The 57,784-nt window shown below is 32.3% G+C and overlaps 1 protein-coding gene across 3 annotated transcripts; it reads left to right on the forward strand.

Moving 5' to 3' along the window:
• Window positions 1-17,241: 17,241 nt before the first annotated feature.
• Window positions 17,242-49,963, forward strand: LOC128168152 (uncharacterized). Of its 3 annotated transcripts, none has more exons than XM_052834281.1 (10): window positions 17,242-17,260; window positions 29,226-29,450; window positions 33,852-33,976; window positions 34,771-34,895; window positions 41,341-41,708; window positions 46,364-46,417; window positions 47,351-47,489; window positions 48,779-48,894; window positions 49,368-49,449; window positions 49,640-49,963. In XM_052834281.1, exons 2-10 carry the CDS (start codon window positions 29,244-29,246, stop codon window positions 49,897-49,899), a joined length of 1,476 nt encoding a protein of 491 aa, XP_052690241.1. In that variant the 5' UTR covers window positions 17,242-17,260; window positions 29,226-29,243; the 3' UTR covers window positions 49,900-49,963. The 3 variants fall into 3 exon arrangements, with proteins under 3 accessions (XP_052690241.1, XP_052690227.1, XP_052690233.1); XM_052834267.1 differs by lacking the exon at window positions 17,242-17,260 and adding an exon at window positions 20,941-21,016; XM_052834273.1 differs by lacking the exon at window positions 17,242-17,260 and adding an exon at window positions 27,467-28,029.
• The last annotated feature ends 7,821 nt before the right edge of the window (window positions 49,964-57,784 follow it).

The following is a 57,784-nucleotide window of genomic DNA, read 5'->3' on the forward strand; positions in this document are numbered from 1 at the left end:
AATGAACAATGCCAGTTTGTGTACGGGGGGTTAACATTCTGGCAGTCTCTTTAATGAATCCACTTTGGTCATTACACAATTAAATATTTACCTGTATATTCGGGCTAGCGATTGGTGGATCATCATTTGAATAGCAAAAAGGAATTCCCCTGAACGATGCATGAGTTGTACAACAAGACATTGTAAAATGCTAGAGTTGCTAGACTGAACAAACTTAGATAGTTGTCAAAATGGTTTTGTGACACGTACATTTACATTGTGAAAGAATTTTCTTTTCCAGTAAATGTGACCAAAGTTATACGCGTAGTTTGAAAATGAGTTATTGTTGTTGTTTTTTTTCAAATTAAATATATGTCTGTTACAAAACCTACATTTTTTTTATATAGCAATAAAATTAATAGGCACATTTAGTTTTTGTGCTTAATTTCTAAAATTATTAATTTGGCTATATTTAGATCCCGTGTTAATGCAAAAGTAAGGATATCGTAAATGACAAACGTATTTTACAAATGAACAACTGTTAAGCATATTAAAAATCACGTCGGATATTTAATTAAGCAAACAATAACGGCCACCTGATTTCCCGCGGACATGCACAATGAGGTCGGTTTCGCTCATCCTTCATGAAAAAGTAATACCTTCCTGGTAGGAAAATAGACAATTAAAAATTATAAACGAGATGTATTTCACCATTGTAATTTACAGGATAAAGGTAACTTTTATAAGTAGACAAACACATGCGTTTTCACTGTCGTTCAAAATTGACGCAAATACTAGCGTGTATAGCTTTAAAAGTTATTTCCTCAGAAATACTTCACCAGAAATATCAAAAGTTGCCCTATGCAAATTAAAGATGCGTGCGCATTTATACATAATTATGCAAATTTTATTGTCCGAAGATCACCGATACTAAACTTGGTGAATATGGTAAATGGGACTTAATGTCGGATTTTGAAGTAACGCAGATGAAAAAAAAATGTCATTTGAGTTTGCTTTATCATTATCAATTTTTTTTAAATATAAATATACATCTTACCTAAAGATAAATAGCTATATAATTCATGATATTACTATGCAAGCACCCTGAAATATCTTTATCACTTTTTCTTGATTTTATACTAATTCCCATGTCCACATCCCGGAGACTGAAGTTTTATTTAAAAAATCAAAATAGTAATACATGGAAAACAAGTTCTGTTACTCATATTCGTGTTGTAACCCATAGAATTCTTGTTTGATTCTGATATCAAAATAATTTAATTAGCGTTTTATGATATGTTTATTAATCCAACGAATAGGTGGGGTTTTTTGGTGCATGGTTTATGCGTTTATAACGTTCGCAAACATGTCAGAAGTATATACACATCTTGCGTCGCCCCTGTGTGAATAAATCCTGACTTACATGTATCCATAAAACCAAAAAAAAAAATTGTAAACCGATAAAGATGGCGTTAAGAATTAAAACATTATTTATTTTAGGTATTATAAGTAAGTGCTTCATCAAAAAAGACTGATAGAATATTAAACCGGCATTGGTCATTTTATGGGTTATATTAGACTGTTAATTTACCGCCAGAATGTTACCCCCCCCCCCCCCCCATCCCACCCACTTACAAAAACCCGGCATTGTTCATTAAAGTTATAATATGAGACTGTTAATTTACGGATACATTTCTCGTCAAAAAAGATTAAAGGCAAGTCCAGTAAACCAGTAAACGATTTATCGTAGACTTTTTTGTAGTTCTTGTGATTTAAAAGTGATGTTAACACCATGCAAGAAACAGTTGTGAATGACAACATAGCACAGAAATAACATTCTACAGGCCTAACACAGATTTATGGTGGGTTGGCGATTTTTCATACAAATTTGGACAGTTATTCATTTATCCTTTTTTGGTAAATAAAACAAACAGCATATCATGAAGGTAGCTGGTGCCACACCCCCACCCCCCATCCCCAGACATCACCGACCTTGACGCTGTATACATGCAGACGTCCCGACCCTCATTATGAACTACTTTGACCACGTGATGTAACATGTTATGTTCGCAACCGTAATCGTAGACTGCAGTGTCACCTCTCTCTCTCTCTCTCTCTCTCTCTCTCTCTCTCTCTCTCTCTCTCTCTCTCTCTCTCTCTCTCTCTCTCAATATTCGTTCTGTTGTGTATTTAAAAGTCAAACATTCAAACACAGGAAACCCTGTCTTCCGTCTCCTCCACATGTTATTTTTGGCAAGTGAAGTGCGTAAAATCGAAATTTCAGAATTATTTTTAATGTATAACGATGTCAGTTTATGAAATTTGTTACATGTACCTATAAAATATACAAAAAACGATGAAAATGAATTAAAAGTAATAAAAGGAAAAAAAAGAAAAAGTACTTATACATGGTTATTTAGGAATTGTTAACAGCGATGCCTGAATTTTGCATTTAATGAAATGTTCAAATGAATATAAATGTAGGTTGACAATTCTGAACCGATCGTTACACATACATTTTTTAAATAACTTAAACATGTCTTCGAACGCATTATCATTATTTAACAATTTTCAGTTAATAAACTATTGAGAGAGAGAGAGAGAGAGAGAGAGAGAGAGAGAGAGAGAGAGAGAGAGAGAGAGAGAGAGAGAGAGACTTAAGATGAATCATGTCTTAAACTGTACAAAGCTGAGTGTTTTTTATTTATCTTCGGTATTTGTCGAGAGCTCTTCAACTAAATGTCCGCGTAGGAAAGGGTTGTACCCATTGTCCTGTACTGATATTCAATATAGAGATAAAAGCTATTTTAAACAATTTGTTTTAGTTTTGGTCACCGGAATGAATTTCATTCAATAGATAACTTTATTAAATTCTGAATTATTTCTATGTAAAGTTGACAGCGTCAATCTCTCACTGAACAAACAAAATTCTGCTTTAATCTTTTGACACCTTCTTCACAAAAAATCTGTTCCTTGCAGCATTCTAGTTTTCCAGAACAACAGTGAAAACTTTACAAAAAAAAATGCGCTTAATACATCGACCTAATGTAACCATATCCTTTTGTAAAAAACAAAAAATGCGGAAATGCAATTTGAACAGTTTCAAAAAATATAATTTTGCAAAGTGTCTATGAAGCTAATCATATGAAAATTTGTTTCATATTAAGTGTGTATCTAAAGTGTATTAACAACCTCATTAGCACAAAATTAACATGCATTTATTTTGTACGGGCAACTGAAAAATTAAACAATTAACATACACTAATATTTGAGTATTTTTTTCACCCAGAAAACTTGCCTTCACTTATAAAGTACATGAATATTAGAGAAGGTTGTATTGTATTTATTTAAAATGTATTTATTTAAGTTGACTGTGCTCTTCTTTAAATTAAAAGTAAATCAAGGACAGCTATATACCATTTTATAATAATTATTATTATTATAACCATACTCATCATCTTATGTAACTGCATTTTCTGTCCTTGAGTGTGTTTTGTCTGATTACTCCACGTACATTGACATTGTAATCAGAGAGTTATGTAATTACATACACTTTATGTGTGTATAGGAATTATTCATTTTCTATGAGTACACTATAGATCTGCTTTAAAGAATATCTATACGATTGGCCCCGCCCGCACATTTTAGAATGCTAAGATATGTGGTGACTGCCCTACATCAGTCCTATGTGCGAGTTCATTTTTTAAAAACCCCAGAATATTTCTTTATTCCCTCATCAAGAGTTAAAATTATTTAGACTTATGAAAAGTCATGCACTCAATTTGCTTGTAAACAGGTTATATTTCTTAATTTTATTTCTTCTCTCTCAATCTTTCTTTCAATCTTAGCTCTTTCAATCATCCAGCTCTTTCCCTCTTGTATATGTTTATTGAATGTTTTATGTACATTGGATGTTGTATGTACAGTCTTCATGTTGCCCCTTGAGGGCCCTTAATTGGTTAATAAAGAAATTGAAATTGAAATTGAATTGAATTATTTCATACTTGATAGAATATCGTACTTTAAATGTATGATTATATGAATATCTTCAGTGGTGATTGATGGGATAATTTTTATCCAACTCACGTGTTTCCTATTACACGTGTCGCGTTAGATGATTGAAGCAAGTTCCCATCCTAAACCGTGAGAGATCCCGTGTGGTTCTTGATACTGTCCTCAGGACTCCACTGATGTTGTCATAGGCTACGGTGTTCACCGGCTGACACATATAATAGGCCCCATTGACTGTCCCAGAATTTCACATACCCCCCCCCCCCCACCTCCTCCCTCCACGTCTCACTCTCAAATCTTGAGAGTAGCGGAAATAACCAGGCTCTACTCTGAAGAGGATGGAAAACAGCACATCGCCTCGATGAAGAGCAAACTTGATGATTATGTAACATGCATCATATTATTTGCATGTACTAGTACCTCATCGGAGACAAGTGTAGTTTTTTTTTAACCAAAAGCGAAGACATGCACAATCAAAATTAAGCATGTACATGAAAAGTCTTTATCATGTTCAAATATTGATGCAATTGAAATTAACCATTTCATATACAACAATTTCTTTTATTAGTTATTATTACCAATATCCCGATTTTTAAATCGTTAAATGCACCCTATTCTGTTCGTCTTTTAAAAAGTTTCATGTAAATGTTTTCTTTGTGAGAAAATGGGTGTCATTTATACATGTACACAAGTGCATGTATCATACTTTAAGCTATTCAGATTTTTTGAAAATAAGCATTCTCATTATATATATGATAGATGAGCGAGTCACTCAAAAGTGCTTTAAGAGGCAACACTTTTCCATGGCAACGCACTTTAAGAGCTATTAACACATTTGTCTGTATTTTCTTCTCTTTCTCTTTCGACACTTGTCTGACAATTTAACGTCTACCAAAAAAAGCGAGCCAGCAGTATCTGGTACCAGGAATGACTGGATTATTTCAGGAGGGTCTGACAATTATCCTACCATCACAGCTAGTCGACGTTTGTCCAATAGGGGACAAGCTTCTGGACAGCGCTATATTTCAAGCTGACATGTTTTGGTGCCAGTTCAGACATCTCTTGGGTGAGCATAGCTTCACAAATTCACCACATCATGATTGCAACATCGCGTCACTTTTACACTGTTTAAAGAATTTATTTTTTAAATCAAAATCAAAAAAATATTTGTAATAAAATACACCACAAACCGATACATTAGAGTATGTATTGTACAGAATTAACAAAAGTAAGTATAATCAAAATGAAATGAATTTCGAAAATTAAAATTTTCAAGCTTATTGTGTAGTATGAAAGTTTCAAGCGCCTTCAAGTTCATTTATGCACATATATCTCAAATAACAATTAGTATGTCTGCATGCTTATAATTCGAGTCGTTTTCAGAAATCGAGTTTGTGAAGGAAACGATGATGCGGATCGCGTTAACAGCTAATGAAACATATTCCGTCAATTTAAATAAGGAAAAATATCGTAAATTTAATAAACGTATTAGGGTAGTGTGAAAAATAAAACAGCATTGACAATTTTGATTCGCTTTTGTTATGAGTTGAAATAGGAACATCAAAATTTCTACAGCATTCCAGTTTTATTGAAATATGTCCAGCCCTTCGTATGTTTTTAAAATAACCTACAACAGGTCAAAATGAAATATAAATATAACTCTAATTCTTAACCCGCACCTGAAGTCTTTAAAACCAGTTCTAATTACATTTTTGTAAGTGCAGTGCGTTTGCGATAAGGTGAATATCATTGGATAGTTGCGTTTAGGGTTTTCACCTAAGCCTATTACCCGGAAGGTGAAAATTCCACCCATGCAAATCTAAAAATATTACAAAGCCGTATACAAGTGCATACTAACCGGCTTTTAATATAAGTGGCTTCTTCTCCTTGTCTATCGAGTGGTCATAGTTTTGGAGCATTCTCATTTGCGCACATTTTAGTGAGAGAAAAAATCGTCATGCATAACTAAAAAAAATAGTCTGTCATCATTACAACCGAGATTTTAATTTGGAGGTCAAATCTTATACATCAAGAGCGTCTACTCTCTCAAGCTAAATGTTTACAAGTATAATTTTTGTTGTCACATCACATATTAACTTAAGTATGGCGAAAACATTAACTTAGTGTGGAAAGAGTCCCCCTTTTTGTAGAAAAGAGAATGAAAACCACCAAAGTTGCAGAGCAGTTTTTTTAAATATAGACACAGACCCAGACATTCAATTTATAAAATATAATTATATTAATATTCATGCGTTTTGAGTAGAGAAAACAAGTAGAGTAGAGAAAACAAGAATTTGTGTTGATATAGAGAGGATTTTACGTAATGACTTTATTTATTAATTAGTTTTAAAAGATACATAAAGAACTTACATGCATTACCAAAGAAAATAAAATGATTTAAAAAAGAATAAATGCTATTTTTCATTCAATCAATCACTCAAGAGAGAGAGTGAGAGAGATAGAATGAGAGTCAAAATATACACCCACACTTATCTTAAATCATTACCTGTGTCTAAAACTAACTTATCAACTTAAAATATACAGAACAAACATCAGAATATGGCAACATTATTTAAGCACCTCGAAGTTTATCAATTTCCTTTCAACAATGTTTGATGGCAGTCCACAAATAACAATAGTGGTTTGGTACAGAAAAATATATGAGAACTAATTGAACTTTCATTTCCAAGTATGATTAAAAGCGACAGAAATTGTCGATAAACAGGTACTAACCTCAGTGTGGTCTTAGAATTATTGACATTAATTCATATTTTTCATCGCCTGACTTGTATTATTTTTGACGGTCCGTTGTTAAATTTTAACAATGGGGACATTGATGAATCATAAAGGTATGGATGTTTCTTCGTGGATCAAAATTTTTATCAATTTATCTATTTATTTATACAATGGCGGTTTTCTCTGATCTCTAAATAACTCGCTTGTATACACGTACAGGTGTATACAGTTACGACCTTTGTAGCTTTGGAGAAAGCTACTTTTGATCATATTTATAAACATAGAAACATAGAAAAAAAAATACAAAATAGAAGCAGAGCAAACACGGACCGCTACAAAAATTAGAGGTACGTGTAGGATCAGGTTCCATGAAAGAGTGAGCATCCTCTGCTGACCGGTCACATCCACCTTGTGCGCTATGTCGAATCTGCCCATATTCGTGCTGTTAATATAAGAATAAAAAGAAACTTTTACAAGGATCAGGTGAAGTATCCGGACCAAAGTTACATGATGTACATGAACGTACCCAGTTTTGTCTGTAAGTTTGTACTGGAAAGGTCGATTTGAGAGCATTGTTCTGTGTTCGGCCATGGATAAGAGGCTTACTAAACTTATCAGGCAAACAAAACATGAGCACAGAGCGTTCTGCAATCACTAATGCAGAAACAAGAACAATGTAAGATAGCATTCAATTAAACCTCTGAAATCATTCATTTATTAACAATCATTCTGATTTCGACTTGGTATTTTTTTTTTATAAAAAGTTGAAAATTTATCAATTTAAACTTTACTATAGCTATTTATAGTTAAACTGATAAATTTTAAACCGTAAATTTAATGTAACAATTTAATATTTACTGAAGCAGGCTGTGACTCTCTGCCTCGTATTTTTAGTTCTCTCAATTTTCATTTAACGTTGAATTATTTCCACATACTGGTAAATGGTTTAAAATTTAAGTTGTTCTTGTTTCTGTAATAAGTGATTGCAGAACACTCTGGAATCGTTGAGTAGATTTTCATGAATTTTATATACCTTTTCAGATTTCAATGACATTATTGCATTTAACATTTGTTAACCCTCTTTGTAAAATTTGTAATACTAGTGCATACATTGTAAAATGTATCCACTTATGAATTTTGAGTAGATATTTGAACGTGAAGTTTGGACCTTTCAGCACTCTTTACTAACATGAGAATAAATTTCAACAAAAACGCTCTGGGTTCAGCTTTGTTAAATGGCGCAAACGCGATAACTCCCATTTTGAAACATTTTAAACCTCTTTAAAAAAGGTAGGACCACCTACATATTGTGACATATTTTCTTTTGAATTAAAACAATAAAACCAATAATATCTTAAAGACACATTTCTCCTTTTACACATGGCTGAATATCCATTTTCAATGATATGCAATTTTGAAAAATACTATGTGGAGGCTTGTAAACAATGGCAAGCAATCGTGAATGTGTAATGTAGCAAGATTTTAGTTGTTAGATATTTTTTGTAATGTGTTATTCTTTATACAAATTAGATATGGTACAATACGCGATTAATCTCGCAACTTTGAATGTTATGCTGACAAATGGAACACTTTATGAGGTGTCATTGAACCTCAGGTAGTTCACTTGGTGCATTTTACACTCTCACCTGATTTTTAAAAGGAAAAAAGAATCATTCTTTGAGTATTACATGTATGAGGTGATAATTTTGGTCGGGGCGTGATCAAATCCAATGTTATTATGTAACCAGTTTAATATTTCTTGTGTTATTGTTGTTGCTCTTTTTTTGAAATGGTTTTTCCTTAACATTTCCAGATTTGGAGGTTATGAACGAAGATAAATTGGTCCTCATGTTACATGTATAATAAAAAAAATAATATAAAGCTATTTGTATCTACTCGTGTTTTCCCTCTATTTATCACATCGAAATAAAACCTAAAAGCAAAGAAAATAAAAGATAATTGCTTAAATGTGCTTACTACCCCTTTTTCACTATGTATAAAGCGTTTATAATGTGATTTATAGATATAATTATCATTTTCTTCGTTATTTTTATACACGTTCTAGGTTCACATAGTTTTAGGAAAATATTATCATTTATCATATATTAATTTTTATTGTTATGCAATGGTTCGGTGCTATTATAATATATCTTTGATTGCCATTTCCTCGTGTGTGTTATATAAACGTACATGCAATCCCAGTGTGTGCTTGTCTGTACGTGTGTGAGTGTGTGTGTGTGTAGAAATATAATACACACACGTATAACCCATAATACTACTTACCTTCACTCAACTAATCAGGAATAGGTGTGTATGAAAAAAACAAAACACTTACTCGCATGACACTTCCTTTTGCGGTTTCCACAAAATAATTACACTAATCAAAAATTTCAAATAATGTATCACTTTTTCACACAAAAAGCTTAGAAATAACCTTTTAACATATTTTGAAATCATTAAAAATGAATATACTTCATTTATGATATTTTTAAAAATCCCAAGGTATATACATATCACTGATTGTCTGATAATGATTAACACTACATTTTAAGCGTTCACATCAGGTTTTTTTTTCGAGGTTTCAGGATTCATTAATCATTTGCCATTGGGTGTACGCAAAAAACCCAACCATTTAAAAACAGTTTTAATATCTATCATTAAATGGCATATCATTTTTAGCTCACCGAGACAAAGTCAGGGGGAGCTTGTGCTATACCCTCGGAGTCGGCGTCGGCGTCCAGACCTGGTTAAAGTTTTTGTTGCAGGTCCTGTATCTAAGTTATTACTTGTCCTTCCTTCACCAAACTTGCATGGATGATGCATTTGGACCTACTTATGGACTTGAAAGACTTGGATGCTGAATCTGGCCATGAATTTCAGATGCTGGAGAAGGTCAAGGTTTTTGGAGCTGGTTAAAGTTTTGGGTGCAGGTGTCCTTTGATAGCAATTTCTAAGTTGCTACTGGTCCAAACTTTACCAACCTTTCTTGGATGGTGCGTCTTATTATACTGATGCACCAGACAGGCTTAAATGCTGAATCTGAGCCATAGGTTTCAGATGCTGAATGAGGTTAAGGTTTTTGAGCTGGTTAAAGTTTTTAGAGCAGATGACCTCTGATGATTATTTCTTAGTTATTACTGGTCCTATCTTCACCAAACTTGCATGGATGATGCGTCTTATTATACTGATGCACCTGACAGGCTTGAATGCTGAATCTGAGCAATAGGTTTCGGATGCTGAATAAGGTTTAGTTATTTTGAAACAGGTCACATGTTTTATAGATAATAGTACTATTTTAAACTTGCATAGTTGATTTAATTATAATATAAATGAAACACAGAGGTAGCTTCAGAAAAATCTCTTACCTGCTTGATAGATGTGTTTGTTCTTAAATGATATAACATGATTCCTATGATAAAGTATTGTATGATATATACACTTTGTTTTATATGATACATATTATATCATATATTATTGTAAAAAGTAATATGATACGATATGATATTGTATCAATTCCTTTGTACATTATGATATGATATTATATCATGATATTGTTATGTATAGTCTTGTATATTATGATACAATATTTTATAATATAATATTCTATTATACATTATTTTATCACATGGTATTGTTTCATCTGATATTGCAATATATACGATTGTATCATATGATACGATATTGTATAAAATATGATATTGGTTTATATAATATATTATTATATCTCATGTAATTGTATTATATGATAATATACAATATAGTATTATTTGTTACAATATTGAAAAGTATTATATATATATATATATATATATATATATATATATATATATATATATATATATATATATATATATATATATATATATATATTCCAGAGGTCGTAAGTTCAAGCCTCGGTCGGGGCCGGCGGAGGTGGAGCTCCAATAAAAGTGAATTTCTCTGTGCTTTATATATATCTACATCACTCACTTTGGGCAGGTATATGTCAATTTGAGAGTTATTGCAATGTTTGTGCTTTTTATGTATGTATATATCTTTGCAATGTGTATCGTTCCGATCCTCTCAAATTGACGTTTACCTGTATTTCATCTGTATCTCAAACGACTGTGTAGTGCGCGGCCAGCGCGCTAGGTTCCGTTCGTCATCGGAAGCAAGATATTTGTCTTGCCTGGATGGCCAAGTGGTTAGCGCGGTGGCCGCTCACTGCTAGGAGAATGGAGATGGAGCTCCAATAAAAGTGAATTTCCCTGTGCTATATATATATATATATATATATATATATATATATATATATATATATATATATATATATATATATATATATATATATATATATATATATATGCATGCTATTGTATCTTATAACACTACTTTGTATCATGTATTATGATATTGTATTATGTTATCAAATACAATACTGTGTGTGTGTGTGTGTGTGTGTGTGTGTGTATATATATATATATATATATATATATATATATATATATATATATATATATATATATATATATATATATATATATATATATATATATATAATGATATTGTATTATGTTATCTACATCATTCACTTTGGGCAGGTATATGTCAATTTGAGAGTTATTGCAATGTTTGTGCTTTTTATGTATGTATATATCTTTGCAATGTGTATCGTTCCGATCCTCTCAAATTGACGTTTACCTGTATTTCATCTGTATCTCAAACGACTGTGTAGTGCGCGGCCAGCGCGCTAGGTTCCGTTCGTCATCGGAAGCAAGATATTTGTCTTGCCTGGATGGCCAAGTGGTTAGCGCGGTGGCCGCTCACTGCTAGGAGAATGGAGATGGAGCTCCAATAAAAGTGAATTTCCCTGTGCTTTATATATATATATATATATATATATATATATATATATATATATATATATATATATATATATATATATATATATATATATATATATATATATATATATATATATATATGCATGCTATTGTATCTTATAACACTACTTTGTATCATGTATTATGATATTGTATTATGTTATCAAATACAATACTGTGTGTGTGTGTGTGTGTGTGTGTGTGTGTGTGTGTATATATATATATATATATATATATATATATATATATATATATATATATATATATATATATATATATATATATATATATATATATATATATATATATATATATATATAATGATATTGTATTATGTTATCAAATACAATACTGTTTAACAGGATACAATGTCATATCATATGTTACAATATTATATTGCATCATTATTTATTACAGCATTATATTGTATTATATAATATATATTGTAAGTATCATAGGATGTAATATCGTATTTTATATTATTGTATTGATAAACATCGTATCTTATAATTTCGTATGAAATGAAACTGAGATTATCATACAATTTTTTTAACATATGATATACGATATTGTGTCAAAACTATATACATGAATATCCAAAATCATTAACTTTGATTTGCATATAATATGATAAAGGTGGTCTCATAAAGGTGATGCCTCATAAAGGTGATGCCTCGTCTCGGTGAGCTTTTTAATCTGTGATTACCTATGTTTTAAAAAGTGTCCATTTTCTTATATTTATGTTCTTCTCATTACTGTCAAAGGCAATATTAAAAATATGCATATATCTAAGTCAATTTCTTTTAATCTTTTTATAGATTTAATTTATACAAAAAATGCTTTGGATGACAATTTATTGCATACAAATGTGTGTAAGTTAAAACAGAAAAAATACAGTACATACATGTAGCATAAAGTATTATTAACTAAAAACCTTTAGCTTAGTTTTAAAAACCTTTCAAGTGTATTAATAGTATATATTTGGTTATATATATTTGGTTATTATAAAATTCACTTGTTCATTTGTACAACTGCATTTATTTACTAGCTATCAATATTTATCGAAATTGTTTTGTTTAATATCATAAAGAATATTATTATTAAGAGGGAAATTCTAAGCATTTGTTGAGCACTGATAGATGACGGAGTTCAGTTCGTACTTCCGTTAGTCTAGATTTCTAGATTTGTGAGGCGAATGTGTTAGCACCATATGCATGATATGAGTGTTGTGATAAAACTATGAGTATTTTTAACTTGTTTTTATTTTGTTATTTGTGTGAGAAAAAAAAGACCAATGCCAGAATACCATTGACCTTCTCTTTTGAAAGTGAAAAATTAGACTATAATCAAAGGTGTATAACACACAATAAATGATTTTTCGTTATCATCAGTGGAGATTTTTGAAAATAACAATATGGTGTTTTGGAGGGAAAGAGGGTCAGTTATATTTTGGTTACGGTATTTTTTCAAAAGTTTCATTTAAAGTTTACGTTAACAAATAGCATCACAAACATTAATAAATTAGATAGCAATGCACATCTTAGTCTATTTTCGAACGGCTGAATTCGCTTTAAGGTTAGATCAAAATCAAAAAATGAAAGCATAGGGGATGTTCTTTTATTTGTTTGTATTGTCGATTTTTAAACAGAAATGAAGACATCGCCTCATGGCGCAAGAGCGATAACTCCTACACGTGTTTTGATACATTTTTATAAATTCACAGAACTTCGATGATTCAGCTTCTTTAAAACTTGTACTGTATAATTTTCATTGGAATTTTATGATTTTCGGTTTGTATAAACTTTCATTTAAAAAAAAAAAATTTTTTTGTTTGTTTCGAAAACGTATATATTTGTTTAATTTTAAGCTGTGTTTATATATTGTTTGATTTTTATTTGTATTGCATTATTGTCCAATTCAGCAGTGACAAGCACGTCTTGCGGTCCTTTATATTTATCAATTCCAAAAACAACATGACTTTATTTTTAAATAATATATCGATATCCGTAAGAGATAAGTTTGATTTATCAGGTCGGGCTCAGCAGTGATATTGGTTAGTCGTATGGGGACGGAACCTTGATATAAGGCGACTTCCGCTCCGGGTGATATCGATTCGGGAATAGTTGTGACATCATCAGCCGTATGTTATCACACAAGCACAGGCTGTCATCTTTATATTATAGCAAGTTTCAAACTCCAAATCTAGCGACGTCTCCGAAATTCCAGATTTTTGTCGTGATACCAAAAAAAAAAAATAGACAGATCAGATCATTCATTCAAATATGACGTACGTCTCTGTTGTTTATCGTTTCATCGTAAGGTTGACGGTTTTTCTTTTCAATGTACTAATGTTATTGGCAATCATATATGGTGATTTTCATTTATTGAAAAAAAAACCAAATAAAGTGAAGAAATAGCCAAGAAAAAGTTAATTTCATTATACGTTATCTTTGTAATATTCAGATTTTTCAGAATAAGTTTTTTATCATTTGGTTTCGTAACAATAGATTTTTAAAAATCATTTTTATTTATTTGGATTTTTTTTTGACGAAATTCAATTCCTTTCCTCTTTTGAGGGGGGTGGGGGTGTTGTTGTTTTTGTTTTGTTCTTTGCCTTTCCAGAGTCTGACATTGTATAATATATATTATGTAAATAGTTCTTCTCAAAATATTTCACGGACGTCGCTACATTGTTAAATCCGTGTTGGAACGATTGATAAGTAATAAATTGTTTTAAATTTTATAAACGTTGAGGTGATCAAAGATTGACGGACCGTACCCCAACCATCGCGTACAGCTACAGATCAGCAGTTATCTCAAATTACTTCAATATATTCTTACATCTAAAAGGGTTTTTTTGGCATTCTTTCTATTATAATTATGCAGAATTTTTATTGAATTAAATCGTTTGAGTGAATAAGAAAGAAGGCTTCATAAATTGATTGAAATCAAATTCTTATACTGAGTTCGGTGATGTCATTGAAGATTAACTTTTAGAAATATAACATCCTTTTTGTCCTTAAGATTCCTTTCAAATTAGTTTATCGGTTTGTAAGGAACGTAGTAAAAAATTTACATTTACATTCGTATGAGTGTTGCCTACTGGAGCCGTGGGGATGTAATGTAAAGAAAGATAAACCGTACATATAATAGATTACCATTGGTTAGAGTTACCGGTCATTACAAGGCTGTTGAATGATGCAAACTAAAAAATACGAAGACTTTGCCAAAGTTATTTTACTTAACGCCACATATTACTAAATTTGGTAGACATAATTTAGCAATAGTTTTAAACAAATTGAAAACAATAAAGTTAATAAATACCTTTATTTCTAAGAAGTTCTTAGAATCAAATCCTGCAAAAAATGAGGTAGAGGCGCACGGTCAAAATTTGTGTTATGTCAACAAAAAACCATATAATATCGAAAAAACATCTCTATAAATTAGAACCGAATATTATTGAAACCTTTAAATTAAGTATTGTTGTCATATTCTAGATACAAAAAATGACGGGATATATTATTTTGTTGAACAGAAATCAATAACTAAAAAGACATATTGTCCCCTTTAAAATTGACTAAAGACGTTGACTTAGCCGGACGTCACGGTACAAACTGTATGGATTCAAATCGGAGAAACTGTGAAAATGGTCAATGGTGCAAATAAGTCAAAAACTATTTGCACATTTGTGTTTAACTGTAATACATTTTGTCACATTTTGTGGAGTGATGGTAATTGTATTTTGGACATCAAACAGTCCAAAAGAGAAAAGAATATCTGTAAATAGTTGGTCAAAAGAATAAGTAACGTCATATCTGAATGTTCAGGGTTATCCATACTGTCAACCCAGAGGCACAAGTCCAAAAAAAAAAAATGAAAACTTTATAGAACTAACGCGCAATTTTTGGACAAGGAGTTGATAATTTGTTGGTTTTTTGTGATGTCATGTACGGCAGTCACCCTCAGACAATGAACTATGTGAACTTAGCTCCCTTGCAAATATATTTCAAATATATCAAGTTTAAAATGGTTCTGTTTTGGAATTTATTAAACATGCTTATGTATGTATTGGAAGACAAACGGATTCATATTTGTACATGTATCTATCGAAGAGGGAGAAGGCCGATTCATTTGATTTCTTAATTAGCAATTTCAGCATTTGTACTGGGCATGTAATTGCACATGTTGCATACATTCTCTTTGTTATTCCTTTCTGGTGATTTATTGTTGTTTTTTTTTTTTTGTATATTTGAAAAAAAATTGTTCCCACCTATTTATGAACTTTTATTATCAAAGTGATCATCCTTTTATAAATATTAAGTATGTTAAGGATTATAACATATTTTAGCACAGGATTCACATCTTCACCCCAAACATAAGGTTATGCCGGCACAACGTAAAGTGCATCCATCTGTCTCCAATGGATTTTTTCAAGGGGTGCAGATTTGAAAGCTGATGCAACATTCTTCACTTGACTCTTTTCCAACACAAAGTTTGTAATATCATTTATTGCTGCTTTAAAAGTTATGGAAGCGAGTGTTTGTGGTTGCTGGACATGCAAATTTCAGAGGTATCGCTCTCTGCAACCTGACAGTCTACCTGCATCACGGGCTATGGAGGCCTGCTACTGAGTCAGCTACATGTACCTCATGCTGTAGAATCTAAGCCTGGCTGTGTGCCCGTGATTAAAATCCTACCAAAACGCACATTGAATGTTGGACACTCTTTGGAATGGTTTGTACGTCAGAACAAAGAAGTTGGACTTGAATTTATGTCAGTTTCAATATTCTTTTTCTTAAATCCGGAGATTTTCTTGTTTGAAATTTGTGTAAGTAAAAAGGTGAAAAAGACGGGCAAATAAAAGTCATTGTAACGCTTATTACAAAATAGCAGGAAACTGTTGTAGGGTGTGCCACTTACTGATTGCAAGCTGAGTAAACCCGATCCCGGTCCAACCAGCGAAGAGAAGATGATATATAGAAATTGCCCGGAGATGCCGGAAATTGTCTGCCATTATCCAGATCAAAATGATCCATACAATTATATAGACAACTCGCAAATCGACTGACTGAAAACTAGGTGGATACTGCGTGCGTACTGTCTTAATTTAATATTTCATTTATGATAGCTACTAGTAATTATAACTCATCGGTCGAAGTTATAACGTGTAAAACCGTAGACAACGTATAAATCATTAAAGTGTGCATATTATACGAATAATACAATCATGGAGTAAAGGACGTGATATAAAAGCAGACATGACTTGAAAAAGTCGCTTTGTCAATATGGTAATCAAGTATTAATGTGGTATAAGTATAGAAAGTTTGATAGAATTTATTTTCATACACCTGTTTTTTTTTGGATCAGAATCCACACTGGTCTTGTCAACTTATAATCCATTCAATATAAAGTGATGATGATCTACATGTACACGTGAAAATTAAAATTGATTATACGTCAGAGTGAACCAATTAGTTAATTGTTTATAGACAGTTATCCCATATTTCATCGTTAGCCTTAATAGTTTGATGGCGATTTTACTCTTCGAGCACTGCCAAAGAAATGAAAGACATTGCCTCTGTCAAAGCCTCCTTAAAAGCAAAAGACGCCAAAAATGGCTCCGAATGATTACAATATAAAGAGGATGATGCTACATTTAGATTAACATTTGGGTAAGACTCTCTCTCTCTCTCTCTCTCTCTCTCTCTCTCTCTCTCTCTCTCTCTCTCTCTTATAAACCAATTTTAAACTTGTTTTCCTCTCCAATAACTAATTATCACTTACATGATACTAAGAAGTACAGTGCATCCTCGTGAATGTGTCATCACGTGTTTGCAAAGAAATTCATTTAGACCCACTGTCTTGCATGAAGCTAACTCTTTTTTTTTACTTTTAGGCATTCTAGAATAGTACAAATCAAAGTAGTTGTGATAAAAATATCATATGGGTATTTGGTTGTTTTTTCTGTCAGAGATCGAACCCATAACCTTGGGTTAATGGAACAATCGTGCAAATTGACCCCTAAAAATTTATCACACCATAGGCCCATAGAGAAGGGCAAAGAAACAGTTGTAAGACCTTTCAAAGACGACTACAAAACGATAAATTGTCTGTTAAACGTGATATTTTGACCTTATCTTAATTTTTACAGACTGCAGCTACGTTTCTGTTAATACTTTTTTGAAATAGTTTTTAAAGAGACATGAATGTTTACTGAAAATAGAAAAATAACTAACCATTTTAGATAATTTTCATGATTCTTTAAAAAGAACATATTGTTCAATATGACATGTTGTTTCTTATTTAAACCACATGAAAAGCTTTCAAGGTTCTGTTCTTTGTTATGTTCTCTCGTATAAATGACCTAAAATTGCACGTTTCATTAATATAATGTAAAGGAATTCATCATGAAAAATGCGCGAACTCACACAACGCAACTGTCCCGCCTAATAATTATTTGAAATTCATGCATGCATATCTGAAAAAAATAATAATTTTTGATTCTGTTTTGAATAAAGATTGATTCAAGAAGTATGACGGGATTTTTTGTGACACAAAAGCATTAATTACCTTAAAAAAGATCGGATCGGATAAGGTTACGAGTGTGCAGTTCAGACAGTTTACTCCCTGCCCACAATAAGAAAATAACAAATGTATGTCGATAAAACAGGACACTCCCAATTATATCAACTGTAATAAATTTTTCATTAAGTAATATTGAAGAAGGGTTCATTTATACACAAATGTTATGCAAGAAACAAATAGACGCAAGCGTACAAAAACAAGCTTTTACCGTCTGTTTATGCCTAGAACACATTTAAGGATACCGACTATAGTTTTCATTGCGCATGTTTCTGCGCATTCTAGTAAAATACAGTGTAATATACTTTTTTATGATTTTTTTCGATATCATTAATAAATTGTATCATTGTTTGTGAACTTTTCCTTTGATGTCAGCAATTCATTTTTTCTTGATACACAACAGTTTTATGTGGTATATCTGTGATAGATCACACTCTTTATTTTATTCTGATAGATCACACTTTTAAAAAAATTAAGAGTAGCAAAAATAAGAAAAGTGTATTTATCATTTACAAATTCAGGTGCTTAATGAAGTTCAAAGAACATAACAGTTTCTGTGAAATATTTAAAGCAACTATAAAAATCATTACATGAAAACTGATCTTTTTTCCTGCTCATTCGATTTTCGGTGCTCCTAAAAATTAACATGACTGCTCTGCGTCGTCCGTTACCAGTGTGTCGGGCGATCGTGTTCTTCAGCCGACGATATACGACAAAGGTCCGACCAACGGCTTTAGGAGGCCGATTTGTTGTTTTTTTTTTTTGCGGAAAAACTACGGTAGCAAAACTCTTCATTTTTAACCATATCTGCGAAGTTTCAAGAAAATTGACCGTCTTGTTCTCTTTAGGATCCATCTCAAAATACAGGTATATTTCCTATAGGAATATAGAGGAAACTGTTATTTCCCGCAATTTGAAGCAGATTAAAAAATACTACACTACCTTTTTTTCTCAAATTATTACATTTTGACAATAAGAAGTTGCATGTTGACATATATAAGATGCATATCAGCATATTTATCTTGCATGTTAACACAGGGGCCAAGCCCGTTTTAACATTAATTTCAATGTAACCATAAATAAAGAAAGGGGTCGAAATCTGACCCAGATAAAAAAACTACCAGCTCGCTTCAAAAGCCTAATAAATCAATTATTTTTTAAAACACTCGCAATATGCATGTATTTTTCAGAAAAGTAATGTCTAAGATACACTCATGCCGAATTTCAAGTTGATGGGTCTTAATTAGCGGAGATATACGTCATTATTCTCTCGAAGTCGCCAGTTTATTTTTACTCGGACATTTACCGGTCCAGGGCTCACGATGGGATTTTGCCTATGACAACAGCAGTATTGCAACAAGTCGAGAAACAGGCTGCAGAATAAAAGTGTATGAGTGCAGAATAAAACAGTGTTTGGACCTAAGCACAAATCATCACCGCTGACAAGACGTAGATCTTGAAAATAATAGATAAATTCGGTGTACTGTATGCTGTACCATTGTTTTTCAAAAAAACGTATTTATAAATACCTTGAAAATAGTCAGATTTGATATAGACCGAACAATTTAATTGTTTTTGTAGTTGTATGTATTCTTAAGCCAAAGTTAAATATAGTCTCGTTCAATCAGACGCCCGGCTGTCTCCGTAAATCTCCGACAAGCAGAGAGTCTCTCTTGGTTGTCGGATATTAACGTAAACAGCCGAGACTGGTTGAACGAGACTAAAGTTCATTGTTATACTTTCATGTTAAATACTGAAATCTGATTGGTTAAGACGCAGTTAATAATATTTACTATTACCCTCAGTGTTAGCAACGCACTTGGCAACGGGTAACATTAAAAAATGTTACATGCGCGAAAATTATGCGCGTACGGTTCGCTGTAGAATTCACGTTATTCCTATATAAAAGCAGTAAAATTTTCTTAAAATTTTTAAAAAAGACATTCAGTATAACAAAATAAATAGTGCCTGTTTGGGAGGATAACAGTTGAAATTGACACCCCTCGAAAACCATTGTCAATCTCCGCTTCGCGTCGGTTGACAATGGTTTTCTCGGGGTGTCAATTTCAACTGTTACCCTCCCAAACAGGCACTATTTATATAATATTGCTTGGATCCAGACGTGTACAGTTTTTAGAAACATTTCGATTACCGATAAACAGTTTGATGGAATTTATTCTATCTTTAAATTTTACACAACATGATTCATACGGGGTTTTCTCGAAATTCTTGTCGGAAAAGTTCGAGAATTCATATTACATGTATAAAAATGTGCGAAATTCAAATGCAGATTAGAAACTGGTTGCCGGCAAAATAACATATCGTTAATTTTAAAATTGATAATAATCAATAAAATCAACTCCCGACAGTACTTCAGTACTTTGATTATCTATTGTGTTCAATGTAATATATACAGTACTTCTTAACGACAGTTGCAAGTGCAAATATAAATAATGTATATAAATCATTGTAAGAAAGTTTCTATGCGGGAATTGATACCATCTATCAAAACTCTCTATTTTCTTAATTTCATATGAATTTAATCGAATTTACATCACAAATAGTACAATTTAACATTATGGTCAGCAACGATATTCACCGCAATAGAATGAGCAATCATTTTATGTTTACGCCATAAGTTACGACTACCCTTGGCTAGGCGTAGATTTTTACGCCTTTTAGTGAGGTTACGTAAGGTTACGCCGAGCGTACGCCTTTTAGTGAAACGGGCCCCTGAGCTCTTGATCCGCTTTCTGAGTACGGTAAAAGGTTGTTTAATAGGAGAAAGATTAACAGTAGTAAACAAAATGAAGAATTATTTAAATGGATTATTTGCACAAAATGAGGTATGGTATGATGTAAATCTTTTTAAAAATAGCGTTATTTTTATGCTCTGTAAATTGGCGTAAAGTTTTTTTGTACATGTAAGTGTTGTATGCACTGTAGCTTTATATTTACTAACCCAAAATGTCTACATAGAGCTACAGCTATATATGTATGTACTGTATGTATGTTTCATTACAAGTGTACACTTTCGAGAAATACCCCAATTTCGACAGTCACAAGTACCGTCGGAACGCCTTAACTGCCTCATGTAGGTAATCTTCATAATATGATGATACTTTAACATTACATGATGGTACTTCAACATTACATACTGATATTTCAACATTACATGATGGTACTTTAACATTACGTGCTGATACTTCAACATTACATGATGGTACTTTAACATTACATGCTGATACTTCAACATTACGTGATGGTACTTTAACATTACGTGCTGATAGTTCAACATTACATGCTGATACTTCATTATGTGATGGTACTTCACTATGCGGTGGTTCTAAAAATAGGGAAGTTTTAACATTGGGCCGTTTCTCTGTTTCAGAGATTGATCATATAGGACTAAGGTCCACTGAGACTAGTTTGGATCATGTCAAAAAGCTGGAACTACAAATAATAAAAAACAGGATTCTGCTTGAAAAATATATGTTATTGAAAAACTGTAGATACTCAAATTATGAAAACCACTGGCAAACAATTTGTGAGAAATTATAACAAGTTTTATGACATATGTGATTGCTTAAACTATTCTCTTTTTTTAATCATATTGACTTGCGAACAAATATTTTGATACATATTTTCTATTGTATTTTTTTTATTTTCTATATCCCCCTTTTTCTCTTTTCATTTACTGCTATTTTTTTTTATCTATATATTTTTTTTTGCAAGAAAACACGTTTTCACACTACACGGATAACCTATTTTCTTTAGATTAATAAGATATTACAATATGTAGAATCTTGAAATGTATGAAATATGTGTGTATGTGGATTAATGTGTAAACAAAAAAAAAACAAAAAAAAACTGGAACTGAAGAAGTACACAATACACAACAGCTCATGAGAGAGGATCGCTACTGAATAAAAATATTGTCGAAACATACGATTTGTTTTGGTGCAATATATTTAGGCAAACGACAACCACACATGCAACTTATAAGATCATGCAAAGGATAAAGCATTGCATTGCTGTTGAATCTGATTTTAGCAGTAACTGTACTGTTGAACAAATCAGTGCTTTCATTGCCCACTCTTTCACGTGTATCTCCAGGGAGAACCCATTAATCACCATAAGTCCAATCTACATGTAACATGAATGACAGAAGTATTTGTATAGGTGCTTTTTTTAAAAAAAATTTGCTGTTCGCTCTGACTAAGCGCCAAAAGATTGAGTTCTGAATGCACATTTTTAGACCAAAATTCCCTGAAGGACTTTTGGTAACCCCTGATTTTTATGCGCTGAGCCCCAGTGAACTCACAATGCAGCCATTCTTTAAAATTTAAAATGACCCATTTAAAAGACAACACTTAATCAAATAGTAGCATTTGTTGAGTATCTCGATCTAAACAAGTTTTAGTGGACCTTAGTCCAATCTGATCAATCTCTGAAACAGAGAAACAGCCCAGTGTTAAAAATTTTACAGGCATCCACGTGTTCTGAGTTTTAGCGTATTTCGTTCCCTAGGCGACGCTTTCCTCACCCTATTTTTAGAACTACCGCATAGTGAAGTACCATCATATAATGAAGTATCAGCATGTAATGTTAAAGTATCAGCATGTAATGTTGAAGTATCAGCATGTTATGTTAAAGTACCACCATGTAATGTTAAAGTATCAGCATGTAATGTTGAAGTATCATCTTATTATGAAGATTATCTACATAAGGCAGTTGAGGCGTTCCATAACCGTCGAATTTTTAATTCTCTGAATTGTTGTTGTTCTGTCCGTGCATAATTTAGTCTAAGTTGACCAGCAACCAATCAGCGGTAAGCTGAATCCACCAATAAAAAAAATTGTGGTTAAGGTGCGGGTATTGTTTATGTATGACGTAGTTGATAGAATTGAACGCGACGCGATCGGAAAAGTCCAACCAAATCGGTTTTAGTAATAATATACAAATATTCAAACCATTATACATACAGTATGTTTGTGGCTATAGATAGGAATCAATGTATTTTAATTATAAGAACTTAACATCTGGCCGGGCTCTGTTCAGGATGTATGTGGTAAGACACGGCACATAGCACAGAAAGTAGGGTAAATATTTCTCTTTCCAAATGAATTCAAGTAGCATCCTATGTAAATCGACATTTCACAACCCTGTTATGTAACTTTTATAAAGAATATAATTACAGAACATGATAATTTGTGTATTAAGAACAAAGAGGGAGAAAGAGGAAAAGAAAACACTGTCATATAGAGAAAAAAGTGATAGCTAGCAAATTGGACAAGAACTTCGAAAAATAATTTACATTGTATAGTGATATTAAACATGATCTTCCATCATCCACACACTTCGAATAAAACTGAAATAAAAAATGAGGTCACAAATCAAACTGTTCTCTGCATACTAAAATTCATTAGAATAACCCTTGGTCTGGTATTTGTTTAGGTTTTTTTTGTGTATAGGTTTTATATTTGTGTTTTTTATTTTGTGTAGGGGGGGGGGGGGTGTCACGCAACAAACCGCTTAAGTCAGTCCATCTTGATTTTCCTCGAGGATCCTCTGAGTGGATAAAGAGTTATTGCCAATAAATCCATGAATAGCAGATGGGACCTTATGTAGGCGAATTAATTAATTGAAATCTCTACAAATAGGGAGTACTAAAATAGCTGACGTTTTCTTTTTGAAAAAGACACCGTCAGAAATAAGAGAGTTTAAATAACCTTAATGGTATTTGAATAAAAACCAAAAATTTCTTTCAAGTTTCATTAGTCCTACTGCATGAATCAAAAAAGGAAACTCTCTATACAGTGCACAATCAAATGAATCATTAACTTGTTGTCATGTAGTCTCCTATTGTCATTGTAACGGAGGCTAAAGATAATGGGAAATACTACTCAAAGATATGTGTAAATTTATAATAAATTCTTAATGATGACAACAATATAAGTTATACAAAAAATTGCAAAAATCAAATGGAGTTAATTCGTCTTCGATCGCAATGTGTTATATAAATATAGCTGTTTCACATAGCTCTCAAAATGGGTCTTTTATAATATATATATATGGACATCAAGTTTTAGTTTTCATTACATAACAGCCAAATTTAATTTTTTGGGAATTAAGAATAATTAAACGGTCTGCTCTAGGTGTAATTTTTTATTGCAAATTTTAGACGAATAAAGACGTTGGAATATTTGATATCACATGGCACAAAAGATTTGATTACTTTATATGAGAGAAAATCTGCTATTTATCAAAGTATACTTCCCACCAACTATTTTTAACAAGGCTAAAACATTACTTTACATGTATATAGCCAATTTATATAGCATAAATGATGAACAGTCATATTATACATATGTTACTAGTTTTATATTCCTAAACAACGGAATTATCTAATAATTTACACAAACAACACAAGCCAGTGTGATAGAAGAATACATTTTCATAAAAGACATTAAGACATATATTTGAAATTATGAAAATTTCGTTAAACTGGTCCTTGGGTCAGGTTCACAAAGCTTTTTCATGCCTAAAATCTATCTAAGACCAAAATTTGTCTGACGACCTCAGCATATTTATTTCTCCAAGCTGTCATATCCTACCGTTACGGTTTTCATAAAACTGTTCATTTCATTATTTTCAATTCAAAATTTTTACATGGTCTCATAAAAGTGTGTGTGTGTGTGGGGGGGGGGGGGGGGGGGCAACTCCATGATAATTCAATTTTTTGTATGTAATTTTAAGAAAAATCTTTGGTGCGCAAAAAAGCTCCCCCCCCCCCCAACCAAAAATTAAAAACCGCAAAATTCGGTGCAAATGATATAAACATACATTTATCAAATTGAAATTTTAGCCCATCAAAGCATTTTATAAAAGATTTAAACAACTTTAGATAAGTAGTATATTTCTTTGAACAAGAAAAATCTGGCAATTCAAATTAAAACTTTTTAAAATGTCGAATTTTAGTTGATCACAATTAATTAATGAATATATAAAGATATTTTTGCATTCCTTTCCACTACCAGATATTTACTGTAGATCAATACTTTGTATATCATAAAATAAAATGAGTAATAGCACTGCTGTCTTCCTTTATTTCTCATCATAGAACGAAAACTAATTTTATTTTCTATTTATTCAAAATGATTTACCAATCTTTTTTCTTTATTTATCTATTCATTACGCACGAAAAGGAGAAAAATTTCATGTTTTAGTAATATAGGGCATTTATTAATGGGCAAAAATTTCCACATGATCATGAAAAATGATATATATGTTTCCATTCTTTTATTTTTAAGGTTAACTATAGGTGCATGCATGAGAAAAATGTTCAAAAAGAACGATTTTGTATGAAATGTATATCAAGTATTATTTCTCAATTATTTTCTCAAATGAGTACATGCGTTTTTCTTTATCTATAGTATTTTTGAAGGCTATATATCAACTTTCTTTTTATTTTTATATGTACACGTGATTACAATGAAACCCAAATACCGTCATCTGCGAGGAAATATTTTTTGTTATTAGTAAGATTATTCTTATATCATGGAATCAATTCTCATTTGGTCCTAAATCCTTATTCGCAGTTGGTATCGGCAGATAAAGTCTTCACACATATTCCTAGGGCAGGAACCCAATGCCTTGGCCTCAATCTTTTGAAATCCTTTGCTACTCTGAAAATAATGGGATATTTGGATCGAATCTCGGTGTACACGTACTAGAATTTCCAATCAGTCGTTGTTGCTGCTTTTGTCTACTTGTTTTATTCTTCCTATTTTTCTTATCGTTGTTTCCCTGTTATTTGTTTGTTAAATTATTTGTTGATTTATTTAGTTATTCATATTTTCTCGTTTGCCTCGAAATAATTTAATTTCAAATATAATTTAGGCACGTGCAGTTACAAATAAATCTTGGAGTTGTCCAACTTGTTACTTCATTACCAGAAAAAAGAAACCAACAAAACGAAACAAACAAATATCGTATCTGTGACAAATAATTGAAGGAAATGCGATTGAATTAGAAGCTCTTAAATTGATATTTATGTCAAAAAAAGTTTGATAGAAAATATTTTTTCGGCCATCAATATAGCCCCATACTATAGGTTTAGCGGTACTCCTCAAGAAACTTATTTCAATACACATGACTGTGAGCACATGGATACATTATACTTTTTTGATAAATTTTCACACAGACGCTTGTTTCTGTAATCAAAGACCCCCCCCCCCATATTAAAATCATAATACTATGATTTGACCTAAACATAGTTTCATAGTACTTTACAATTGGGATTAAACTTACTTAGATCACCCTCTCCCCATATTGAACCATTTCAACATTTTAAGAGCTTGGACTTTGGGTAGTTTTGTCAATCGGCAATGTGACGTAGATCTGCCTATCTTATTGCTGGCCACTCAGTAATGGCTCTTTGAAATCAACAAAGATTTGTGTGGCTTTTGAGAAAAGGCTACGCAATCGGTGTATATTTCGCTTGAAATCGGCATCATTTTAACTTGTTTTGACGCAAGAAATAGATATTTACATCCTACCGAAAGTCCAAGGCCTTGTTAAAATGGTTCTATTTTACTATTATAACGTTACTAATGGGGCAAGCTTCCGCAGAGGACTATGGGTAATATGTATTATGGGGCAAAGAAGTGTCTATGAATTTTCATGCAGTTTCGAATGGTTTATGGTTTATGAACATCAAAATCCATTCGCAAATGGTTTATATCTGTGGGAAGAAAGCCCAGCAATTCATAAACTACATGTACATTAATGAATCCTGAAGCTGGTGCGGCTTTTTAGTAATCCTTGTAAAAAGTATAAGTGTAAGTGCGACAACTGTGTGGGGATAGCGAATGTTCAGTGCAACGCTGAAACATGAGAAAACTCCAAGATATATATGCGTCTATCTGCACTTAATATTACACAACGAATAATTAAGAGAAGCCCCTCTTTCCTGGCAATGACATAAAAATGATTTCAATGTACTGATTCAAGTTAAAATATTAAGCCCCGAATTAGCTCAACAAACCTACCGAGTTTTATAATGGCTTCAGCATCATCAGAAGGAACACAAAGGAAATGCAATCAGACACCAACCAAAGCAACGTTGTTATTGCGTCTAACTCTTGAGAAAAAATAAGACAATTAATTGAACTTCAAATCGTCATTGATTGTCCGCGCTCTGCTGATTTTTAATAGTTGTTTGAATACGCCTGCTGTTGGAGCGGTCATATTTCGGGAATTACAAAAAAAAAGCTTCCAGTGGGGTTTCTCTCCAGATGTAATTTTCATGGTCCATTATCAGAGTGAAATTTCAGATGCCCTTCATTTGCCGTTGTTTATTTTATGTTGTTATTTTTTCTTATTTTCTTGGTCGACTCAGCAAGTAAAAACGGACAGCTATAAGTTAAACCCAACTAAGAGTCCATTGTGCGTTTGTTATCACAAGGTATTTACTTTTGAACAGAGCGCTGGAGAAGGAAAGCGATCGAAAATAGCCTGATGGATTTTGCGAACAAAAATGATTCGAAATAAATTACACCGGTGATAAACTAAGCTTATTGGTGGTTTTGATACGGCAAAGTTGTAAAGTGTATGGTTTTATATGATCTAAGTTAATATTGTGAAATGGATTAGAAATGAGTGATCGATGACCGCTTACAGTATTGTGTGTCGTAAGAGATCGGGGAGGAAATTGACACGAACAGCTGATTTTTAACCTTGAGATCTTTTAAAAGTGTTGTTCTTAAAAATCATTTGTGCGAGATTTGTGTTAAAAAAGTGTGTTAGTTTGAACATCCATTATGTGATAATTCAACTTCTAAGAGGACAGAAGTGGGTAAGACTTCTCTTCTTTCTATCATTTTTTTCTCTCTCTCCCTGTACTGAATTGTTTTATGATGTATTCCTCCCCCATCTTCTTTGTCTATTCATCGCCTTACCTTAATTTCTTTTGCATGTGTTGCATCCCCTTTCAACATTATAATTAATTCATTATAAATAAGCCTTTCTCTATATATATCTGGCACATTCCTTCCACAATATCACTATCCGAGTTACACATTCGATGAACTTTTGTCATTATTTCTTGAAATGCTAATGCAAGGTGAATATAAATGTTTTACTCAATTACCGACTATAGCAATTCTTTCATCAATAACAACGGCATATAGACCCAAGCGTTATAACAGGCCTTCTGTCCCTTATCGGAGTTCGTCTGATTAAGATATATGAATGCTTTATGCAATATTTACAAGATATGTATCTCCAATCTTAACCTTTTGACCCCTTACCTATACACGACATTAATATTTATTCTGCGGAAAGGGATTTTTATTCCATAATCGAAAGGATTTGCAATTTACATGCATATATTTCTTACCGTGATCTTTAAAGACAACGCAAGACTGGCCTGGTATGATTTTTGTTTATGTAATAAATGTAAGTCAAACGTTCGATACAGGTGTTTATATCAAACCTTATTATTAATTTTTTTTTAAATGAAAAATAAATGATAAAGAAAGAAGAAACGGAGATGAGGGACACTTTTTTGTCGTAACTACATGTATATTATTTGATTTTAAAAAAAAATTGTTTCCATTGGCACATTTATTGAAGAAATTCAATCCAACATTGATACAGTGTTACCAGTATACATTCTTGTTGACACTATAAAAACAAATTTCAAAAACTTTACACGTTTTCGCTGACATGAAAAGCGATGATTGAGCAGTTCAAAGACAGTACAAATGGTCCTATAGAAATTATTGTTGTCGCAATTCATTACAAGCATTTGAAAATTGGGCAGATTTAATGGTTCTATTGATATATCACATCTTTGCTTGATTTTACTAATTTGATTTTCTTTTCTGTTGCAAGCACATTTTTCATTGTTAAATGGAACCAATTGTCACTAATTGTTAATATTAAACGCACAAATTTATTGAACAAGAATACTTTCTTTAAACGGTAACAAATTACCAGTGCGGTCTAAGAAGTACCACAGATCCTGGAAACCTTTATTCTGTATTTCAGGATCCCCAAGTTCCTCCTATGGATAAATTTCAGGAGAGCCGGCTCTACCGAACAGTTCCAAGGAGCGCGCGCTCCAGCCCCCGGCGTGGAACCCCGGAGACCAGCCGGAATGGGTCCCTCTCCAGACCCCAGCAGTTCTTGATGACCCCCGACCAAATCAACGGCCAGGTGTCCGGGGAGGGAATCTACAGACGCCGGTCATCGATTGCAATCCGAGCGGTGAAGGTCAGAGGGGTTTTATTCGTTTATCATTGTTTTAGCGATAGTTTATCGCGAAATATATCAAACCAAAGGGCTATTAAAGCTTTAGAAATGCGCAAGACCAATTCCAGAACAAGTTAAGTGGGTGTAGGCCGGGAGAATATATACATCAAATGAATACTTGTATATTTAACTCGGAACTGATCCCCTCGGTGTTATTATAAGCTATCTTGAAGTAGCTTTATAATGAATTAAGAATCGTAATCAGTTGTTTTTTTTTTTACTGTAAATTACCTTAAATATTAAAACTCTCATATTTATATATGTATTTAAGTGTACATATAAATCTGAAATTTAAGAAATTTTAACAGACTCAAAGGTTTGGATCGATGATAAATATTCCAACTTATTTCGACAACCGTTTTAACACTAGTTTATAGATTGATTATGATAACAATGAAGCTTGACATGGGTTTTTTTTTTATAATCAATTGTACAGATTTTACATCCCAAAACAAAAGATTGTCTCCATGTTTAAGATTATAAGATTAACTTAGGAGAATTATCATTCTCAGAGAGAGAGAGAGAGAGAGAGAGAGAGAGAGAGAGAGAGAGAGAGAATATATGTGAATGACTTCATCAAAAAAGTATTCTTTCAAGCGAAGCGTCGGTGACTCAGAGACAGTTTCTATGTAAGTTCAGCTATATTTGCATTCAAACGGAACATAGATAACAAGTTATGAGAATACATATTCGATGATAAAATAGATAATCGAAATCAATAACAAATTATTGATTAATACACCTCTGCAAAAACGCTTCCTATATAAAGTTCAGAAGGTGAAACTGCTTTTTTATAAGCTTTAATATCAGTTTAGTTAAGTTCTGTTTATTTTCACTCAAAAACCGTATAATGGTACATGTGGTACATGAACAAAAATTAATTTATTTAAAACATATAATTATACAATATAGTTGTAAAGAGAAAAAAAGTAAATGGGGTGAACAGTTTTGTAATTTTTTTTAATATAAACAAACACAATTTTCTTAATGTCATAGTTATTTGAAGACATGATTTCATAAAACACTGTATTACATCACGAATGCATATACCTTTGGTCTATAATAACTCACGTCGTAGAGGGGTTACAAGTCGCTTTCTATGGGAGATTCAATCTGAAAATAAATGGCAACTTGTAAGTTTTAAAAAATCGTGTACACCGGCCTTAATCCACAGCCCCCACCCAAGCAGGTCTATCGATCTGGTTCGTATCAAGAAATCAAGGGTAACGACCTTCTAAGATAACGAGGCTTTAGAATAAATTAATCAACCACCTGATGACGTCATTTGTCGTTTCAATCAAGTTCATATTATTATATGGGAAAGTGTGAGAATTGTAGAGAAAATTGAAACATTTGAAATATTATATAATAATAAAATGATTTAAGTCAACTTGACAGGCACCGCCTTATGTTATCTGGTAATTGATATGCAACAACAGAAATTGTACCTTAGGAAGTGCATAGTTGATTTTTGTGTGCGGTTGTATTAGATAAGATTATATTGAGGAAATTATAACATTACAAATTACATTACAAATAATATTATAAATAACAATACAAAAAAATACTCAGACAAAAAAGTTTACATTAATATTAGATATAAACCCCACACATCTTTCTTCTGTAAATTCTACGTAAACACGCCTCATTCCCGGTTTACGATTTATGTTTCAAGTATTAGATAGGATATTTTGGTGGATGTTTTTTTTTTTAGAAAACACCATGGCACTATGTACTTAGTCCGAGTTTCATCGTTCCATCAAATTGCCCCGTCGTAAATACTAAAAAGGTTGTGTAAACAGACTACGAAAATGTAAAAGTTTTAAAAGCAGGTCCAAATCGATGCTACCGTGTTTGAATAATATGGAATTTGATATTTGCTTTTACTTGAAAATGGTTGTAGTGTCCAAAATAGCATGCATTAGCTTTAAATGATAAAATGTGAAACAAGAGCTGCCCATACAAAACGTAAAAATGCAAAAATACAGACTGAGTATTATATCCCCAAACTTTAATTCCCGCAATGATACTTGTAAAAATTCTGCTTGTTAAATTGTGTGAACTAAGTAACTCTCTCTCTCTCTCTCTCTCTCTCTCTCTCTCTCTCTCTCTCTTCATCATACTGTTTAGATATGCAAAATATAGTTAGTTGTGTTTGAGAAGTTTGGTAATACTTCATAAATTATAAAATAGTTGACGATTGTTTTAAAAAATAAAAATGTAAATGTTCTTCATTTATCATCACAAAAAGGTAAAATATGTTCATAAAGTTTGATTAATTATGAAGAGTTTATGCATATATGTCAAGCAATTCTGATAAAAGACAGAAAAAACAAATTTATCTTATTACAATAAATAAAAAAATACTTATCAAAGAAATGTGCTTTTCAATGCCAAATTTTAAACAATCGATCTTTTTCAAATTTATGTTATTACATCTCATTCCTCGCCTTTTTGCAAGTGATGGAGTCACGCGTCTGTTTCCCCCAGAAATACGTGTAAACATATCATAATCGTTATTCTACTTTTGTCAATTCTAATTCTGGGGGGGGGGGGTTAATTTAAAAACCCTTTATATTACAAAAGTAAAAACCACCAGAAATAATGGAAACAAAATTTGATTGGGTTTATCAATTGTAGCATCTATGTTTGAGTGTAGGCAGGTATTTAAGATTAGCATTTCCGTATCAAACCCATTGCTTTTAAAATATATGTTATTAATTTGAATATATTTTTCAATAATGTATTTGGGTAAATACCTGCTGGTGAATCGTGACCGTTAAATTAACTTGCAATCTTTACCCAAATTTCAATGACAAAAATTGTTCATTTTTTTTTCAAAGTATCCACACAATGGTTGAACTCGAAAAACAGCATATAAACACACATACACAGGTAATCAATTATAAAGAAAAGTACTTCCTTATCGTATACCAAAAGTTTGAGCAATTAGGCCCCCAACCGACTTAAGATGACCTTCAGCATTAAATCAAGGTTGGTAGGTCTTAATGTGACTTGTTGTAAACGATCAGTTGCGTCTTATGTACATTGCAGTGGCAGGACGTCAAATGCAAAACTCTATGTCAATGCTTTATGCTACTCAACTCTTACGTACAGCGTCGGAAAACACGAAACGTTATCAGTCTAATGAAATATCCCGAAAACCCAGTAGATGAGCTGAAATTACAAAAGTTTTCATTTGTTATCATGATTTGAAAGTTGAGTAGCTTTTCTGAGTGCTATTCTATTGATGTATATTAGCAGCTTAATTTTGTGTCTTCAACTTAACGATTACGCTTCTCTCTAAATTATATTTCTCAAAACTGACTCAGACTCAATGCTTAAGAAAAAAAAAAGAAACTAAACAACCTTGACATCCGTTACAGTGCACAGTTGAGTTCTAGTCTGACATGCGTATTATCAAGATAATTAAGCTTTCTTTTAGTTGAACTTTAATGAGGGAATATTGAAGCACCTGCTATAAATCTACCTCTCGAGCAAACACAAGCCTAACTCGTGCGGGACAATAAATTATTGATGAGTACACGAGCAGAGTTGCAGGTGCATCAGCCTTACTTTTTTCCATTATTAAATCATGACTTTTCTCTCAGACTGAGACAGTTCTTGTTTACAAATTGCTAAAGCTTTTGACTCAATTACGTCATCAGAAATGACGGCACTGAAGTTGCTCTTTGAATCGAGACCACTAGTATGTTACATCCACGACTCCTCTTTGTTTTTTTCTGAGTGCAGACATCGCCTTCAATGTTTACCAAGCCCTTCTAACTTGTATTCAACACGGGAGTAATTAATAAAAGCAAACCTTTTAACGGTTCTTTAAGACGACGCCGACCCCTGAACCATATTTCTGTGTGATTGACGACAAAATTGATGATGCAAACATCAACCACAGCTTTTATTTTTTCTATTTCTTTGTCCCACAGTCTTTAACTTCAGAAGAAGGCTTGTAGGTACTTAAAGAAAATTGCAAATTTTGAGTTGAAACATTTGTTGAATGGCCTTGACATTAAAGAGTGACTTCTATTCACCTAATTTCTGTAGTTTCACTTGCACTTGTATTTGTTTTTGGGGTAATTACATATCTGTAAGGTTCTTTGAAATCGACATATTTTACAATGAGGCACAACCTTTAGAGTATATATATATCATGTTTCAAAACATCACGTTAGAATGACACGTTTCTTTAAACCTTGCAGATCTATGTGAAAAGGAATTTTAAAGAAAATGAAAATCCTTCTGGTAAAAATGCTTGTATGTGAACACACAGCGTTTTGTTGAGAATGGTTTCTTGCGATATTTGTAACTGGAATTAAATTGTTTCCTTTAATCTTAACATTTTAGGCTGTGGAACATGTCGCTCGGCGGATGTCAACTCCTAGTTTTACCATCGATAAAATCGAAGAGAATTTGGACAAAGAAATAAAAGAGGAGCTAGAGAAAGAAGACGAACAAGGACTGAGGAAAATGTGAGTCAATGGATGGGCGTGATGAATATCTCTACTGAATATCAAGCATCCTTTTTTAACATTAGATCTTTAGATTGCTCTGGAATCTACAATAATTGATTCGAAAAACAAATAAATATAGACCATTCTGAAAATCGTTAAGTACCGAAAAAAGCGGGGTTTTTTTTTTCAAATCAAAAATCATAGTAAAATTCTATGATGATAGTTTAGACTTATTTTGATATGTAATTTGAAAAAGTACTTGAAAAAGGAACGCGCAGGTATCTCCTAGATCACTTCGCGAGAGAAGCATGGTGCAATATTAGAATCATAAATATGAAGCATGCGCAGTGCATACATGGGATAAAGTGAAAATGCCAACAATTTTCTTGGAGATCGTTTCGATTAAAACACACTACAAACAATTGATATTTGATTCTTAAAATATTTTGGGTTCAAGTGTTTTATTTCAGGAGGTTCTAAAAGTAAAATAAAGCTCTTTGCAATTCAGGAATTCTTTTAGAAAAGCCATAACAGTAGAAACCTATTGATATGCAATTTATGCTGTTAAGCTGACAAAGATACGGGCAGAAATACTTGTCTATTTTCATTTTGGATAAATATAGACCGTAGAATAATCGAATGTCAAGAATCCGTTCATGAAGTAGATTTTGTTACAGAAAACAACAGCTAAAATCTGCATCTGTTACTAATTAAACCATGACAGAAGAACAAAGAGTGGTGGGAAAATATGTGAAACAATAATAATTTAAATATTTGTTGTTTTCTGATAAACCTGTCTTATTTGATTACAGACTGCAGAGTTCGTGTCAGGACATTCTACACAGTAAGAAGGTGTTGCTGTTGATCGTCCTGCTGAACATTCTCGACTGCCTGCTGGTTCTGGCCGGGCTTATTCTGGACATTAACTACATCAAAGGTACGAACAACCAATCAGACTTTACAGTTTTAGAACATACAGTATCAACTATAAAACTGCAAAAAAAAAAGAATAAAATTATTGGCATTTATTGTGTAACGTGTACCTAAATTGACAATACTTACGAGCAACAAAGGAACATCATACCGACCATTCGAACACAGACGGGTTTCCCTTATTCTTTGGCATAGAGTTGGTTTGACACAGAAACTTGTTTGTAATTCAGTGCTATTAGTTTTGATTTCAATGAAACATTAAATTATCCCGTATAATAAAAAGCGAAAGATTAATTGACATCATAAAAAATAAAATAATAAGAATTTTAGCTTAAAAGGAATCCCAATCAAAATAACATTTTTCACGTTTGTATTGTTCCTTTTAATTGTGATATGGGGGAGTGTTTTGATAGCGAAAAAATGCCATCGTGTTCATTACTCCCTCGTCTGTAATACAGAAACTGACAGAAACTGATGCCATTGTAAAGATGCTAGAGATTGAAAAACAATAAATGATTGCCAAGTATAGATCAAGTAATGGGCACAGAAAGTAAATCAAATGCATCTTGTTATCAAGATATCTTTAGTAAAAAAGGCAATATTGCGTTATCCCTTGGCATCTGTAATTTGATTCGACATATAAGGTAACATAAAAAATATATTGGTAATGGGCTATAAATCTTTGCCTTAGAAAATCAATCCATTTCCCCGTTCCTTCTATCATGAACAAATAAAAGAAGACGTCGAGTGGTGTCGTCATTCAAACAAATGACGTCTTTCCCCAAATATAGATGCGATATATACGTTGTGGCATATCCACATGACACATAAAGGTAAACGAATCAAAGACATCATATTTTGAAATGAATGGGACAAAATAGTTTTAAAAACAATTCTAAAGAAATCTAAGTTCAAATCAGTAAGGTGAAGATTTGTCTGTGGTGTCCCTGTTTATTCTAGTCTTGTCTGGTCTGGTCTAGTCTAGTCATTTAACTTACAATGAATTCTACTGATCTTGTTGCAATTTTGCAATTAATTTATGCAGTTCTTGTAACAATTTTGAAATTATTTTTTCAGATCTTGTTGCAATTTTGCAATTAATTTTTGCAGTTCTTGTTACAATTTTGAAATTAATTTTTTCAGATCTTGTTGCAATTTTGCAATGAATTTTACAGATCTTGTTGCAATTTTGTTTTGCTTAGATCTGTAAGGGGACGCTACTGAGTCAGAGAGCGAAATATCATATAGGTCATCTGACTTTTAATCATTAGTGTCTCGGGGCAAACACACATTTATCTGGCCTGGAACAGTGAGAGATGAGTCAAAGAAAGAAATTCTATAAGCGATTGCAAATTGTAGTTAACATTTCCTTTTATTGTCCGCTATAAAACCCCATTTAGCTGCTATTTTATTATACTTTACGTTCAACTAATTAATGATAATTGCATAGGAAGAAAACCTCTCCACATTAAGGAGTTTTTCTATTTGTAGTTAATTATTGAATTTTAAGAACAGAATCGCTATTAGTTTATGGCTATTGCATCACCGAGTTCTGATAAAATATGATGATAGACACAGTTCATACAATGTCAATAAAACCAAGGCAGTGAACTCGTTAAAGTCTTTGGTAAAAGTATCTTTTTGTGATTTATGCCTGTGAAAAATAATCCCAGGATGTACTTACAATGCAATAAACAGTATCTAGCTTAAAAAAACACCAATTGTTCTTAAAAAGAGTGATAATTTCCAAATAACATTAATGTGTTTTCAGTAACACATTGGTATGTCTGATTAACGAGCATATACAATTAATTAGTCAAGTGGCAATATAATTTTAAAAACATTTTTTATGATGACGTCACTATAATAACATATATTTACATTCTACTGTGTTTTTCCATTAAATTCCGTGATGTTTAAATGCCTCTAAATGCAACAAGTAGTCAAAGGTCAAATTGACGAGTTTTATTATGACGTCACAAGCGTTGAACGCTGTAAACTGCAACGTCACAAGCGAAAATCAAATTCACGCTTGTGGCTGTTATTGTGGCTCTTCCATCAATATTAACTTACCCTTAGGATAAGATAGGAATTTTAAGGTATGAATCACATTTGCAGACAAGGCAAGAAGTTAAAAATAATGTAAATATAAGCATTAAATCATGATTTTTTGAAGTATACACTCTCATAACTGCAGCGGTGTGTGCATACAAATTTTCATAACGCGCTAACGCGCGTTACTCAATTTGTATGCACACACCGCTGCAGTTATGAGATTGTATACTTCAAAAAATCATGATTCAATGCTATAGTAAATCAAAAGCGAGCATACGTTCACACAGCACTTTCCGCAGGTTTCCTAGCTACAGACTATCCATCATGAGTTTTGATTTATAATAAGGTGTCACATATAAGTAATATAGGTCATTGTTTCTGTGTGAATAAAATGATGATCATTTTATCTTCCAAGCATGTAAAATATGAACGCCTTGTCAATGTGTCAATAATGCTCTCGACTATACTAATGAAAGCGAACAAATTGTTTAAATATACAGAGTAAAAAACACAAGCCATGTATTTTCCACTGTTCACAGGAGTTCGTATATCAAATGTAACCGATCGCTGTGGAAGTAAGATGGACCTCAGCATAAAATTATAGCTCTTTAAATAAACGAGAAGATGCTCATCAATTCTTACTTAAAAATATAATTTTTTGGTATTTAAATTTAAAACAAAAGATGCTAGCAACAAGGCCCGTACGCACTTAAAATTATTGACATAACAAAAGTTACGATACAATGAAGTTCATATTTAAAATTGAGGCTCACTTTACCATTGCTAAAATATGACAAGTGAATGTAATTGTATTTCCGAATTAGGGGGGGGGGGATGGAGTGTTACAAAGTCCTTTGAAAAAATTAATTTCTGAAATCAAGTCAACGCAATTTGAAAAAAAAAATGTATTTTAAAGTGAGTTAATATTGTCGATATTTACGCACTGAGAACAAAACTTTATCGATGTTTGGTCGAAACACTTGATACTTTAATAGATGATTATTTAACCTTGTTTATATCAACTGCAATATGTCAAAATCAAAAATTATTTATATTATACTGATGGGCTATAAAACATAAAAGTGGATAAAAATGAATGGATATTATATGGATATTATATCATTGTTAAACATGTATAAAAGACTTGATTTAATTCGGTTATAAACAGACATGATTAGATGAATATATACGTACAATGTAAGTTATGTATATCAAACACAAGATGATGTTTTAAAATGTCAGTACAAAAAATGCATACCGTAGTGCTTGTGTTTTAGTTGATAATATTTTGATATTCGTACAATGCATATTATTTCCATAATGAAGTGATTTATTTTGTTTGAATTTAAGAAGAGGGTGTATGTTTAAACATCAACATATTCTATAACATAAAATGGGAGAAAACTTTTTTGCGAGCTTGTTTTAACAAAATCAATGTACGTTTTTCACAACAAAGCTAAAATATCTCCTTTTAAAGTCTTTTAAGACTAATAATATTTATTAATGCTAACAAATAATAGCTATAGATTTATCAACTAAGTAAAAAGTCGAATTCCTTAATTTGTGATTAATACATATTTTTTTAAGAGTGCGGTAAGTGTTTCAATGATAATAAAAAATTGACGTACCTTCGTAACGCATTAAAAAATTCAAAGAGTGTTAATTTGGCAAAAATATTTCATTGCGCGTTAATTTAGTAAAAACTTAAACGCACTTTGAAAAAAAATTCACAGCGCGTATTTTTTTTTATCCAAAGCCCGTTGCCACAGAGTGGAGTTCACCTACATGAAAATAAGCCCAATTTTTCTGTGTAGAATGACAACAATTCGTTCCGACAGACAAAATATCCAATAATTGAATCAGACGGCTATTACTTGGGTCTTTTTCCGTGAATAATGCTATTTACTGTATAGGGATAAGTTTTAATGACTGAAAAAAAAACGAGAAAAAATAATGGGGAAAATGCCAGAGATTTCTCGTTCGGATATGCTGTAACCACTGACACTGACATGATCAGACGGTGGTCAAAAAAATGATCTCACAAGAAATTCATCTCACATATAAAATTATATCACTACTCTAATTTAAGAATGATAATAAAATGTGAAATGAAATGACAAAGTTGCAGATAGTGGACAAAACGTGAGCATTTGAAAATGTAGCAATTCGCACAAATCTTCATTTCCAAAGTGTGTGCTATAAAGAACGAACACCAATATTTAACTGTTAGAATCCCAAACCAAGATTTCAGGTGCCTGTGAGATACTGGTGTATATCATATACCTAGTACTTATTGTATCATCCCTGATACAAGTTTTTTGGATTAGAGACAGCAACCTATGGTGTTCCGATGGGGCCACTTCGACCTTCGCTCTTTTGCCTTTAGGGCGAAGATGCGAGAGTGCGAAGTTGAAAGTGCGAAGGTGCGAAGGTGCGACGGCGAAGGAGCGAAAGTGCAAAGATGCGACGGCGAAGCGCGAAAACGCGATGGCGAAAGTGCGAAGTTGCGAAGGCGAAGGAGCGATACTACTATCGCTCCTTCGCTTTCGCAACTTTGCAGTCTCGCCTTCGCAACTTCGCACTTTCACCTTCGCCTTTTTTATTGCATTCAGCAAGTCTCGGTCGATTACATAGGATTTAATGCAGGCATCGTACTCGCTAAGTTTCTCCGATTAATCCATCAGGCATGATGTTATTGGTGCGCATGCGCTAGGCCATCGTGCTTACTGTTAATGTTTATAAATATTTTAATGTGTACATGTGACATTTATGTTTACCAATGCTGGCTATGCCTAATTATTAAATACTCCACATAAAATGTAATGTCCGCCATAATGTGTACACATGCACTTCCAGACTCCTGTCACTTACCAGCTGTCTGTTTACCGTGGATCAAACACAGTAACATTCTGATTTCATTATGCGACATTCCTTGCTCATGCATGGTTCTAGAGGGAAAGAGAGGGTCCGGACCCCATACCCCTGGAAAATTTAATATTATTAATTTTATATTATAAAATTTCCAAAAATATGTCTTGGACCCCCCCCCCCCCGACAAATACAATTATCCTTCTAACCCCCCCCCCCCCCCCCCCCCCCGAAAAGTTATGGATCTGCACTGGCTGTTGAAATTAATATCTCAAAAGTTCGTCGTCTGCATCAGATGTCATTTTATACAGCTAAAAATGTCTTTAAACAATAGAGAGCTCCAATTATAAAAAAGCGAAGGCGAGAGTGCGAAGTTGCGAAAGCGAAGGAGCGATACTTCTATCTCTCCTTCGCCTTCGCAACTTCGCACTTTCGCCATCGCATCTTCGGGCTTCGCCGTCGCATCTTCGCCCCTTCGCAACCGCACATTCGCACTTTCGCCTTCGCACTCTCGCATCTTTGCCCTATAGGCGAAAGTGTGAAGGTTAAAGTGGCTCCATCGGAACACCATAGCAACCGGAAGCGAAGGCTGTATCACCCTCAGGGCGATATTTCTCTGTCTTAGCCCGTATCTAAGTTACATTTGTAGGGGAGGTAACTCACACATTGGTTGTGTATTTAGAAAAATAGCACACTTCATTTAATATCAATCAACATTGTCAACTTATGAAGGATAAAGAGAAGAATGGAACACGAGACTAATTCTTAGAAAACCAGAGTTAAAATGGGAAAAATTGAATGGCTAAAAAAATGGACGCGCTTATGAATGTTCTCAAACAACTCGCTAACAGAATGAAATCTAACTGGAAACTTACGAAATCCCAGTGAAAGAATTTTACTCATTACGAAGTTGAATAAAATAGAAGTTTCTCTGTCGATAATTTTGAATTCTAAAAGATGCCAAAAGTTATTCGTCTCAGACGACAGACTCCCCTTCTACTGAATATTAAACAACGACGGTTTGTCTTAAGTTCTAAGCACACATTATAGGAATAGAAACGAATGAGTTTTGTATATCCGAAAAAATCTATACCTTATTCGGAAATTGAATTTGAATAAAAATCTTTGATTTTATATATATATGATATAAACAATATCACACAGTTGTTTCGATCTTGGCCCTGGTATCGGCACTCGGATGGTATCGACCGATAGCCACCGCTCGGGCTGATACCAGGGCCGAGATCATAACAATAATGTAATATTCTATATGCAGTTATCTGTTAAATAAAAAAAGGAAGATATGACCGATAATCGTATAAAAATGTTGTACATAAGAGGAAAATAGATAAAAATAATTTTTATACAATATCAAAAATCTTTGTAATTTGAAACAATTCTAAATGAGAAATTGACTTTTAGAGACTCTGTAAACCGACAAATGCATCATACTTCTAACACGAATTACAGGCGAAATGTATTCTAAACATTAAACTTGCTGTAGTTATTTTGTTCTGATTTTACAGAAATGTTGAATGCCACGAAGAAACTGACAAAGAAGTTTACTTCTGCTCTCAGGGACAAATATCCGCGGAAGTTCATAGATCTGAGTCTGTATGACATACACGAGTTTTACAACGCACTTCTTACCCAGCCCTTCAATTGCAACAGGTCTCTAACATATTCATTGCCAGTGACGAACTTCACACATTCCGGAATTTCATCGAACATAACCAGAGTCGTGTACAATAACGAAACGAAAGACAATCTATTCACTGTGGAGGATTTACCGTCATTTCTGACTCGTCATCACCAAAAACATCAAATTGAAACCGACATCGCCCATGGTTTCCATAAAGCTAGCATTGCCATTTTAGCCATTCTATCAGCCTTGGTAAGTGCGTGTTATAAAATTAGGTTCTATATAACAACTTCATTTGTTTTGGCTTTTTTTTAAACCTTTATTCCAGATCTTAATTTGCAACAAATTGGTACATTTAACACTGTGCCGGATAATTATGCCAGTGCCAAGGTGGTATTTTTGCACCCGCTTAAGATGCAGTTTCGGAAAAATCCATATATACCAAATGATAGACCATTGTCTATAGAGTATATAACCATGTGTTTCACCTGACAGGTGAGATATTTACCTTTAAAAATGAATATCCCATAGGGAAATGATAATTCCCATAGGAGAATTGATTCTCCTAAAGGAAATATTGACAATCCTATAGGATTTTTTTAAAAGTCCTAAAGGAATTATATTTCCTATAGGAGAATGGGATTTCCTTTAGGAATTTGATTTAGACCTGTAGTTTTCCTATACGATATGAAGTTTTCCTATCAGATTTTATCAAATCCTATCGGAATTAAAATTCTTATAGGAAGTTCTTGTATTCCGATAGGAAAATTCAAATTACCTATAGGTATATTGATTTTCCTATGGGAAAAATTATTTTCCTATAGGAATTTATTTTTGAAAGGTAAATACCTCACCTGACAGGTGAGATACAATGATAACAAAGGTGGTTGTTGACTCTTTAAGCAATGGTCTATCATATGGCATAACTGAATTTTTCGATATATGCAGCTTAGACGGGTGCAAAAAATTATCCGGCACAGTGTTACTTACATTGCTGTGATTATGTAGTAGATACTATTATATTTACATTTTCTATTGCCTTTGTCTGTGATATCATGACGAATCAATTCTGAAGCCTAAAACCCAGTAATTTCATAAAAGATGAGCGACATAAAATGGGCTTGTCTTATAGCATAACCGAAAAACGGTATTGGCTGCGCCGCGTAGTAATACAGAGCATGTACCACATTAAAAAGGCTTTAATTTATGTTGTTTTAAAGTGTAGAAATTGGATATGATATAAATATAAGCAATTATTTTGTTCGGAGCGTGGTCAAATCTATCATAAAGCCCTTCGGGCTTTATTGGATTCGACTACGCACCGACCAAAATTATCACCTCATAATGCTCAAAGAATGACCTTGCCGCCATTACGTATACATTACATACAGAACTAGATCACACGTCATCCTGTCTATAATGGCCATATACAATTGTTAATCATAGCATAAATGTAGTGAAGAAAATTTGAACCTACATATATGCAATAGTGGTTAGAAAATTGACGATATCTAGAAAAGTCATCAAACAGAATGCATACAGTATTATGAAATCACCTTAAATGGGCATGATCACGATTTTGATCAAATATTATTTTTCCAATTTTGATATTTACAATGCTTCAGGTGGGCATTTTTAATAGGCAACCGAAATTTGAGTGTCCTTCGTTGAGTTACATGTATAAGCGAGTTACAGACTTGAAATTCTTTGCTTCGTAAACAAACCATTTGTTTACTTTTTGAATGTTAAAGTGAAAATTCCAGTTTTAGGCCTAAAATGAAAGTGCTAAACGTTAGGAATGCTTTATTTATGCTTTAAATGAATAAAAAGCTTGGCAAATCACCCTGAAAAAGTTTTTTTACTGGTATGAAGAACCTACATTGTATGTAAACAAAAACAGGGCACGAGCCTTGTTTACATGGCAAAAAATTGTGAGCCCTGTATCTTGCTTATAACTCTACGAATAACTCTAAAATTTCATTTGATCATTAGAAATACATTTCTAAAGCATTGTAAATAATAACAAGAGGCCCATGGGCCACATCGCTCACCTGAACAGCAGTTCCTTGTAACATTACATTTCGTAGCATAATTATGCTTTTTCTATTTTAAACATTGAACCCCTTTCTGGGGACCCAGTTATGGTCCGAGGTTTATGGTTGGCTTGAACAACATAAATAGTAACATAGGAATGGTGGGACCGCACGTACACAACCTGAAAAACTGAACATAGCAGAGTTCCACTTCAAGAGGAATAACTCTCAGACTGTACAGAACACAAGAAAGATAACTCTTGGTTCCACTACATTAGAGTTTACACAATTTGAGGATCCTTGCATAGTAATCTCACAAACTGTAGCATTATAGTTCTCGAGAAAAACTTTTTAAAAACATTTTCAATATATCTTTCTATGTTAAACTTTGAACCCCTCTTGGGGCCACAGTATTAGTCCAGTGCTAAAGTTTTAATTTCGAATCTACATTATTTAAGGATGCTTGCCTAGTTATCTCACAAGCTGAAGCATTATAGTTCCCTAGAAAAAGATTTTTCAACATTTTCCCTCTATATTTCTATGCTAAACTTTGAACACCTCTTGGGGCCCCAGTATTAGATTGAGATCACGGCTTTTATAATTTCGAATCTACACTATTTGAGGGTGCTGACGTAGTTATCTGACAAATTGATGCATTGTAGTTCTCGAAAAGAAGATTTTTAAACATTTTCCATATATACCGGTACTTCTACATTTAACTTTAAACCCATCTTGGGTCTCTAGTATTAGTCCAGGGGTCACTATTTTAAAACTGTCGAACCTTCATTATCCAAGGTTGTATGCATGATAGTAATCTCACAAATTGAAGCATTGTAGTTCTCGAGAAGAAGATTTTTTAACATGTTACCTTTATATTTCTTTAATAAATTTTGACCCCATCTTGGGGCCCCAGTATTGGTCCGGGGGTCACGATTTTACCGATTAGGAATCTACATAAGCGAAGGATGCATGCATAGAAATTCCACAAACTAAAACATTGTAGTTCTTGAGAAGAAAATTTTTAAACTTTTCCTTTATGTTTTTTAAAATGTTTAAATTTTGAACCCCTCTTGGTGCCCATCAATTGTCCGAGAGTTACAATTTTTTGAATCTACATTATTTAAGGATGTACATGTATGCATAGTAATATCCCAAACAGTTGCACTATAGTTCTTGAGAAGAAGATTTTAAAACATTTTCCTACATATGTTAAAATCTAAACCCCTACTGGGGCCCCACTTTTTGTTCGGGGGTCACGATTTTTACAATCTTCACTATGTATACAACCTTTTGTGTATGTATTGGCATTTTTGGTGAAGTGGTTCTTGAGAAGAAAATTTTTAAACATTTTTCATATGTAGTTCTATGTTAAACTTTGAACCCCGCCTGGGGCCCCAGTCTTGGTCCGAGGGTCACGATTTCTACAATTTAGAATCTTCATTATACATACACTGTACAAGCTTTTGTGTAAATATTGGCATTTCTGGTGCAGTGGTTCTTGAGAAGAAGATTTTTTAATCATTTTCCTAAGGTATTTCTACGTTAAACTTTGAACCCCGCCTGGGGCCCCAGTCTTGGTCCGAGGGGCACGATTTTTACAATTTAAAATCTTCACTATATATACAAGCTTTTGTGTAAATATTGGCATTTCTGGTGCAGTGGTTCTTGAGAAGAAGATTTTTAAACATTTTCCTATGTATTTCTATGTTAAACTTTGAACCCCGCCTGGGGCCCCAGTTTTGGTCCGAGGGTCACGATTTTTACAATTTAGAATCTTCACTATGTATACAAGCTTTTGTGTAAATATTGGCATTTCTGGTGCAGTGGTTCTTGAGAAGAAGATTTTTTAAACATTTTCCTATGTATTTCTATGTTAAACTTTGAACCCCGCCTGGGGCCCAAGTTTTGGTCCGAGGGTCACGATTTTTACAATTTAGAATCTTCACTATATATAAAAGCTTTTGTGTAAATATTGGCATTTCTGGTGCAGTGGTTCTTGAGAAGAAGATTTTTTAAACATTTTCCTATGTATTTCTATGTTAAACCTTGAACCCCGCCTGGGGCCCCAGTTTTGGTCCGAGGGTCACGATTTTTACAATTTAGAATCTTCACTATATATACAAGCTTTTGTGTAAATATTGGCATTTCTGGTGCCGTGGTTATTGAGAAGAAGATTTTTAAAGACATGCACCCTAAACTTACTGTTTCGCAATTATCTCCCTTTTGAAAAGGGCTGTGCCCTTTATTTTAACAATTTATAGCCCCCTTTCCATAAGGATGCTTTGTACCAAATTTGGTTAAATTTGGCCCAGTGGTTTTTGAGAAGAAGTTGAAAATGTGAAAAGTTTACAGACGGACGGACAGACAGACAGACGGACGGACGGACGGACGACGGACAACGGGTGATCAGAAAAGCTCACTTGAACCTTCGGTTCAGGTGAGCTAAAAACAGTAAAAAAAGATTTGACCAAAATCGTGACCATGCCCCTTTAATCAGAAAAAAATCATCTGTTAAAGCTTTCAAGGAATTGATATTTGTCCTACATAATCAGAATTATTGATTGTGTTCCTTGATACCATTGAATGAACATTACACAATGCCAGTTTATGGTTCAGTTGCATGAGTGTGCCAATTTTTCGATCCTGTTTTGCAAATTCATGTGGACTTCAGCTAGCTTCATCCTCAAATTTTGAGGCGTTTTCTTCTTGAACCAAAATCATTATAACTTAAAATTACTGTATTTTTTTCTGTGGTGATGAAATGTGATGAAAATAGTATTTTTCCAACAATTAGTTATGAAACGTTGAATACAGCTTCTGCATTCAATATTATGTAATCTGTTCTTTTTAACGACACCATTGTTCATGTTTCAGGTTCTTCTCAAAGTATTTTGTTACGGAAAACAATTAATGAAGAGAAAAATGGAGGTAGGTGACAATAATATAATCCATTCTGGAATCGTAAATATCAGCGGATGTTCCATGAACATTCGTCTGTTGTAGATCTGACTACATTCAAATCAGCATCAACACGCAACACTGAAATGCAATGTTATTGAAGACGCTTCTTGATGTCTGACAAAATAGTGCACGTTTTAATCTAGTCAAAAAAAAAGCTTATCGGATAAAACCGTCAAGGGAGTCAATCGTAGTCTGATGACATTGAATAAGCCCACTTTTGAATTTGGTTGACTCGCTATTACGACTATAAGCAACGTTTTTTACAAATGGGAGCAATATCTTTAAACAGTGTCTAAAATTCTTGATTTCCCAAAGGCGTTCCCGCTGGTCAGATCGTGAATTGATATGTTTGTTGTGTTGTAACAGTAATGCAGAGGCGTAACAATATTATACAGTATCGCAATGTACACTATGAATTTAAGAGATTGGTGTTGTGTCTGAAGACCAAAGTGCATAAATGTACTAGTATAAGGAGATTGAAACTATTTGATGGTGGCTGCTGCTGCAGTTATCAATTGCTTTTTTAATACAAAATCTTACTTCAAAATATGGGGGAAACATTTGATAAAGAAGAACGATGTCATTGTATTTATTGGAGTTCGACTTTTTGGTAAAAAATGATAAAATTGTTAATACTTTGTTCATTATATTGTCTGCATACATGTGTGCTATTAAACTTTATATATTTGCTTTTTCAAAAGATGTTAAGAAGCCAATGTCTTTGTACGTGTATTTATTTGACTTTGTCTTTTTGTAAAAAAAAATGTTACAATTGTTAATTTTTTTCTTTCATTGTATTGTTTGCATATGTCATTAAACATAACGATTGTGTATTTCAAAATATGTTTAAATGACAGTGCGAGCTTCTTGTGACTAACTACGTGTTCTCTTTTACTGTAGATGTTTGATGGCGTGGTCGTGATAGCCTCGTTCATCCTCGATATCGTCTTCATTAAAGGCCTAACGGTCTATCCCCTGGAGGAGACTGTTCAGATACTGGCCTTCCTAATGCCGTGGCGGGTCATTCGTGTTGCCAATAGTGAGTGTATTACAATGATCGTTCAAAATATTCATAATAATTGATGAGAAGAAGAAGAAAAAGAAGATGATGATGATGAAAATTTTAAAAAAGAAAGTGATATTAATTGTAAAAGTGATAACAAACTTCAACCTGAATGCACATTTATTTTTCATGCACAATACACAATTTAAAGAAATGATGTGTATTATGATCATAGAATAATACTTCTTAAAAATATTGAACCTTATTTTGACGTTTTATGTAAGTACATGTATTCATGTCTATACATCTATCTTTTGATAATTTGTACTGGAATTAAATGATGTTCTATAAGAATTTAAATCTCAGTTAGATTACATTAAAAGTTTGAGGTTGACACCCGTATGAAAATTTGAATTTCTTTTGAAAGCTACCGGTCGAATTTGCATTTTCTAGGTACATTGTTACTATACAACAAAAGAGATACATGTAACACAATTTATAGGATTATTTAAATACGTTATCGCCTAGAAACAATATTTCTCTATATTCTATAGAAATTATAATTATTTTCAATAGGAATACATGTATTTGTAAGTGGATATACTCTAAAAGCAATGGTCTATATTTTGACATACGGATTTCTGAGAAACTGCACTTTGACCGATAAAAAAAAGTTAACTAGGCTTAAAAGGACTTGGACACGATTTTAAATCAAAAATTTTATTTTTATTTTTTATGTATAAAATGGTATATTGGTGCATTTTAAAAGATTGACCAAAATATTAAATGTTAAAGTCAAGTTACAAGCGAGATACAGAGGTAAGAATTGATAGTTATGTAAACAAAGCTCAAGTCTTATAGTTGTTTACAAAAAATGTAATGTAGAGAATTACCATTTCTTAGACAAAATGACCTGTAAAAACAATTTTAGCTAATTCAATATCTTCTTTTAATACTATTATCAACAAAAGAAAGTGACATTTGATTGAAATTTACACTAATCTTTGTTTACAAGCAAAGAATTATAAACTCTGTATCTTGCTTATAACTTGATATTTGAGTTTCAAATTTTGTCATAACATTATCTTCTATATTTATCAGTATAAACATTGAAATGGAAAAATCAAATTTTAAGTCAAATCATGTATCAAACACAAGTTCACTTTTAATGATGCAATTGAGAAGTTATATACATTTAAAGTAAGGTCGCCACTTGCAGACGCATATTTGTCTGATTGGTATTTTGTGGCTTCGCATTACGTTTGGCGAGATTTAGTAGTCTCCAGAATAAAAGCACAATTAGTTATCTTTCTTTGTTCCTTTAGGTTTGGTAATGGCAGTTTTAGACCAAGCACACCTTCAACTAAAAATGGTGTATAAAGAGAAAAAAGCCATAGAAGAAAAGCTAGAAATATCAGATGACAATAATAGATACAACAAAGTACGTATAAATCATGACGTAGTCTAATTTGATTATATATGAGTCGAACCATCCCAAAGGTATGATAAGGAGTTTAGAGTATAGAGATAACATTTAGGCTTATGGGACAATTAATATATTGTTACAATTAGGATGCAAGTCCTGAAACAGAACATGACAGATCTTATGTCTCATGGGTTTTGCCAATCGATATTTTTACCGATGCCGAACTGTGTATTCGCATGAAGACATAAAATCTTAGCTTTGACATTTAAGTTTAGTGTTGTATTTAGGTTACAGATGAATATTATCATATTAGGTACGCTCCAGACATAAATCTTTATTTACAGATTATCATGTTTTGACGACCAATCTTTTTATAATGGATTAATAAAAAGTATTTTAATCATTAGTTGACATTAGAAAATTATATAAAAGTACATTCAATTACCATGCAGTAATATTTGATTACATTATGAAACGTCCGATTACAGGACGTAGTGAACGCCCTACGTGGACTATGTGAGATGGAGGGAATTCCAAGTTATAAAGTTCTAAAAACGATATGCTCATGTGGTAAGCCAACATACTTTCCTCTTAGATGTGGAAAGATGATATAATTATTTATTTTTATTTGATATATTTAAAATGTTTTTTCGTTGACGTTAAGAAATTGACATTGACAAAATGGTTATTTATAACTAAAAATATACTTTAACATACCTACATATGTAATTTTAATAAGAATTACAAATTCTTATTTTAGAATCACCGAGCAAAAAGAAGAAAAAAGACGGCAGCTTAAAAAAGAAGATTACGAAAAAGGTCAATTGTTTAGGCTCCGGAGTTGACCGAGGTTCCTGTCCCTACGGCAACATTCCGGATATGAACGAAGTTACGTTAGAACATTTGAATCGTATCGCAAACAAGGCAAACTTTAAGTCGACATTTGAAGATGTAAACGAAGCTTCTGATTCGGAGGCTGAGAGTGGGTCTTTACTGGATAAAAATTACAACGAACCATGAACACATATCTATATTATGCATTTATATCTTTTTTATACTATGAAATAAAGTCATTCGCCTTGTTGTTGAAAATTATCGGGTTTGTTTTGCATCGTAAATGACTGTAACATTTGTCAGTTTAAAAAAAAGTTTTCACTTCAGCTCTTTTGCAACGGTGCACGTGTATTACACTTATCAAGTGCTACAAGTTATTGGCGAATAAACTGCGCATAGGTTGAACAGAAGATCAGCGAATTCATTTGTAAATATTAAATCATTTCGAATTATAACTGATGAAATTTATACATATATATTCTTTTCAAACACACAGAATGACAAAATTGTATATTTAGGTGATTTAATTAATCAGATATTCCACATTTATCTGTTAGGCCATATCCTTTAAATTAAACTTGAACTAAACTTCAACTAAAAAATAAAACAGATACAGTATGTTTTACAAGAAAAATACATGTGAATAAGGCAGCGAATGTGTGTGAGAGAGAGGGGTGGGGGGTGGGGTGGGGGTTTTGTTTTAATGTGCTATTGTTAAACTTTTAAGAAAGCGGATACTGTATTGACATTTACAGATTTTGATACCACCAACGATGCCTGCAACGCAAGTCATGGCGATATTTATTTCATTTATACAGTCCCATAGATGACCTCATACAGAAGCCCCTGCTCTCCTCTGATTATGCGATGCCCCATACTGAGAACGTATGTATAAATGGCTTTAATGGTCAACGTTTTCATGCTTTCCTATTAAAAAAAAGAAAGAAAGTATACATCATGCATATAGATTTTTCAAAGTAAAATCTATCGTTTCCTCCCACTTCTTTGTTACTATACTTATTTAAATTTTCAAAATACGTTGGTTAGCTTTGAAAATTATAATAAATTTGTTAGATTCCCCAACTTCTTTAAAAATGTGTTTTCCCACTTTCTACAAAATTAAGATGTTTCTCCTGAGACACCCAACAGGGTATTCCCTTTTTCCAAGAAGTAAGGGGAAAAAAATGATACGTAATTATTTGATTTTTGTTATGTACTCTTGCTAATTATTTCGTAAGCTTGTCTTTAGAATCCGGGAAAACATCCTATTCGCTAACATGTATAAATAAAATATGCCATAAAATGAATAAATAGTTAATTTATTTAATTACATGTACGCAAAATGCATACACATATTATATATCATTTGGAGTTTCAAATATTTTTTTACCGTTTTGTTGACACATACGGACAAGAAAGTACTTTTTTGCTGTAACATTTATATAACGCAACTAATACCGTTAATGGTTTCAAAACCAGCAGGCATATTTGCAAGATTTTTTTGGACAGATTATTTCTTATTTTAAGCTCATTTTTTCACGTGTAAATTACTTTGTACACTGCACAACAGCTATAATTTGGACATGAAAGGTTGCAGAATAAAAATTTTCTTCAATCATTTTTTTAAATTTTAATTTGTTCAAACCATATCTATTTTTGCTTGATTTACATATTAACATATTCATTATTATGATTTTATTATGTACGATAAAAATACAGTCACTAACGTTTACCTAATGCATGGAAATGCTTTATGTAAGCGTTACACCGATCTGATAATGTTTGTCACTTATGAAAGCACAACACATTCTCTGTTCTAAAAAAAATGAATATAGAATATAGAATTTATCAATTTATCAAAAACATTGTTTGAAACATCTCTTTGTTATTAATATAATATATTCTTCCCAACAACTTCAATGTTAACACTTTGCTTACATACCAAATATTTAAAAACTCTTTATAATTGCATCGCTTAAAAAGACCATTTAAATTAACTTTGTAAAGAATGTTAACCTTAAAAAGGAAAAATAAAATGTATTTCAAATCGTGACCAGAGATATATGTCTCTGTCGTGACAATGCACTGTAAGAAACTTAAGGACTTATGAGTGCCTGCGATTTATCTTATTTTATCTCGTGTTTTAGTTTTGGATGAACAACATCAGACTTGTCCGACTAGTAACCGATATTTAGGGTGCTATTTCGTGCTTTTATTCTAAATGCAAAAAACCCCACAAAAACAAAAAAACTGCGGCGGGGCTTTGTGCAAAATTCAGCCAAATCAAAAACATTACATCCAGAAACATATTGTGAATTTAAATCCAATTCATAGTATAGAAAGGGGTTCATGGTGGTGGAGTAAAGCCATGACGCATTATGATAGAAAATGGAGAGTCACAGTAACGCTAATACCTGAATTCAGAAAAGAAAACAGTGGCAAACACAAAAAATGTCGTTACATAAATAACAATGTTAGTAGGTACCAATAATTATGACCGAAAACTAGGACATGATACCAATATCCAGGATATGAGTTATCGATCTTAAGCAGCAATCCAACTACCTCAATAACGAGGATTTGGCCTTATTCATATCAAGTTGAATCGGATTGTTTGGGCAATTAGTTTAAAGATCGCATATAGAATCAAAGTCATAAAGGGTGCAAATGCAGAAAAAGCCTAACACTTTACAATGGCGCCAACTGTATGTATAAGTTGGCGATAGTAATTTTTTGTTTGTTATTTCCAATTTTAACACTTTATGTTGAAAAAGGGTGTTAAGAATCTTATATATTGCAGGCATTGCTTAATAAGTTATAGTGCATATATGCAGTTTGCATATAAACGTGGCAAAAGCATATAACAATAAGTGGGATAAACACAGAGCTTATATGTTTAATCATAAAATCTTATCTTAGTTATTAGATAAGTTGATATGATATTGGTAAATGTATGTTAAATGTGCCTTTAACGTTGTGTCTTAACCCTCTATCTGATCAATTCATCATCCAATCACTCATTTTTACTTCTTGAATTCATGATAAAATTGCAAGAACAAGTCTTGGAAAAGACCTTTGACATTGCTGGTTTGCAAGAATTCTCAATATTAAAAAAAAAAAAACAGAAACAAAAGTACTTTTAAAACTTTTATTTATTACCGCCTTCCTTGGAAGAAGGTATAAACGTTGAAATTCGTAATTTAAAGTTTTCGGGTTGTGCATTTTCCCTCCTTTGTGTTTGCTGGAAAATACATGATGTGAAAAATTTACATTTTTTTCATTGGTTAAAATACTGTTCTCGCAAAGAAATGTGTTGTGTTTTTTAACCGAGACATGCAATAGTAAGTAGTAAAAATCATTTTTAGCCGGGCTCTGCTGAAAGCAGAGTCTTGACTATAGGCAGGCAAATCGCCAATGTTACTACAAATAGCACAACTTCAAAAGTAAAAAAAAAAAACCAAACAGCGTCAAAGTAAAAGCTTCCGCTATACCAAATAGTTACACAAAGAGCCACGTTTTGTCAATAGTGTTGGCATTTTGTTTCTTCTTTTTTAATTTCGAAAGAATTGTCCATCTTTTTTAGTTTTCTTATTAACGTGTTTTATAAACAAGACTATGCATTTTGGACACAATGCGCATGGATTTCCATGAACTACTTTGCTGTGCGTTGAAGAAATGGGAATTGAATATATAACGCTTGTAGCAAAATTCAAGGCAGCAACTGTCGAACTTTTTTCTACTAGACAGACATATTTTTGTTTATAGCCGCTTACAAAATTTGTTCGCTCTTTGACGCTTTGTTGACATTAAAAGCATGAGAGAGAGAGAGAGAGAGAGAGAGAGAGAGAGAGAGAGAGAGATTATTATTACTTTTTGTTTTATTTTGAAAGGACTTTAACTTTTAATGATTGTTTTAGAGAGACCATTTCAATTCTATCAGTTACTAACATATTACAACGAAGACACATCTTATTGACCAGGTCCTGAACAAGATAAAGTATTACCCAGCCTGTACACTCGGCCAGTGTTACGGCAATGAGCACAAACTAAGATACAGAAAATGCTTATAAAAAGAATTTGCAAACCTAATGCCATCGAAACAACAAATATTCAAAGCTGAAATTTTAATTGAATCATCTCAATAGCTGTGTATTCTATTACTCCTGAAAAAGTACTTATTTTTGCGGCAGAAATTGACAAAATTACACCCTTTACGACAAAACACGAATGCTTTGTACCATCAAAGGAATTTTATGATACGATCACAAACTTTATTGCAATTTATTTTAGCTAGTTATATTTGCAATATATTCTAGAGCACATCTACATCATTTGAACAAACCTGGATTTCACTCAGGTATAATGACCACAGTATAAGAATAACTCGGAAGGATTAGGTTTATTTCGAGGTTAGTTCTATGAGAACAGGCCCTAAAATATACTAGTATTGATTGTTTTGGTCGTAACTGTTTGTTTCACGTTTTACTCATTCAAATAACAACACATAAATGCAATTCATTTTGATAATATTATTCACCAAAATAATATATTCCTTTTAGAAAAAAAAGTTCAATATATATATATATATATATATATATATATATATATATATATATATATATATATATATATATATATATATATATATAACAATTAATTAATTGTACACGAACAATCAATATTTTGTCAAATAATGAGAATGCATCTTAATGTCACTGAATCTTCAACGAGTTGGTTTACAGTTAAAAAATAAACAGTCTATTAAAATTGTTGTATTCACATTCAGTTTGAAGAGATCATCGCACTTGAGTAAAGATTTTTATTCTTCCAGTGGAAACTGAACAAAATAAAATAATCAAGAAATTAAATATGAGTGCTAATCCTCACACTGTCAGGTTAATGGTACAGAGTTCACAATTAATGATTCATGCATTTGATTTTTCTATCCTGACATTTGTACGTTGTGATCTGTAGACAGATAAGTTATCTTGTTTTTGCATTCAATTTTCATCAAATTGAGATTTTCTATAAAGATTCAAGATTGAAAAGTTTTGAGTACATATTACTTAAATCTACTGTGAGCATGTTTATTAATTTCCTTTTTATAATTTAAAAAAAAAATCAAATCATTAAAAAGAGTAAACAATTTGCATGTAATAGTTCATTTTTTTTTTAAAAAAAGCTCGTGTTTATAAGAAAGTACACCGATAAATATACCGTACATGTAATTCTATTTTATTTCTATATTTATCACGTTGTAACCTTTGTTATAAGTGATATGACACATCTTGATGTAATCATTTCTAAGCATGATGTGTGAATGACAGTCTAATATATGTTGTACTAGTAATTCATTTAATAACTTTATCTTAAACAATACTAGACTTTGACCCGTGCGTGCACGGGTTGACATTGCATATGATATCAGGCATTTACAAAATAGATACACCGAAACACCGTATGTTGTTGACGTTTGCATAACCAAACTTCAAGCCTACAATAATGCTATTAATTTCACTGCACTCTGATTAGTTGGAATAATCTAACTGTGTCTCGGGAAAGGCCTTCACCACAGTTATTTTTTTTTATAAAATGCCTCCCATATACCCGAAATGTAGCAGAAAATTGCAGAATCGCTCCAAAACGATTTTGGAGAAAATTAATAAGGTTGCATTGAAAATAACAGTCAAATTGTTCACAACAAACCATTTTAAAGCTGTAAATACCTTTCTTCGAAAAGTTTAATTCTATAATTGCAGAATTCAACATATAAAAACAAATTCGTAATCTTCAAGTACCAATTATATTTAAAATATTTAAAACAAAAGACAGTACTCTTCCGATTTATCGGTATTAAAGCTCAAAAATTTGAGTCTATTATTTTAATATAGTAGTATAGATATATACTAAATTTCTATATATACTCTTTTAATATCTGAAAGTGCAATAGTACACATTACTGAAAAAACGTTACACGTCTTTTCATTATTTTTGGCAAATGCAACATTACCACATGATACCTACCTATTAATATGGCAAGTCCTATTTTAAATGCCACGTAATTTTAAGCCATGTTTCATTATATACGTTTCATTTAAATTTAGATTAATCAACAATAAAACATTGGGGTTTTTTAAAGAATGTTTACTGTTTTTAGATTAAGAAATAGCACATGTCAACAGCAACATATATATATATACCTGTGGAAACGTGACAACTGATCCAAATTATTTATTTATTTTTTTATCTAAAAATAATTTTGGAAACACGCGTCGGTTTTGCATTAGGATTATATCCATCATAAGGTTTTTTATTATATGGCATGAAGAAATGTTTATAAATTTAGAAAAACTTATATATCTAATACTGAATGGTGCGGAAACATTAATATCTTTTGCATTTTTATCACAATATTCTATCATAATTTGAGAAGTTTACAGCTTATTTCAAAAAGCTTGTGATGATATTGTGATTATTATGTAAAAGGAGTATCGTGTTTCATCTCCTTGATTTCAGCTAAGTTTACAACATCATAGTATATTCCAATGTGTTGAACATATTTTATTGACTAATGCCAAAAGGATTGGACACAAGTTCCAAAAACTTAGAATGTCCTCTCCTTGTACATAATATATTACAGTGCCATACAATGCCAGTTAACATTGATAACAGTTATAAAACATGTAATGAAATACAAATAAATCATTAGTTTTAAATCTAGAATTAGAATTAGGTTGGATAAGAAAGTTATGCAAATAATTTAAAAAATTTAGATAAATCTACCACACTTTTGTATAAATGTATGAACTTCTTTAAATATTTTTATGTTTTCATCATAAGATAAAGTGTTGTCACCCCAAAGTAACAAATGTACATCAATTATATTCAAAAAGTTCAGTGATAAAAGATTATACATAAATGATTGTCTTAATGATGAATATTTTTTACAAACGAAGAACAAGTGATGTGCATCTTCTAAACTTCCACATGAACACATTGGGTTGGCTATTATGTTACACCGATAAAGATCACAATTGAGAACACAATTATGCCTTAATTTTGTATGAATGATATTCAAGAATCTTTTACCAAAAGAAAAATACTTAGGAGGTTTTGTATAATTGCTCTGTAGTGATTTCTTAAAAATATTTAACGAAGTAGCTTCCTTGGTATTATTATTCAGACTATTCCACTTACGAATAGTGTCAGGAAAAAATGACTTATTAAAAGCTTCTAATCTACATCTAGGCAAAGAATAGTTTGAGGAGTTTCTAGTATTATAGTTGGAAGTGACATTTCTAATTCCAGGAGTTATGTCTTTTAGATAAGAAGGAACAAGATTGTTATGAATTTTGAACATAGTAGATAATTTAAGGCGGTCTCGTCTCGTTATTAATGGTTCCCATCCTGTTTCCAAATATAGAGAATTTCTTGAGGCTATGACTGAAAGACCTGAAACTATTCTTGCTGCATAAAGTTGAACCTTTTCAAGCTTATCCATATCAAATTGGGTACATCCAGACCAAACTTCAACAGCATACTCTAGTTGTGGTCTTATAAATGATACATACATTTGTGCTAAAATATCTCTAGATACAGTAAATTTAAGTTTTTTAAGTAGACCAAGTTTTTTGTAAGCTTTTTTAACAATGATGTCTATGTGATTAGACCAACTTAAATTTGAAGATAACAATACTCCTAGATGCTTGTGTTGTGAAACATATTCCAAGGTACAATCATCAAACAACAAATTAGGAAATTTTTCAACATTTTTAAAACTAAAGAATACAACTTTTGTTTTTTGTGGATTAAATTCTAGAAGCCATTGCTTTGACCATTCCTTCAGTACATGAAGATCATAATTAAGATTATCTTCTATGACAGAAATATTGTTTGAACACTGTTGTAATGAACTATCATCAGCATAAAGTCTACATATTGATCTCATGTTTTCAGCCACATCATTTACATAGAGTAAAAACAATAATGGGCCAAGAACAGAGCCCTGGGGAACACCTGCATTTATGAATTGGCTGGAAGAGAGTTTGTTTTTATACATAACCTTCTGTGT

The sequence above is a fragment of the Crassostrea angulata genome, chromosome 1, assembly GCF_025612915.1.
Source record: "Crassostrea angulata isolate pt1a10 chromosome 1, ASM2561291v2, whole genome shotgun sequence".
In the NCBI taxonomy this organism is placed as follows: domain Eukaryota; kingdom Metazoa; phylum Mollusca; class Bivalvia; order Ostreida; family Ostreidae; genus Magallana; species Magallana angulata.

What these genes read in the sequence shown, in the direction of transcription:
- LOC128168152 (XM_052834267.1), top strand. Translation starts at nt 20,978, where the DNA reads ATGAAGAATTATTTAAATGGATTATTTGCACAAAATGAG. An exon ending in ACAATAATAGATACAACAAA is followed by an intron (nt 48,895 to 49,367) that starts GTACGTATAAAT and finishes GTCCGATTACAG; the next exon opens with GACGTAGTGAACGCCCTACG. An exon ending in AAAAACGATATGCTCATGTG is followed by an intron (nt 49,450 to 49,639) that starts GTAAGCCAACAT and finishes TTCTTATTTTAG; the next exon opens with AATCACCGAGCAAAAAGAAG.